The sequence below is a fragment of the Plutella xylostella genome, chromosome 21 (assembly GCF_932276165.1).
Source record: "Plutella xylostella chromosome 21, ilPluXylo3.1, whole genome shotgun sequence".
NCBI lineage: Eukaryota > Metazoa > Arthropoda > Insecta > Lepidoptera > Plutellidae > Plutella > Plutella xylostella.
Genome location: NC_064001.1, coordinates 9,198,816 through 9,270,904, shown reverse-complemented (window position 1 = coordinate 9,270,904; position 72,089 = coordinate 9,198,816). Strand labels below are relative to the sequence as shown.

Genomic DNA, 72,089 nt, shown 5'->3' with positions numbered 1-72,089 from the left:
GGGTTTCGTATATTTTTGTGATTTAGCGCTGATATATTGTCCTGTTTACTGTTGCGTGGAAGATACAAGGGCTTTGGTGAAATATTTGAGCTTTCACGTCCGTTAGCGTGGGTGGTTCTACGAGAGATTGTTATAAGTGCTATATTTATGGTGGTTTGTCTTTTTATAATTGTAAATGGCAATTTTGCTACCCGCTATTGAAAAAAAATACTGTTTTACTTATATTGCATGGAAGTAGGCATGTACAAAGGTAATATTGGTATATGGTGGAACGTAGCGCAATCAACAGCCCACGGAAATTACAATACACTCCCATTTACTTTTTTCCCATGCAATTTGTAGCCAGAAACGTATTCGGCGCAATTTTCTGACCACAAAAAGCGTTCCGTCTGATAAATGATATGAACATATTTATCAAGCCAGCGGCATTAATCACAAAATGATATTTATTTCAAGCGTTCGTTAAGGCAGCTAATTGCGACGGCCCCATCCCTCGCCCGGCGATAAATTACATTAACAATGCAAGTTATAAGCAAACAGCGAGGCTTGGGGCAAGGCAAGCGCACTCGATGTGCTGTAGTTTACCCTTAAATCTACACTGTGAATATATATATAGTTATAACATTATGCTCACGAGTCACGACTGAATTCCCCGAAGGGGTAGATTTCCGAACTCACTTCACACCACGATTACGAGTAAGAGATATTTTGAAATGAGCAGAATGTGCTTAGAGTTCATTTGAAATCTAGAGCTTCAGTGTACTTTTCTACTACGTAAAAATTACTAAAAATCATTCATAATAATATAGGTCATAATATGCATGTCAGAATGCACTATTTCTAATCAGATAGAGGCCATACTCGTACATATGATAATTAACAGATTTGCTTGACTTGATTAGTTACCAATTCTATAACCTCTCATCTAATTATCATTCAAGTGTATGTATATTCATCAGTGGCGAAAGTTTCTTCCTCAAAAGGGAAGCCGATGGGAATCGTGATATATGGACCCTTCGCCTCTGCTGGTCAGCGGCCCAGCGCGCGCCCCTAGTTTGCGCCACAACGTCTGTTCTTAAGGTCTCGTGTTCGCTACGCCATTAGTTTTGTTTCTTGTCGACAGCTTCTAGATAACTGGGAGTTTCTCAGGAATTAGTTTATGAGTGAGTGGAATATTAGTTTAGTAAGTTGGCGCCTGCGTGGCCGTCTGATGGACGTTTCATGGCGGGGACTGTGTTAAATGCATTTCGGATTTAGTTTTTGGTTATTAATTCTCGTCTCGTCACATGATGGATGGTGCAGCGACGCCTGTTTTAGCGTCGCTTGATGCATATTAATTTGATCCGACATGTGTATTCGTAAGTTGTTTTATTATGAAATGTATACCTAATTTTAATCATACGTAACGTATCTGTAGTTTGTTTAAATCTTTGCCGAATCATCCGTTTCTTATGTAGGTAAGCAGCCCCTCCAATCAACATTTTTATCATTTGCGTTATTGATTCGTATTTACTATACTTTGTAATATAGTAGTTAGTCATTATTCATGAATCGACTGATTAAAGTATTATCATTCTGGTGTTATTCTCGCTATCGGGTGGTTTTCTATTATATCTGTTATTTTATTCTAGTTGAAGTCACCCCTAAAATATAATGAATATTCGGAAACTCGGCCACCTTAGTTCCTTGCAATCTAGACAATATCTCCTTTATTTATTTCTCAAACTTGCATAAACTTCGCTAACCTACGGTAGTAAAGTTAATTATCTTTTTGGCAAAGCGAACCGTTTCCTTTGGTGGTCTTTTACCGTGTTTTTTTAAAGATATACTACTCCCTAGACGCTTGTGGAGGTTCAGCTTACTTATCAGACACTATTGTGCTAAGTTTGCGACGTTAGGGTCGCCAGATGGTAAATCGCTGTTTGAAGACCTGACACCGAACTTTGGCCATTCAGAATTGAGAAGTGAAATACTGCAGCGTGTAAAATGTGTCGTAGAAATACTCGTAATAATTGATGCTTTGCAGCGGAATATTCTCATCTTAGGACTCTATGTTCAAAGGACTTAGGAGCTAAATCGACAAGAATTTTATTCGTTTAACGGATTTTTATGTGTAGGCACTTGAGTAATTGTAATATTTTTTGTTAATATCTTCAAGACCACCATAAGATTAAGTATCAAATTATATAAGTACAAGAATACCTCACACCTTTTTCATAAATCAACGAACCAAACTCTGATAAATACGCTATTTATTAAACAAACAACCGACAGCGGAAGACTTTTTGTCTCGCAACCAGCTCTTTTGTCCCCGAACGATTTATCCAAATCCGCCGAGTTGGCAACCCTAAACAGTAATTAAGAATTGTTTGTTTAAATAAAGCACTTTAATACCGTCTTTGGGTAGCTTTCTATTGTTTGAGACTGTTAATTAGGCTCCTGTTTGAGGAACACTGACCTTACGGGAAAACAATGTTTGTTGCTACCAGGCGCCCAGCGGTTACTTGGAGATGTCTGTGTCTTGTTTGAGACTCTGTAGGGGGAAGTAGAAGCAAGTAAGGAGAATCAGATACTATAATACAGAATAAAGGTATATGATATATGTAGCGTATTGTTAAAATAATTACGTCCGTATCACATTCTAGCCCAATTTGGTAAGATGAATACTATTTTTACATTGTACTTATAACATTTTTAACCGACTTCAAAAAAAGGAGGAGGTTCTCAATTCGTCGGGATCTTTTTTTTTTTTTTTTTTATATATTTTTTTATGTATGTTCACCGATTACTCCGCCGTTTATGGACCGATTTTGAAAATTATTTTTTTGTTGTATTGCATTGAGCTCCCAGGTGGTCCCATTTTTTTTTTCAGAATTTTAGTTCATCCCCAAGGGTGGGTAAAAGGGTAAAAACAGGGTATGAATTTCCATTTTGGGCACATATTAAGCGATTCTAATGAAATTAAGAACGTAAATATAGTTCTTATAACAAAAAAATATGATGGTGACCTTGAGCTGATCTGATGATGGAAACGGAAGGCAGTCAAGGGAACTCCTCAACGGTATATAGCAACTACCTCGTGTTTAGGCTTGAATGATTCGTATTGATTAGTAGGACTTTTTGGAATCATTTGCATCTTACTTTTGATTAAAAATTATTGCAAATAAACTAAAAACTATAAAATAAAATAATAATTAAAAAACCGACTTCAAAAAACCACTAAAATGTAAGAAATAATTTAAGGTTTACACAAATTATATGTGACAGTACAAATATACCTAAGCAGGAACTGTTCTTTTTTGAAGTTGGTGCCATATTTCTTCAGATTACTTTGTCACCGCACCAACATAAAAAAAGAACAGTTCCTGCTTAGGTATATTTGTACTGTCACATATAATTTGTGTAAACCTTAAATTATTACTTACATTTTAGTGGTTTTTTGAAGTCGGTTTTTATAATTTTTAATCCACGCCTAACCTGCGAGCTACGAAAGATAGCCTCTCAGAACAATATTGAAAGTACAATTGAAGTTTTAAACGTGTCGTGAACGTGAGGATGAGATCACACATCACACAATCCCCGTCGAAGTTCAGCACAAGTTGTGGCACGTGACTCGAAGACGACTCACACGGTGAAACATGGCGGCTTTGTGACCGTTGTCTAAATGAAGATGTCATCTTTGATAGATACAGGGTTTTGCAAAAGTGATTTAAGCCGAAAGGGAGTGATTCATCATTTGCATTATGCATTTTTAGTAAAATTCAGTAAGTATCGTAGCTTGCTAGCCCTGTAAAAGCTTGTTTATCACCTCGAACCACAGCTTACTATTCCACATGCACTAGTATCTCCTAGAAATGCTCGTTACTAAATAATACACCTATCTCTTAGTACGTTACTGCATGATATGGCACTAATGTTATTATTTTCAGTATATCAAAGACTACCGCTACGACTAGAAGCGTAGCGGTAGCGTAGCAAGCTGAGCTACTACGAATCGTCGTAGCAGCTACTACGACTCGTCGTAGCAAGTCGCTACTCTATCTCGTAGTTCAGTTTTCCACTCCCACCTCATACCAAAACTCGTTAAGCCACTGTAAATAAGTCATAAGTCCATGCCATTCACTATTCCTCAATAGTGGTAAAAGCCAATAGTCTGTCACCGCTTTGTAGCACTACTATTCTATAGTCTCGTATAGAAACTGTATGATACTAATAAACTCCTTCGTACATTCCGGTCACGCTCCGTCGCTAGGCGAAGATTATCCTTCGAGTGTTCTATCTACTTGATAAAGTTAAACGGCGAAGAAAAAAGGTCATATTTTTTGTTAAGGGCAATTAATTTTGTGGTCTATTTTTATACATAAGTAGGTACATATATATTGGTACAGTGTTATGTGAATGTTGTTCAGAAATTAGGATTAGATTAGAATGCAAAGTACCATTTTTATCGACCTAAAAACTCAGTAGTTAGATGGTTTTAAAAATGTATCCTATTAAATTTTGTGATAATTTATTTGTTCATTAAATTATTTATTGCATAAATATAAAAGTAATGAAGAATGACGGTAGCTTTACACTTTACAAAATACATTTTAAAGTCAAATTTTCACAAAATACTGGACTAAATCATTGTTCAACCCAAAATAATACATAATAATTAAAACACATAAGTAAGTATCAGTAAAAAACACACATACAATAAAACCGCTGCGAAGCTGGAGGCTCGCCAAACATTGTGTTTGTTTATTAAGTTCCGACGCAAAAGTATTGTTAAATAATTTCGCATTGTTACAATAGCTGGCTCGCAAGCCCGCGCCGGCCCAAATAGAAACTTTCGATATTCCGGATATAGTTAAACTATATTCCTTGAGTAAGTAGGTACACTGTACCCCTTTTATATCTCTAGTCCATCCATCCAAAGGTTGTCTGGAAGAGATCGCTATAAGCGATAAGACCGCCTTTTGTACCCTAGTTAAGTGTCTTTCTTGATGTACAAATAAAGAGTATTCTATCTATCTAACTCTATCAACTCTATCTATCTATAGTCACAGATAACTTACTGCAGTTGTTGAATGCGAGTATCCGATTCCAGCTATTGCCTGTGGTGATAAAAAATATTCCTGAAACTGTGTAAGCGTTGTGGTGGAATGAAGGTGTTGGTTTATCATAATTAGGTCACTGCTGGACATAGGCCTCTCTTAAGATTTATATTTATTTGCGATGCTTAAAAAATCACCAAAACCGGTGCAGCCTCAACTATTCATATTCGATAATTAGCGGCGTATCAGTGTTGACAGTAGCAAGGTTTAAGCAAAACTTGCAAAGTTTTGCGCTCACCCTACGCAATTTGCGGCGGCGTTACGCGCGCTTTAAAATATCATGAGTGGACAGTTTTCCAACTGGGAATTCAGCCTCATTTGTCATAACCATTAAAATCCTCTTAACTTATATTCGATTACATGTAAACATGCTACAAGTTATAAGCTTCTTTGAACCAATAACCCCAACCCCCGCTTACATTTCGGGACGGTTGCATGCTCGAGCTACACCTCAGACATAATTCAGGGGAGTTGTGCCGTCCCGCTAATGCGAGTAATGCCGCATGCGGGCGCGCCGCTGTAAATCTGCAGGTTTATAGTGACGGCCCCGACGTGACATGTTACCCTAGTACACTAAAATACAGCTACAGGCGATTCAGGATCTATAAGCGTTCTAAATGCGACTCTGACTTATAACTTTATACATATATGGCAGCTGAAATGCGAGTAATAGAATAGAATATAATATGTCACACAAAATCGTTAACACAAAATAGGCAAAAAATATTTTATACCACTAATTTTGAACTCTGGTCTCTGGACAGATACGGGGTGATTATGATATTAAGATGACGTCAGCGTCGCCTCACTTGTAAAATTAACATTGTCTCTTCCATCCAAAGTTTGTCTGGTAGAGATTGCTTTAAGCAACAAGACCGCCCTTTTTTACTATATATAAGTTGTGATTTTGTAATGTTTTCTTTAATAATTCAAAATAAAGAGTATTGTATTCTATTCTATTCTAAAATATTCCGTCTCGTCTGGGCTCCAGAGAATCGTCTGCGTTATTATTTTGCAAACGTGTAGCTGCCTTGAATAGGGCCTGTTTCATGAAACTGTACTATTTGTATATTTAAAAACTAATTTGCTGTTGCTGCAAGTATAAATACATAAGTAAGGCCTGGGTCTCCTATTTACGCCAGGTCGCGTCCAGCGTCACGCCGTAGGCCACGTCACGATGCTCACTATAGAAATGTACTGATGCGGTCTCCCTCACACGCCCACGTTGGCGCGTAGATGTAGTGAGCATCGTGACGCGGCCTACGGCGTGACGCTGGACGCGACCTACGGCGCGTAATAGGAGACCCGGGCCTCACTACTCCATACTACCCCCATACCATACTTTGAATGTTGGATCGAGTGACAAGTTCCGTGCCAGAGGCCCGGGTCTCCTATTTACGCCGTAGATCGCGTCCAGCGTCACGCCGTAGGCCGCGTCACGATGCTCCCTACGTCTACGCGCCGACGTCGGCGTGTGAGGGAGACCGCATCAGAACATTTCTATAGTGAGCATCGTGACGCGGCCCACGGCGTGACGCTGGACGCGACCTACGGCGTAAATAGGAGACCAAGGCCTAAAGTAAGGAAATCCAACTTCGGATTTAGTTTTCTACCTACTTATACAGGGTGTCCCAAAAGTCAACGTCATGCCTTGGATGTTGGATAGGCCAAACCCTCCACCCAAAACAATGTCAGGAAGAAAGAGTTTTTAGTGATAAGCCAGCTTTTGTAGGTTATTTTCTATTTTCGGTACAAATAAAGAATATCTATATACATATTTATCTAATATAATGTTCAACAAGATTGTGGAGAACTGAAAAACCTGTGCCAAAATGTAGCCATCCCTTGCCATGTCAACACGAATTTTATGTTCCAAGTATAAAAATAGTGTGGAAATTTATCAGTGAACCAGTGGAAAGCAGACCAAGGTTATGTATTAATATACTGTGAACAATATCTGCAAATCAAAAATAATAGCAATTACTCGTTTACATTATTGTAAAAATAAAGCGATATTTTGTTGGTAAGTATCTTAAAATGTATTTTTGATGGATGTTATTCGTTATGTCTGATTGACATTCACCTGCCTTCATTGATAATATTCCACCCTCCACAACATAACCTTTTTTGCCGCTAGTTAATGGTGTTTTAGAACTATTGTGGCCGTTTAACTATGGTTTAACTGTCTTAATGGGCGCGAAAAGGACACATGAGGCTAAATAAAATTGAAACTAAATTCATAACCGTTACCCTATTTTGAATACATGTAACATGTAATTACGGATATGCGTACCTACATATTTATTATGTATCGCCGTTTTGAAATGAGTATTAAGGATATGAAACCTTCAAAAACAACATTTTAAGAAAATACATCTCCTCTATAAACCTGTTTACACCAAAACAAGAGTTAAAGCTGTGCACACAGAGACACCTAAAACCCTCCACGCTTACCGCAGCCGACCAATAAAAGAGGATAGTCTACGCCTAAACAAACAAATGAAACGCACTACTTCCACATACAGGGGGGTTAATTTAATTTCCCAAGTCACTTAACTTAAGGGGCGTTGGCTAATAGGAAAAGTTGTGTTGGAGGGCCCACAAACATTGGCTAGACAATCATAGACCGTTGTGGCGCGGAACCATCGAGCTCTATTCAAAGACGACTTGTGTTGATAATGGAAAGTTGTGAACTACCTCTTATGTTTTCGTGAGGTCCTGGTACCCATAGATTAGAATATACATAGTATAGTGCCACAAACTTATCTGTTCCGGTGAGAGCGAACTAAATTGATCCATATCTCATAACTTACCTATGAATTATACATTCATATAGATTAGACTAAAACCGCAAGGGTGAATTACCACTACAGGCTAACTTAAAATCTTAGAGAATCAAGAAATATTTGACATTTACGTGAGCTCTCACCGGAACAGATAAGTTTGTGGCACTATAAGTTAAAATTATCAGATACAGATCAGATCTGTGTATCGCTTAGGGTGGTTATTATTCTGTGCTTTAGGTGCTTCAGGCCTATTTCACCTTGCTGTTACAGCAAAAGCATGTCTTTTATCCCACAGTTAGCCATTATCCAGACATTGTGAAACAGGCCCTTAGGTTTATTACTTACTACGTATTGGTTGTTAAGCTTTTTTGTACAAGTAATTACACTGAACATTACCGAGGTATAAAATAAAGAGCTGAAGTGCGGAAAACCGTTGTAAAAAAAACTATTATTAATATGAAAGCTGAAGTTCGTTATTCGGTACAATACGCGATAGACATATAGTACATGGGTACACATAATTAGCGCTCCGCAACATCAACAGAGAAATCCAAACTCACACATTTCACGTTATTACCAACCTCACAGTGCATCGCTAGACACACCAAACCGAGAAAACAGCGCTATAAACTGTTTACTCCAAAAACGCAAGATTACACAAACAAAATCAGGGCGTCCCACGTATTCTCAGCAAGGCATAATTTAGTTGCTGACGCAGCAAAATAGCTGCGACTCAGCAGTAACAAACATTTAGGTGCATTTAACGTTTACGAGGAGCCCCCGGAAGGAAATGGTAAATGACTATGGCCTGCTATTCTTTCGCCAACAGTTCGTGTGAAGACTTGCCAAGTGTAATTATTTTTTACCTCTTTTTTAGGACTGGCTGTCTCTTTTCCCCGACCGCCTGAGTAGAGTCGTTGAGTGAAATGGCTGTGGGAGTAATTGTTGTCTGTGTTATGTGGAAATTGTTAGGTGATTTTTTATTGCAAGGTAATGTGCTCGTTCCGATGGCAGTTTTAGACTTTGATTCGTATTGTTCTGCATATCAATCAATCCTTTTTTGGTATGCGTATGCATATTTTCTGCCCGAAAGAATCTTCCTCGGTATAAACTCTTCCCTATATAAGTATATCAGACTGAATTTCGCTACGGAGGAAAGCTATTGTCATTATAGAAGAAAAAAATATGAATTTCCAATAAGTGAAACTGTTTTTTTTTATTTTTTTACCTCGTATGTTTACTTGATTCAAATGCTATAAATAAGTACTTGAAAGAACTGTTCAAACTACAGGAAAGCATTTTTTTTTCAGGTAAGTATCAAAGTTTTAACTGCAAACTATTTTAATATTTGCTTACTTTTATTCTTCGGAAATAGTCTATTGCGAACATTTCATTCACCGGAGTTGTTGTTGAAGCCATACACTGAAAGGTTTTCCCTGAAATATACATATTAGTGGTTCTCGTTTCAAAACTGGGCATATACTTACTCTATTTTTCCTATAGGTAAGTTACAAAATATAGGTATGATTCAGTGGTTTAAAAATAATACGGCTTCAGAATTATGAATGCCTTAACAACTCCACCTGTTGTGTCTTATAGTCTTATGCGAGGTTTATTAGTATTTTCAGCCCACGTATAGAATCAAATCAAAGTTTACACCTGTTTATAAATTAAAATTTTCCTAATTGAGTTAGCACTTGTGTGTGTTCAATTCAATTACAATTCAGTATTTTTTATCCCGAGAAAGAGTTTTATAAAGGCTCACACGTAAGATTGGCTCTACACTATATTCCACCGACACAGCAGAAACCATTTTAAGTTATCACCTTCCATCTTTGTGACACGGCGCTCGCTTGCATCTCGCCACGAAAATTCTGGCTGCATAAACACATTAGTCAAAGATCTCTGCTCAGGGGCTCGTGGCCTGGGGTATGCACAGCCCTTAAGTCACAACGTGGTATTCGAGCGCCCGTGTAAATCTTGCGAGAAGCGCGGCAAGAATGTTCGTCGCTACGCCGCCATGACAGTTTCTTAATTAGGTTCCAAAATGGCGGCGGAATTTCGGATGCCAACGGTGCATGACGCCGTTTTTGTATAGTGACTTGCTTTATACGGCGCCTGTGGAATGTTTTTCGTGTGCCATAGAGGAATTCGGCGGTAGTATTGTAGTGTAGGTTAGTCGTAAGGTACTCCTAAGATTAAACTGCTAGTTTCGTGCATCTGCATCGGCCATAGAAGTAAATTAACTATGGCTTCTTCACGTTAGGTATACATTACAATCGACATTGCGATCAAATAAAAAGCCAACATCGCTGCACGAACATGCAGTTTCAAATTATTCCAGGAATATTAAGTACTACTATGAAACTATCTGTTTTAATATGAGGACGTTATTATTCCAAAGTTCTTAACTTACAGTTCGTCAGTCAGAGAACTTCATACAACTTTTAAAATGTACTATTTTAAATGATATTGCACCGTTTACGTTACACCACCACAGCTCCCTTAGGCGGACCCCAGATATTAATAATATTGTGCAATATGTTGATTGTGCAATAAGATTGAATGGCGTTGAATCCAAATGACGTTTGCGCAATCTTCAATATTAACCCTAGACAATGAATTATATTGCACAATTTTCAATATTGCGCAATATAATTGATCGTCTAGGGGGCGCCTTATGCTTCGGATACACGGCGACACTTACCCTCGACACAGATTGCGACACTGCATGGTGTCGGTTCGTCCACACAGTAGGTACGCTATTACATCTGCAACTCAAAGTCACAATAGTGGAGAAAAGCATGCAATTCGATGTATAAAAATAAATAAATAAAAAAAACTCGCACCTTGTACTAATGTACTCCCTTGCGTCGGTGTCCGGTCGTCGATGTATACTTACTGCATTCATTCATACTTGGCATAGTAGTAAACAATCTTTGTGTGTCTTTGTCCTTACCTTTTGTGCCAAGTATGAATGAATGCACTTTATACACTGAGTTTCTTGTGTCGCCGTGTATCCTTAGCATTAGTCTCATAAGTTTTACACGTCATAGAAGGTTTCGTTTTATACATACCTCTATAACTGATGGGTAACTTACACTGATCGATTCCTAAATAACACAGTTTCAGTGATTACCGGTCGAGCCCGCCCCGCCGCCGCCGCCGCCGCCGCCTCCGCCGCCGCCGCCGCCTCCGCCGCCGCCGCCGCCTCCGCCCCGCGCAAATCCGGTTACAGATATCCGGTTTTCCATCAGCGAGTGAAATTTTATTTTCTACGAGACAATTGAGACTTCTCTTATTGAATCCCTTCTATTAGTAGCGGTTTTTTTGAGAGATATTTTCTCATTTCTCTTGTTAGAAGTATATTATTACTGAGACACTGTTACAAGTTGTCGTGTAGCAATAGCAACTTAACAGAAGTTGAAAGGCGACCCACACTTGCCTACTCAAGAACTCAAACAAAGTGTTCTGAATTTTGGCATGGTGGCACAATATTTTAGCTTATTGCTGTCGTGTAAAACACAACAATGTAAAATCATATCGTTTATATAGAGACTTACTGGGCTGAAGGTAAACTTATTTTGAAAAGCTAAAAGTGCAAAATGACTAGATCGACCACATGTCTGCGCTCCTGGTACTGTGGAAGACGTTTTACATTTTGCTACTTAAAGTTAAGTAGAAGAAGATCAAGATAATATATTTGTTTATTTAAAAACAGATAGATATGTATGGGGGATACCGTGTCAACTTTACATCAAAACACAGTCTCATAGCTATGAATGAGCTATGGCATTAGCTTCCTCAGAAGACATAAAAATGGGCAGTCAGCAACTGATAACTGCATAATATAGATATAGCACATGTAGATAGGTGAACCCTCGGTGGGCCAGCGTGGTGGGAAATGGTCCAAGCTAAGGAAGGCAGTTTAGACCTTGGGGATATGAGATGCATAAAGGTTCCATTCGAGAGAGCGATATGCAGGTACTTGCACAGAGAATAGAATCCTAACTATATAATATTATAAATGCGAAAGTAACTGTGTCTGTCTGTCTGTTCACGGCAAAACTACTGAACGGATTTGAATGAAATTTGGTATATATATGGTCTAGACCCTGAGAAAGAACATAGGCTACTTTTTATCCCGGAATTCCCACGGGAAAACTTTTAAGGCGCAGCGAAGCTCGCGGGAACAGCTAGTACATAATAAGTGAACATGTGTCCTACTGTCCACCCGTAATGTGTATTTCAGGGCTCATCAATTGTAAATCTGCCATATTCGCTTGCGGTGGAATGGAAATTCACAGTTTCATGTGATGTGCCATTTGTTACGTTACATATTTCAATAACAGTTTACGTAACGTAAGTGTATCTGAGTGTATTATATACTGTTTTTAATTTATTACAAATGAAATAATGCCTACTCTTGAATAAAAAACCAAAACACCTGTACTTCCTGCCGGTTGACTGGCAGAAAATGCTTTAAGCCTTAAGTCCACCCTTTGTACTTTTATTTGTTACTAGCTGTTCCCACGCGCTTCGCTTCGCCTTAAAAAGTTTTCCGTGGGAATTCCGGGATAAAAAGTAGCCTATGTTCTTTCCCAGGGTCTAGACCGTATGTATACCAAATTTCATTCAAATCCGTTCAGTAGTTTTGGCGTGAAAGAGTAACAGACAGACAGACAGACAGACACAGTTACTTTCGCATTTATAATATTAGTTAGGATATTTGTACAATAAAGAATTAAATAAATAAATAAAAAAACAGGAACGCAACATAAGATATAACTTACATTTCTAAACGTAAGAAAAATTTAATAGTCATTGATTGAGCATTATACCATAAAGTTGCATTTGAAAGAAGCATTCGTGTAGTTGCTTGAATAAATAACACAGTAATTTTCCATTCAAGATACAAATAAATCTTGTACTGAGTTCAGTCGTCACTTTTGGTCCGTAGATGTGCTTAGAGTAAGTTTGCAGTCGCACTTTGACAAAGTTGCATACATTGATTGCTAGCTTCCGAGATAGAACTTAGTCGAATTGAACTTTCGGAAACGTGAAACTTAGGCGAATACAAGTGTCGTTTGGAGACCTCCTATCTTTTAGCTGGATAAATTAAGCGAATTAGAATAATATACAAATATTTATTTACTATTTATATTTAAAAAAAAAACACACACAAAAAACACGCACTCACGCCTTGTACTAATGTACTCCCTTGCGGGGTAGGCAGAGGTGCATTGCTGCACCCACTTTTCGCCAGAGTGTTATGTTAGTCCCAATGTAATAGGGGGCGGGCCTATTGCCATTTTTACGGGCACATCCAAGACCCGAGAACAAATATCTGTGTTTAAACAAATATCTGCCCCAGCCGGGAATCGAACCCGGGACCATCGGCTCAGTAGTCAGGGTTACTAACCACTACGCCATTCGGTCGTCATTATTCGTTCATTGGTCGTATTTATATTAATTCGTAACTAATATTATAAATGCGAAAGTAACTGTGTATGTTTGTCTGTCTGTTACTCTTTCACGCCAAAAATACTGGACGGATTTGTTTGAATGAAAATTGGTATACATATTGGTCTAGACCCTGAGAAAGAACATAGGCTAGTTTATTAATAAAAAGTCGTAGAATAAAAGTGGTTTAGTATGACCCCCTGAGTCACCCCCTTTCAGCTTAGTATGCAATATCCTGTAAGTATAGATATTATGGTATTTGTTTGTTTCATGTGTTACAATGTTTTATGGACGTGGTCTGAAATAAAATTTTATTCTATTCTATTCTATTCTATTAGATACTATGTAATCGAAAAATAAGAAGTTAAATTAAAGATACTTACCATACCATACCTTTTGATCTTGTACCTCCTGCAGGTTGACTGGCAGAAAATGCTTTTAGCATTAAGTCCACCTGATTGTACATTATTACTGTAGTAAATTGTGCAACAAAGTATAAATAAATAAATAAAGAACTTCTTACCCTTACCACCCTCACCAGCACCAAATCTGTAGCCTGTATCCAAGCGACACACGTAATGCACATTCGTTTTTATCACTACTGGAAGAGGGTCGTTAAAATTAATAGTAACAGGATGGTTATTATGCATTTTTAGTAGAATATTCCGGAGTGAATCCGCTTTTGAATGTAAATGGCGCCCCTATTTCAAGGATTGATACTATCTATCTCTTTCTTTATTTCTACCTATCTCACTCGCGAGCAATGAAAAAGTTTCAGTGACAATAGCATCATTACTCCTAAACAGTAAAGGCTAGCTCTGCCTAGCTAGCTAGGTTTCCCGTGAAAATTCCGAGATAGAAATAAGCCCTTGAATGTCGGCTTACTAAATGCCAACATTCATAAAAATTGGTCCAGCCGTTTTCCTGACAAGAAAACATTTTCCGGTAGAATGACGATTTGAGTTCTCATTCGAATATTTTTCTATGATAAATACATAGAGGCGTGTTTTCATTTTTCGAGCCCAATGGCTGCGAGATATTTCAGCCAGTGATAAATAGGCAGATTATTATAGGGTGCTTCGTTATTGCCTTGCACATTTTTTACTCCACTATTTCATGGGAGCCTGGTACTTCGTCCTAGTTTTTTTATGTTCTGGGCGGCCCTCGTTTACTGAAATGATGACGGGATATATTCTGCAGGCTCAGAGAGATCGTGGCGGTTTTCATAAGCTATTTACATACCTCTTACTTTATTTAAAACGTTAAGTGTAGGCACATAGTAAACAAATCGATGACAATAGTCAAACGTTGGACAAATCAAATAACGGAAGCATGGATTTTAGCAAGTTATAGTTTGCAATTTCCGCTCTAAATAATCGATATTCATTGCAACATTTAAGAGCAGCAAAAGAAGGCCACTTACAACTTTCCACCGTCTAGAAAATAAGTTTTCGTAATTAAAACAGAATGAATTGGCCCATTCGCCGCGCCAGCCAATGCAAAGTGCTAAAGTAATTAAAAACACCCACTTTGAATTCCGAATCGATTTGGAGATGCCAAAGAAACGAACCCGATAATGAAACCGATTTTCATACGTTTGCTTTTTTAGTCTTCAATTTTAACTTTTTTACGTTTAATCCCACTTTCATCATCGAATTAGTTCATAGTCACGTCTACGAAATTGGTGCTTGTATCCTTTTCGGGTCGATTCTGTACGTTACAAAGGGGCATTCATATCTTTATTTACCTTTAAAGCATCCGAACTTCCATCAATGGAACAGCGAAATTGAATAAAGCACTCGACCCCAAGTCTCTTGCGCAAAATAATCCAGTTTACTTTATAGAGAGGCCTTTTGAGTGAAACATTCACGTCAATAAGTGAATTTTATTCAGTTAGACCCTTTTGCTCTGTAAGGCGTGGACGCACAAGACGCCACCAGACAGTGTGACCTCCCACGTTGCTTCTTTGTGTTTGAGCCTTCATGAAATAATGTTATAGCTGGTAGGTCAATGGAAGCTGGTTGTTTTTCTTGGATGTATGGAATAATTTGTATTATTCACGTCATTATTTATGCCCCTAGCTGTTCCTGATTGAGAGGAGGCGGTCAGCTTCTTCAGATAATGGCGGCCTTGTAGAAGGAGAGTTCGTGTGCTTTTCTTTTAGTAAGGAAGTTTGGTCCAATCTATCAAGTCTGTAACAATGCTTATTCAAAATAATGCCCGAGAGCTTTGTTTCGTTATAAAACGTCTTCCCTTTTATAACCTTTTTTATGTAGTCCGATTTTCATGAAATAAAACTTTCCTTCTGACTAAGAAAATGCATTTATAAGTGTGCATAAAATATTAATTTTGAAATGTCTATTATAAAATTAAATTGTCTAATCACGCTTCAGACACATCGGCGCTTATTTTATTTTTTCTAATGTAATCAGATGCAAATAAGCCTGATGGCAAACAGCTTTAAACTTACCACAATAGCTAAAGGACCGAGCCGCTTATCCCGCGGCTCTAACTTTAAAACTAACTTGAGTTGGAAATCTTCGCGTCAACTGCAATCGCACACTTGACTCTATAACAGATGCCCTCGAGTACCACTTGTACTTATTCATGTTTTCCTGGTACTTCAACTCATTTATATTGATCCAAAAGTTAATGGGATTAATAATAAATACGTACCTGATAATATCGCACACCCAGATCTAAGGAGACACTTTCTTCAGGAAAGACAAAAAACTATTTTCCGGTGCACTGCAGGAGTTTACTGTACAGATATTATGCTTTTTATATGCAGCTAGAACCAGTATGTTTTATGAGGCTTGTGTTTATTATTGTGAATCTATCTGCCCATAGTTTATGCAGTAATCTGTTCTATAGTCCTGTCTTCTGCACGGCTTAGAAAACTTGCGCTCTGTACATACGAGTACGAGCAACACAATGCACTTTCGCTGCTCACATTAAACGCTATTTATAAACGTTAACCATAAAGCATTTTACAGTCACAAATCAAGGGGTTAAAAGCTTATCCAGCGGTCCTACAGCGGCCGGGAGACGAAAACTAAACATCCCTTTAGTTTAGTGCGGCAATAAAAGCAGTACGTTTTCTTTGTCCAAGTGCAACTTAAATCAAGGCTGTCGGCGACACGCAACGGGGAATGCGCTCGGGGGTCCCGATTACGTAAAAAAGTATTGATTTATTTATTAAATATGGAACGCCAGCAGTTTACACAACACAACATACAAAGATAAATTAATAGTTAAGTATTACAATTTCGTTGCGTTAAGTGTTATCGCAAAATTCCCTGCGAATGTGGAACAATATTATTGATTATTTATTTATCGAGTACATCGATAGAAGGTAGGCCTACAGCAAGTTAAAGTCAAATTGTTTGTCCTATTTCGGCTGCTCCCACCCTATACTAATTCTTCTTAGCGAGTAGGACACCAACACTGGCTATAGCTTAGTTTTTGTTATCATGGTGAAAGGATTGGTCAGTCGGTTTAGCGTCTACTCGGGGTGCACCGGATAAATAGTAATATTTTATACGAAGAAATAAACTTAGACTTTTCTGATTCAATATAGACAAGTCAACAATGTTGTGATTATTAGTAGGTTTAGTTTATTTAATTCTATGATTGTGTTTTGTTCGTATTTCACACTACAATGTTTAGTGGTCAAAAAGCACAAAATTATCTGAGAAAAGTTGCCAGTTACATAATAAGGTTGCACATTTTATTAAACCACGCGCGCGTCGCAGGGTTGAATCTTGAACCCGATGCTTTCAAATTTGAATTCGGAACGGTTTAAGAATTTAGTTTTTAATTTCATGCAGCAGTTCTTGATGGCCAGCAGCATTGTTGGATGAAATCTCTGAAAGAGGTTGGATTTGTACTGCAACGACCTCAATATTGTACTCTATGTAAGTATTGTATGTAAGTACCTTAAAACTCTTATCCTAGGTTTTCGCTGCACACTTTATTGGACTCAAGTTAAAGGGAGCCATATTGTTAAGAATGAGTATACCTCTAATGCATCTAATCTAGAATATAGTTATGATGACCTATCAATTTTGATTATAAAAGTTATGGCTACCCTGTGCAGTCAGGGACAGACAAAAGCTAGTAGAGATGAATCATAATATTTCCCTGATATTAGTATTATTAATATTTGTAGGTTCTTGGCGTAGAATCGATTTTAGGAGTTCTAAATAGCATGGCATATTTCCATTAAATTGGCATTAAAGCCTTTATTATCCTAATCCTAACTAATATTATAAATGCGAAAGTAACTGTGTCCGTCTGTCTGTCTGTCTGTTACTCTTTCACGCCAAAACTACTGAATGGATTTGAATGAATGATTGATTTGAAATTTGGTATACATATGGTCTAGACCCTGAGAAAGAACATAGGCTACTTTTTATCCCGGAATTCCAAGCGAAACTCGCGGGAACAGCAAGTATGAAATAAAAAGAATTTAAGCAAAGTTGGCAGATGCACGTAAAACAATTCGTTTCATTTTAACATTTGTAGTGAGTCATTTTAAATGCATTTGTTTAAAATCTGGTAAGATTCCCCTTTTATGAAGATTTTCTTCGTCCATAGATTGAGGCACTATTTCTGAGTGCTTCACGCTTCTTTGAAACTACACTGAAGTAGGAATTCCCTGAAAGTTACACAAGAAATCATAGTACTTGAGCCATTTTACGGTAGAATACGACAGTTTAAATTTTCAGCATTCCAACAGTGGGCCTATTCACCTGGCGTGGACTTTACGCGGTTGGGTTAAGGGTGAGAATGGCTCTCTAAAGTGCACGTGTAAAGTTGTAGATCGTAACTCAAAAGGTAAAGCACCTTTGCGTTCTTGGGACGGTTTTGCAGATTTATTTTTTGGAATAATAGAGATTTTAGTGAGACTCGCAAAGAATGCATAAATTTTGTCATGCGTGCAGCGAGTTATAATAAAAATGTATATCTATTTACTAGGTAAGTATATACAAAGTATGTATTGATGTTAGTACATGAAACATCATATAAGTACCTACCTACATGTAAAATTAAGCCAGCATTCACGAAACTGACACACAAGAAAAAAAAGTAAAATATAGAGGGGACTCTACGGGTTTACTAGCCAATCTAGCTCAAAGTGAACTAACTAAAGTAAAACAACAAAACATTACTTATACGAATCTAAATTATCCACCCTTCCGTGTCAGTTACAATGCACAAAAACAAGCACCTAATAGTTATTGCGGAGATGAAACAACATGGCCGCGAAACAATATGGCGGCCGCGCTGTTCGAAATTATTAGAATACAAAAACTATTCATAAATATAACGAGATATCACAGCTGACTAGCCGTATGGAATGGAACGGGTGCTCCATTTCTTGTAGCTTAAAAGCAAAAAGTTACTGTGACTGCATATAAAATGCATAAAATGTTAATACTCGTAGTAGTAAGTGTTAGGGGTCAATAGTAGATCTTAGTGAGTCGTCTGATCATTTATTTTGCAGATTCATAGGTAATAAATATTTTTTTGCTCACGAAGATAAAATATTTTGATATTAATTGAAGTTTGTGTTCTAAATAACCTAACTTTTACTGTAACTTTTTAAAATCACCTGAGAAATATGATTATTATCTACATAGTAATATTATAATTTATGTACAGCATGATAGATTATTTTAAAAAATCACACCTTCAACTTCAATGAACCTTTTCCCATAATAGATTCTCACAATATTATTTTGCTCGCATTGAATAGATTAAGACAACATTACGGTAAGGCAATAAGGTTCATATTGGCGTTATTATTATGTTGAGAGGAATGCTGAGGATAGGTACTAGAGGGGTAAAGATGAATTATGACGTGAAACGAGGCTGGGCTACGGTGCTAATCTGTTCTACCAATATCTTGTTTGGCTCTCTTTCAAGAAAATGACGGTTCGGTACGTTAAAATCTTTGTAATAATAAATTAAGATTTATATAAGTAGGTACTTATTGATAAAATACAGTAAATCTATAAAGTCCTGAAAACGTAAGTGGATCCTAACTAATTGTTACAGACCGTATTTAATTGATGTATTATATTTATTAAAGGACAAATCCGTTAAAAAGCCATAACCAAATGGTATTTTATTTTTAAAAGTATGTAAATGTAAGTGTAAGTAACTCATAATGATAAAAAGTCTTTGCAAAATCGCACTCTTTAATGTTAGGACTTTATAGTTGGACTGTATATACTACAGACTCCGTCATATATTCACAATACTCATAGTGACCGCCATTAAAATTAACTTTTTTGAATTTAGTGCAATATTTAATTTATATATTGGTTAATTAATTAATCTATCTATCATAAATAGCGTTTACACCCTTTTGTCTCGGGGCTAACAGCCACCAATAACAACGGAGTACCAGGGCTTCATAAAGTAGGAAGAAATTGCGGATTTATTTTCAGCTTCACATTATAAATTTTCATAATTACCCCAAGTTTTTCCTGTAATGGCCCGCCCTGGGCTAAAGGGCAGGTGGCTTTGAGCCCATGTTATGTTTCTTTATTGAAATTCAATGAGGCTTTTTAGGGCCTTAATGTTTTATTAACATCTGGTAGAAAATAGATGTTAATAGTTCGAAACAATATAGATTAGATGATTTGGAAATGTGATCGAGATCCAAAAGTGATTTATACCAAGTGCTTTTAATGTAAGGAAAACATCGTGAGGAAACCTACTCATCTAGATTCTCATTCCAAAACGGCTATACGGCTCGCGACCTATCACGTGAGTGAAAATGTACAGCGAAAAGCGGGTAACTAGTAACTACCCCTTCGGGGATTACAGTCGTAAACATATTATGTATGTATGTATGATTTATTCAAATTGATAGGTAGGTACTTATAACATTATTATTTTTTGTTAATGGGGTTGCAATATCATCTTGCGATATCTACGCCACACCTATAACCTCGCTGGTGTGAGAATATTCTACAATATGTATGAACATTTTATGAGATCGCTACAACCTTCTGTCGGATTGTCGTCGAGGCAATATTGCCGCGTCGCGCTATATGAAAGTGTTCGATGAAAGTCAGCGAGGACGATCGCAAAGTAATATGAAATATTATATTATGAACCATTTGAATACTAGGAGCACATAATACTTAATACCTGTATATAATTTCCGTAAATAAAAGTAATCTGGTACGTTCATGCAAAATTTAATGTTTGTATGATCTTATTTTATTTATAATTATTATTAATGTACTTACCAAAATATTGTAAGAATGAATCACCGTGTTAACACTTATCTATGTCGATAAAAGTTCCGTGCTGCTAAAAGTATTTCTCAGAATGAAAAGCTGTCGGCACTCTCGGAAGGAAACGCGGTTAATTTCAGATGTCACCGCACTCTCATGTCTTCTGAAGCCCTGGTGCAATAATGCTCTATGAAACACACAGACGACGTATTTACTTTAAGGACGCCGGAGTAAGAGCATTCCAAAAGTGTTGACAATGTTTAAGGGTGCTTTTCCACTTCCACCAGAGATGTGCTATGTTAGGTACATACATATGTTACGTTGACATGGATAAGTTTGATAGCCACCAATAATATTCATTGGTTCACTCACACTCCACGTGACACAGGGACGTTGCTTTTATAACATGGCAGCATAGCTGCATAGCAACATCCCTGGAGAAGTGGCAGCCTTAAGCGAAGTTTGAGTATCTACTTCGGTGTACAGTTATGTAGTTACATACAGTACAAACGACATACCTATTTAAATAATAAAATATTGCGTTGATAGCAGGTACCAAGCTCGGGCGTTAATGAGATGATACCTTTTCAATTGTTCTTGAAATAAAAGCACAACAAATAAACTTCCTCAGAATCTAATTTCCGAAAACAAATCACAACTTATTTGAAGATTAACCGAACAGAAGATTACCAAAACCACAATTCAATATTGGAATGGAAGCGATTCACAATGGCGAGTTTCTACAATGGGTACCAGGCGACCAGCCATTCTAGGAGTCGAATGCAGCGCGCCGTAAATTATAAGCCGACGACGCAATAAAGCCACATTTTGCCGTTACATTTAGTTATTGCACTGTTATTGTTGCGAGGATGGGTATCGGGTAGGAAATTACGTGGCTATTTCGGTTTATTTAAGTAAACTGTATCATTATTAGTGCTTTGAATGAATCGATTATACAAAATCTGCCTACTTTTTAAATAAAATTTTCTACAAATAATTTTGAGGTTTTGACAGTGTTTAATATTTTACTGCCTTCAGAATCAGTTACAATACTTAACTTATAACTTAGTTTATTTGGACTTTCAACATATTATTTAGACATACGTGGTAAACACACGACAACTTTCAAACTGTGATTTTTAATGATAATTCAGCAAACAAAATCTACATAGTCCAGATATTTATGTTAAGGGAGAGTTAAAATTTAATCCGATGCCGCTAGGATAGTAATGTATGCGATGTCACGAATCACGCCTTAATCTCAGCAGTTACATTATGTGAACTCTTTACAAAGGAATTTAGCTTCTGCCACCCAGGATTAAGGATTAGCGAATGTAAAAATAGCTTAAGGTATTAACTTGGGTGTGTGTACTTTCGACGATAAACGTTTAGAGAAATAATGTTTAGTTGGAAAAATGTTGTAAGCAATATAACTCGGTACTTGTGTAACACAATAGAACTTGGATTTTTCAGTTGGAATTCTGCAAAGGAAGTGACCACAATGGCTACTGTGTATTTGTTTGATAAAATATTTAAGGGTGTTTGTAAACTTTGTTATAGCAGTGGAATTCGGATTAGATGCTAGTCTTTGCTATTGTTGTTTGTTGAATTTGGTCAGAATTAAAGTTGTTCCGTTTTTATGAAAAAACCTATGCCCAGAAAGTCAGTATACCTATAGAGTTTCTATTCTATTCTCTGTGGTGGTGTAAGTACCTGCACCTGGCTCTCTCGAATGTAATATTTGTGCATATCCCCAGGGACTGAACTACCTTCTTAAGCTTGTACCATTTTCAGCACGCTGGTCCACTGGGGGTTGGTGGGTTCACATATCCAGAGTTGCGGGTTCCAATCCCGTTCCATGTACAAAGGAGTTATCAGATGGTATGGGAGAGGCCTATGTCCAGCGGTGATGTGACGTTGAGATGGTAAATTCCTCTATGTTTAAGACATGGTTTTGTGAGAACATTGAACATGGTAATAGTGCAAAGTTTCTCCTATGAATCACCCTTTCATGTAGACTCCCTCGTCTAAAACAATTGAGCACAGAGAGTATCGTTTGCTCATGAACAGATATTGATTCTAAGCTGCACACGTCTTGAAGGGGGTAAAAGTTTGAAATGGACAGTTTTTGAGAATTAAATATTGTGATACCAACCAACTTTACAACGAGAGATAAAAATAAAAACACCTATAAGTAACATTTCCACCCTGTTGTCGCTACACGGGTTCGATATCGACGTAGATAAACGTCAATTTATCACGATTCTCCATAAATGGGACTGTTATTCATGTTATTCACTAATAACAGTCCCATTTATGGAGAATTGTGAACGCGCATTAAACAAGTTTATTGACATCGATAACGAAACCGTGTAGCGGCCGCTGTAGCCTGCGAGCCTCTTCTGGCTTTGGCAGAGTTTGAGTAGGTACTGATCTCTACCATAGGCGCATTAAGTATACAATTAACCATAACATTACTTACACTAACTCTTTACTGTACTGGAATGGGCATGGCTATCCATATTCCATAGCCCCAGTTGCATCTAACTATCACTCACGTTAGCTACACATTCTAAGCAAACCAATACAACACCAACACTCCAGCCATGCGGCCTAATGAGTAAACACTATCGTGTAAATTCAGCAACGCAACGTGTAACGTGACTTGTGACGTATGACGCAACATGCAACGCGTCACGTCGCGGGTCCATTTGCTGGCGAAAATGGAAGAAACCCGTCGGTGGGACGTGCGCCGGGTTTATTGCATCCAGCTGACAGCGCTCGCGTGATGTTGCGCGTCAGGTTGCGGGTTGATGTTGCACTGTTTGTTATATTTGTGGGTTTTATTGCATTTTTTCAGCTGTTTTAGAAGGTATGTGAGTTTATTTGGTTATGTATTTAGAGTAGGTCGCACTAATCAGTGCATTGTTTTGGCTTTGTCAGTATGTATGCAGTCAGAATAAGACAGTTTTTTTTTTGACAGTACACTGATGACAAAGCAAGGTAGCAATATATTTATTTTGAATAAATATTTCATGCAAGTCACCCTTAATATGTAATAAATAATAAGCATTTTCAGTAGCACACCCTGTATCCTTGTCCCACAACATCAATCTTCAATCTGCACCCTTAAGCTATCCTCAGCTAATAATTCAGCTGAGTGCTGTGCGTTCACCTTAACTTGTCCCCTGATCCTACTTTGACACACCAAATTGCAGACCAATGTATACTCTATCAGTTGGATCAGTGAAGTCAATACCCAGCACCTCGAAGGGACAACTAGATCATGAATGAATTGTAAAGAGACACACAGTCCATGCATATTAAGAGTATCTAATTCGAAGTAGTATCAAGGGACATTTAGTGTCGATGTCGGAATACAAATGACAAGGTTACAGGATCGACGGATGACTCTTGAAATTAAATTTTATCGGATGAAACCGAGTAGGTACCTAAAAAAAAAAGGTAGGTACCTAGTGTACCTACCGATTCTAAAAGCGCAAATTTTAAAACATAATTTCGGCGGCGTAAATATGTGAGTTATAAACAACAACAAAAAATGGCTTTGGAATAAATAATAATAAATCACTTTTTATAATTTTCTAAGGGTGGCTTTCACAACAAAGTTAATCAAAATTAAATCTATGACTTCTTGCTCTGACATTATACTGTCAGAGCAAGAGACAAACAATTTAATTTTGATTAACTTTGTTGTGCAAGTCACCCTTAGTTATTGTTAATTTGAATCTACAGTTTTTAGCCACAATTTACTTCGCAGAGCTGGTCTCTGGTTTAAGAAGTGATAAACATCAGCCATTGATCAAAAATGGTTTTACAATCGAGCAGTTTCAAAAGTACCCCCAGAAGTTAGAGGTTGTTAAAATGACGACTTCTTCGATCGTTCGGTACAAGTTTATGTTGATTACGTGGACAGTTTTTGAGTAGGCCTCTTACTGCCATTTTAGGAGCAGTAACCGTAGAACCACCGACACATTAGCAATTAACAATCCATACAAGTTACGTCGGATTTGTTAAGCGAGCGATGCGACTCTGCTTAAGGATTGTTAATTGCTAATGTTCGGTGGTGGTAACCCCACTGTTCACCGTTCACATGTCCTCTGCTGGTAGTAAAGAGGCTTAGCTTAACTATGGCATTGGTATTGTGCGCTTGGAGACTCGTAGGTTACATTACAGATTTACAGTGGTTATTTTAATATATGGAGGAAAGCTGTATTTGACCCCTAAAATAATGATAAAAATAATTCCGTTTTTATCACCAAGAGTAAAAAAATTAAGCTAAGCTACTCTACTGTAGAAATTAGCCGCGAAATTTACTCGGCAAAATGACCCCCCGAGTGACTTTACCGTTTTAGCAGCAAAGCAACCTATATAAAGTACAGTTAAGACGTTTATTTAGATATACATCTTCTTCTTTCGTGTCAGTGAACATGCGAATTTTTCGATTTGTCCAGACCAAAAAGAAGCAACTTTAATAGCATTCTGGTTGGCCTGGAGTAAGTCTTCCCGAGTGCAGGTGGAAGGGCACAGGGGACAGGAGTGTAAACGCTCCATAGTCTGGGTAAATGCTCCATTTTGATATACATACAATACGGTAGCCTCCTTTCGTGCCTTCATTCTTACCTTTTGGAACCTACTGAAATGTGTTTCAGTAAAACTGTGTACAGACCGGCCAAACGAACGCCAAAGAACGGGTTTCGTTGACCTTCGTTGCTGCAATCTTCCCTGTATTACCTATGTATGATAAATATACATCGTTGGGCGTTCGTTGGCCGTTCGTTGGGCCGGTCTGTACGCAGCTTAAAACATGTGACAGTCACCAGTCTCCGCTCACGTCGACACTAACCCGCCACAAGTATCTCTTTCAAAAATACCTTAAGACATAATTTGAAGATATCGGCTACTTATTCGATCAGCGGGCAAAGATGGCCGATCATATTCAACTTTAACGACTGAAAATATAGAGCTGAGAATCGTTTGGGCAGCTGAAAGTCTTTTAGTGTGTCGCTTCAGGCCATAAACTGCTGCACCTAGCTCCGTAAACGACTTTACTTCGATTAAATGTAACGGCAACACAAAGATATCTGAGTTCATGCAATAGCGCTTATGTCGAGGAACTAGAGTGTATTTTGTAATAGGAGGGGTGTGTCTGTAATTTGGTAAAGGTATAAATGCTAGTGATATATGGCCTAATGTAGCGCAGCACTGGACGATATATAAAATTGCTATATTAATAGATAAAGATACGCAGTTTTTGTATGTTTCAGTTGTTTCTAAGTTTACAACTTATGATTGTAATTTTTTTATGGTACAGGCAGTCCTGCTTTTAGCTAGTGGTAACCGGATAGTTGTTTTCAAAATTTGCCCATAACTATTTACAAAATCGACTGTAGGACTATACTATTGGTAAATTTTTATTTGGTTTTTATTGGTACTTTTTATAAGCGCTATTATGGTACCTACCATGTTTTGCTTGACAGTATTGGAGATAAATGAAATTTAGACTTTCAATTAACATCAAAACTTGGTTATGCGTGTACATTTTATAATTTCCCATAGATTTAAATTAAAAAATAATCAACTAAAGAAAATCAAAAATGTTTTGTTCTTAATTTAAAGTTACTAACCTAATTCTTTCAGCTTCTTCCGTGTAATAAATTTTATAGCTGAATTATGACGTCATCGCTACGTCAGTGTCAGAAACTCGAGTTAATAATCCAAAATAACTTGATTTAAGTTGCCAACTTTATTAACTAAGTTAAAAAGGAATAACACGATAATTGAGGGCCTGAAGGACTGAAATTTGAAGGCCCTCCTTCTCCTGCTTACGGGAAATAAATGGAATTTTGAACGAATGTGAACGTTTTTACCCTTTTTTATGTAAATATTTCGCAACTTTCCCGATTTGCATGTTTCCTTTAAAATACATGTTGATGCGGGCGACATTTGCATGTAAAAAGTTTATTTTGTATAAAAAAACATTTGAGTGGTGGGTAGGTTGTTAAAGGGTTTCAAATGATGAGAGTTCACTTAGTTACCTTGGAACAAATTTTATTTAAATTTAGACATACTAAGTACGAGTATAAAATCCAGGACAAAATAGTATTATGCTATCGGTACGTACCTATCCTAACTTATAATATTATAAATGCGAAAGTAACTGTGTCTGTCTGTCTGTCTGTTACTCTTTCACGCCACACACTTTTTGTATATTTGATAACAGTACTATGATAATTCTTATTTAATTTATATTTCCTGTTAACTAAATTATTAGGTCCTTACATATGAAATTGGCGTTTTGTCGTACTGGCTCAAATATTACCTTTATGGTTAGGAATTCCAAATTCAAATTCATACAGCTATTTACTCATGCATTTGTGTTTCAAACCCCCTAATTCATTTGTTTTTTCTTCTTTTGTTTTTTTCTTTGTGTCACTCTGTTTACAAAATGGAAAACTTGAAATATCGCGTTATTTACGAGTATGAGTTCCACCGTGGCACCAGTGCTGCAGAAACGGCTCGAAGGATTACTGATGTGTATGGTGACGGTGTCGCAAAAGAAAACACAGTGCGTTTTTGGTTCCAACGTTTTCGTTCTGGAAATTTCGACCTGCAGAACAAGCCTCGTGGACGGCCGGAGACCAAAGTTGATAATGAAGAATTGAAGGCTATTGTGGAAGCGGATCCATCGCAAACCACGTCCGAGTTAGCTGCAGGCTCCGGTGTTAGTGATAAAACTATTATAATCCACTTGAAGCAAATTGGGAAGGTGAAAAATCTTGAAAGGTGGGTACCTCATGAATTGAGTGAAGCAAACCGACAAACGCGCGTCGACTGCTGCGTTACGTTACTCAACCGGCACAATAATGAAGGAATTTTAAATCGAATCATTACCTGTGATGAAAAGTGGATCCTCTACGACAATCGGAAGCGCTCATCGCAATGGCTGAACCCTGGCGAACCAGCCAAATCCTGCCCTAAGCGAAAATTGACTAAAAAAAAGTTGCTTGTAAGTGTTTGGTGGACTAGTGCCGGTGTCGTTCACTACAGCTTTCTTAAATCTGGCCAGACGATTACGGCAGATATCTATTGTCAGCAACTGCAAACCATGATGGAAAAGCTAGCTGCTAAACAACCGAGGCTGGTCAATCGCTCTAGGCCACTGCTGCTTCAGGACAACGCTAGACCACACACTGCACAACAGACGGCTACCAAATTAGAGGAGCTTCAATTAGAATGTCTTAGACATCCACCGTACTCTCCGGACCTTGCTCCAACAGATTACCATTTTTTTCGCAATTTGGATAACTACTTGCAAGGAAAAAAATTCAACTCCGATGGGGCAGTCCAAACCGCCTTCAAAGATTTTATTGATTCCCGCCCGAATGGTTTTTTTAGTAAGGGGATCAATGAACTACCTATGAGATGGCAAAAGTGCATACATAGCAATGGTACATACTTTGATTAATTTAATATATTTCATTTAAAAAAAAAACGACTTTATGTTCCTCCTATAGAAAACGCCAATTTCATATGTAAGGACCTAATATGAATTTGTCATAAATGGTTGATTAAAAACAGGTAGGGTCACGTAACGTACCTTGGGACGCTTGTACCTCGGGACAATTATTTTATTTTTAAAACCGGCAAATTTAACACGCTTGGCATAACTAGTGAGTCTCGTGATCATACAGGCATCGAGTATGTGCTGAAGACAATGTGAAGTTTTTTTGATTCAAAGGTAAATTTTATATAGTTTTTTGAGTTACTTTATCTCATTGAGGCATGCTCAAAATTAAGATATTATGGATATCACGTACATATTTTCAGTTATTTCATTTTTATGACACGGCAATTATCTGAAAGATTGCTAACATAAATAAGGGGTTCCGCTCATCTGGCATAATCTTTATTGACCAAAACTCATTTCGCATAACTCGTATGGTCTAAACTTTTTTGGCCGAACCATCACTTTGCCAAGACTTATGTGGCATAAGGCTCGTTTCGTCTAAAACTCTTTAGGCACAATCTTTAAACACCTAAGTTTCGTTTGCTCAAATTTATGTTCGTCTATACCTATGTATAATCTTGTTTCTCCTAATGTTATCTTAATAAATAATATATTAAGTATGTAGTAAATGTACAAATTGTGGTATTTTTCTCCTACATCCCGAAAATCACGATGTTGTATGATCAAAAAATCGAAAGTTAACGACCAATATAATTATTACAAACCCCATGAGATTGAAACCTAAAAATAGGTGCGACGACGAGCAAAGCGAGGAGGAGCGTGTTAGGTGCACATGTTCACCAAAACCAAAGCGGAGCGCAGCGAAGCGGAGCGGAGCGTTTTCCAAACAGCGGAAACAATACAAGCACCAGTTTGCGCTATGTAGGGAGACGCTCCGTCAAAGTTAAAGCTAAACGAATATTATTACTTTGTATAAACCTATGCCATAGCATTATTAGGCTATTCAAGATTTGGCCATACCATTATTAGGCTAAACAATTTTATGCGAAATAACTTTTTACTAAACGAGATTTATGCCATACGATTTTCGGCGTAACGAGACTTTGACCAAACGTTACTATGCAATACGAGATTAGGCAAATAAATCTTATGCCAAAAAAGGTAGAACCATAAATAAGAAAGATCATACTGTTTTTTTTTGTTAAATATTGCTTATTTGTACCTTGGGACTCGATTAAATTTGTACCTTGTGACACTGTTTCCTGTGGCTTTGTACTATGGAAAATGCAAACTTCTAAACAACGCCATATATCTCTGTTCTTATTAGTGGCAGGTGAAACTGGACAGAAGAGAGATGCAGTCAATCAATAAGAACAGAGATATAAGGCGTTATATAGAAGTTTGCATTTTCCATAGTAAAAAGCCATAGGATACAGTGTCCCAAGGTACAAACGTGTACGTTACGTATTTAATAAAATCTGGCCACACCAATGCTCCAGCACAAATACTAGTGATAATAGATTATATTTATTATCCTACCGAATAAAGAAAATTTCACATTAATATCTTAGTTGTACGCTGCGATAGCTTCATTCAAAGTTGGGGTAGTCGAAAATGTCCCTAGGTACGTTACGATACCGTAAGTATCTCATAAAAAAATGTTTTATTCGTATGTTTTGTGGATATCTCTATCTAAGAATATGGGTTTCTTGTTTAATTTGTACTGTATGAAAAAATATATATAAGTTAGATCAAAACCGGTGAAAAACCGGTTACCGGTTTTGAGGCTGAAAACCGCAAACTCAAAACCGGTTTTGCACGCCCTAATGTCAATGGTCTGTTATTGGTCCGCATTCGCAAGCTGCTGCTCCATCCCCACTTATAAATGCTAGAGGTATGCACAGTAGCCTACTCCTGTCCGACTATGATGAAGGCCACACGATACTCTCTATCCAGTCGAGGTACCCGGCGACCCTGGTGTTGACCGCGGGGGCGCCACTACGGCCACAAGAAGCAAAGGAGAATATGCCGATGACGTAGTGGATCTTCCCCTGAGAAGTCGGCAGCGGAATCTCCACTTGAAGGGGGCCTCCGGAGTCACCCTAGGAATTTTAGGTAGACGGTGTTAATCGTTTATCATCTGTGCAATGTTTTTTGGGTTTCGGTATATTTTCTAGCAATTTTAACTTCGATTGGAGACTAACAACAGGCAAATGTGTCTTGGTACTCTTCTCGGGTGAATAATTGGTGAGTTGGTGACAATGACAATGCCAATTCTAGCTCTAAAGTCTATTAGTTAGTATTTTTTTAATCTCAGTTACTATATAAATATATAAATTATCAGATTCTGAACGGTTCATCAACAGCCGATTGTCCCGCCAATAGAACGATACGTCACTTCATATATATCGTCACTCAATATAATAATGTAGATATTTAATGGCGGCTCGAAGGACCAAAATGGTAAGAATTAAAACGAGGTTGGCCACGGAAAACTAAACTTTAATATAGATCCACAATAATCTTATAAGAAAAACCAAAAAACTCTTAATACCGCGATGTAGAACAGGGGATAGTGACATCTGTTGGCGGTTACAGGAACTAATGCACTAAGATGCATTCGACAAATAAAAAACTACAAACCAGTTCAGATTTTGTTAATTTAATATCTGTGGTTAAAAAACAGACTATAGAAAACTCTAGTATTGTTACCTGACAAGTGTCTCTGTCTCCGTCACCGACCACACAGAGCTGGTTTTTCAAGCCGCACCACCTTCTATTGCAACGCTCCGTCAACATCCGATCACAGTTCGAATCATCCACCATATCGAACACCGCTACTTTCTGCTTGGGATTATCTGAGCTTTCTGCAAAGTTTAAATGAATAGTTATTAGTGTAGAAAACAATAAGCCTAGGGTCCTATTTTGTCCCGTGAAACAGACACAATAAAAAAAATAATCAGATCAGAAAATAATAGAATCGTTATAATAATATATATATAATAATAGATCGTTACTTGTTTGATAACCATCACCGTCCTACAAGTTTATTTAAAAAACAATCATTTTATTCGAAATCATTTCAATAGTTACCTATCTGCCAGCCCCATGTTGTCACCTTCATTTTGGTATATAGCTTACTGATATCAGCTTTATGATAAAGGCAAGCTGGTTGAATAAATTTCGTGAATGCTGTTTCCTTTTCAAGCTCCAGTAGCGCAATGTCATCGTAAAGTTTTGGATGTTTGTAGTTTGGATGTATTATAATACGGTGTATTTTAGACTCCACTGTAAATTCTGCATCTGCTGCCTGAAACAGTGAAATCATCCAAGTTTTTCAGGCTATTGGTAAAACAATTGGAAGTCAAAGTTTCAGATTATTAGAATGGTTTATTCGGCGTAAAATAACTGCTAAACCATTTTGGAAAGTCTCTGTTAAACAGGAAATAGGCCTGGGAATAATTAAAAGGAAGTCCGTGTCAAATTGCCAGTCACTCTTACCATGTAGGTATTCATAATCTCAAGTAGTACTCACTTCGGGCACAATACTTCTATCGCCAAACCTCACAATATCAGGGGTAGGCTTCTCCACCCTCGGGACACGTAAGTTGGTGCAGTGCGCCGCAGTTATCACGAACTTGGCACTGATGAGGGAGCCAGCACACATGAAGATGTAGTCGCCCTCTTTCTCCTTCCAGCCTATGATGCCCTGGTAATGCAGTTAAGTGTTATAGAGTGGTGAAACGAAATCTATGTTATCGGGATGTTTGATCTCGTCAATAATACCAAGTTTTGGATACATTTGAACATTAATTAAATATATGGCTGTTCTGTACTGTATGTATTTTGAGAAAGTACCAAAACAATAGATTTTATCTCGATATAAGGGTTATGCTTATGCTACCGTACCACCACCGCAACAACATTCCATAAGCAGCGTCAAACACTAGAATTTGTCAGATCCATACAAGTCACGTCAGATTAGAAAGGGCGCGACGCTGCTTTACGATTGTTAATTGCTAATGTTCAATTGTTCAGTGGTAGCCACCCCAAAACTTAGACTACTATTGTAATCAATACCTACCATGTGAGGAAACTCTCCCTGATATGTATATCTTTCACCGGAAGGGGGATTTACATCTTTAGGCAAATTTAAACGATGTCGTTTACCTAAAAAATACATAAAATATTAGAATACCTACTTGAAACCAGAACCTTAAGTAAATCTTTGCAGTAAATAAACTTACACGCTTCATTTTTCAAGATTGTTTGTTCCCTGTATTTTATCAGCCAAATGTATTCGTAGCATTCTGGAAATTTTAATATGTATTTCAATTTTCTTCTTTTTTAAATTTATTTATTTAGGTATTTTTTTTATGGTATCGCGCCATGGATGGGTTATAGTCTTAATGTATGTTGTATACGTTATACATATATTTTTATACCACTTAGGTTTGCTCTGAAGCTGATTAGATATTGTTTATGCAGTATCTTTCAGAAGACTGTACCATGTGATTGCACTGGTTCCAAAATGAGGCCCTTTTTATATTACTTGTGACATGAAACCATACAACAACGCGGACTTGGGTGTACTCAATGTAACGCATCGTGCATTATATGCCTGAAACAAACTTTCTTCACGGACAACACTCTGTCCTTTAGATTTTCTCATGTTATTGATGATGATGCATTAAATATTCGCTGCTCTAAGCCCTGGTGCACCCGTGGACGCCCTGTCTAAACGTGGCGCCGAAGCGTTGAAAGCGAACTAGGAGTCACTGGACTCGCCCAAAACACAGCCGAAGACAGGCGGAAGTGGTGGACGTTAGTGGAAACCCTCTGCACCTCTGGGGTGCCGTGATTTCCTCTGACCGATACGGCTACGGCAACTGCTGCTGGTTAGGGATGCGCCTTAGATGCGCACGGAAATGGCTGATATAGCCAATCTTTTTGGAGAAAGGTCGTCCACACATACTATAAGTAAGTAAAGTAAGTAAGGACTATAACAACAACTCACTGACTTGTATGGTCCGTCTGTGAGGCGCGCTGTAGTTCGGTACAGGAGCATTGAAGGGCGCACAGACGTCGTGCGCGGCCGTGTCTTGTAGTGCGTCCTGAATGTAAAATAATAATAAATAATGTCCTCCTAGCCGAATTTCGACTACGGCGGCCAATCTCAATTGAGATCAGCCAACTACGCAGGAGTAGATTATAGTGCCCAAGTGTGTGCGCAGTACACAGGAGCACTCTCTGTTCCATCACTCTCATAACCCAATGGGACGGATTGACCGACACGACTGGAGAGAGCTAGGCGCAGGACCGACTGCTTTACATGCCCATCCGACAGCATGGATCGTTTCACTGTTTCGGACAACAGGTGATCAGCCTTCTATGTCCTAACCAAACTTAGAACCACAATTTAGAAACACAAATTGATGGTCCCACCCGGGAATCGAACCCGGGACCTCAGGGTCATGAAGCGAAGCTTCTACCACTAGACCACAGAGGCAGTCCTGAATGTACACGGATAGTATCAGGTATATTGAAATGTATTAAGCACTTACTTAAACAATAAATATGCCAGAAGCTAAGATACTTACCCCCTTATTCATAGAAAAGTTCGAGGACGTTTTAGCTATTGAACTGTTTTGTCTCTCTCTGACCGAGAAGAATTTGTTCTTTGACAAAGAGGGACAAAACAGTTCAATAGCTAAAACCTATGACCCTATGAATAAGGGGGTTATTTAAAGACATTATATACATACTTATGTATACGTACCGTGACTTCTGTAACGTTCACGTAGCCCCACGTATTCTTATTTTCGACCGGCTCAGAGTTATCAGCCTGAAACTAGTAACACAATTTCATTTTTATTTTTTGCGAATTATGTACTTACTCGTGAATAATTGAAAATTATACAGTCCACTAATTTTGACTTTGCGAATGAGCCAATGAACGTTCTATCACAATGACCTGATACATACGTTGAATATTTCTTATATGTTTTCCTGTTTAAGTGAACTTGAAACCAGTTTCGCTCGCAAATTGTAACAAACCTTAGCAGTAATGGTAGATGCTGTTGTGCGGGTTACGGTAGCTACTGTAGTTCTGTCAGGGGCTGACTCCTCCACCACGCCCCACGACCAGCGATCCTGGAGACCATTTAATGTTAATAGAATAGAATAGAATAGAATAATATTTATTTCAGACATAAGTCCATAGTTGTGTTAGTAACAATTTGGCTTATTATCTAGGTAAGTTACATTATTAAATTAAAAACAATAATATTATTATTACATTATTAAATTTAAAAAACAATATTATTAAATACATATTTATTTAATAATATTGTTAATATACCTACTAGAACAATTGCAAAAATGGCAAAACATGAACAAAAAGTATGTTTATAGGTACTATGAAAAAAATTAAAATAGGCTGCCCTATCGCTAAGAACAATCTCTTACAGGCAACCATTAATTAATTAAAGCATTTGTTGTTTACGATTTAATACGCTGTTAACGATTTTACCTACTGTAGATAGTTATTTTAATGTTCATAGAAATTTTCATTTTTATATAAACTTTAAATAAATGGTTATTACAAAATAAATGGTAGTTTACTTACTTCATTTTGAGCTGCACTCCAGCCGATTAATAGCACAAAATTATACCACAACATTTATTATAATACGAAATTAATAAATTTAATTTACGCTCTATCGTTACATCTACAAAAGTCTCTGTAAAAGTTACTGACCTAAAGTGAGTCTTATCTTCAACAGAATCAGTTTTTTACGCAAATTTATAATTTGTAGGAGGTTTAACAATTGATAACATAATTATGAACGTACTAGAGAGAACGTATTATTGTTACCTACGTATTATGATTTATCTTATGATTTGACTTGTAATGACGTTGTGATCTTGTTGCAGACTGGTGTGAAGTTAGAGGATAAACAAGTTATCTGATGGCATTGAAAACTAATGAATGCCTACCGTTAATAAATATGATTTATCACATAATACTATAAATATAAATAGTCAGACTAGGTACCAACAAATGTAATATTTTAGTCATAAGAACTTACATTTTTTCCAATCAATTTTTAATAGCATTCTAGCACAATTAGTGCTGGCTGTGTGTCCTGGACGGTACTCTTACACGACGAAAAACGAACGAACGAGAGCTGTCAAGCGATTGGTACGTTTAATACAACTAAATAGAGTCATGGTTAGAGCAGCAGCGAACTGAAACGTAGTTTTTCGTAAGCTAAAGTGACCTCCTGGTATAATTCACGACTGCAGTGGCTGGCATCGTTTTGTGGCCAATTATAGCCTTGCACAAATGCACATTGCTAGCATTAGAGCACTGTTGAGCGCCAATGTAGGTAGTGAACTGTTGGAATTTAGTCTCAATTGTTAGTTTGGTTAGTGTCCTCTGTGTCCTACCAGGAAAATGTGGTACTAATTCGTACAGGTTTAGATACAGTAACATTTACAAGATATCAATTCAATTGACTGCTGAGCCGAAGGTCCCGGGTTCGATTCCCGGCTGGGGTAAATATTTTTTTAAAGACAGATTTGTACTCAGGTCCTGGATATTGATATTTATATTTAATATGTATCTATCTATGTATTTGTGTAGATATATCAGCTGTCCGATACCCATAACACAGGGTCTGCCTAGCTTGGGGTCGGATGGCCGTGTGTGAGATGTCCCCGCATATACCATGCCAATACGGCACATTCTTTAAACATTAACATTTTCAATGAATATCGGTGCTTGGACATCGAGACAACAATCCTCGAACTTCCTCACCCCGCTGCTACCAGTTGACAGTCTAAGGTTGTCTTCAAAGCAAAATACTATAACCATGCTATGTCCACCTATGAGTCCTGTGACACACCGCGTTTGCCTATGCGTGGTAAGTCCGAACTAACGTAAAGCAATATCAACAAATCAGCGTCACATGCTTACACATATGCACTCACGACTGTAATCCCCGAAGGGGTAGGGAGAGGTGGCTCACAAAGCGAGCCACCCACTTTTCGCTGCATATTTTGTACTCACGTGATAGGTTGCGAACCATATCGCCGTTTTGGGATAAGAACAATGCACTTAGGATACACATCTAGAATCTAGATGTGCAGGTTTCCTCACGATGTTTTCCATCACCGTAAGAGCACGTGGTATTGTACTTAAAATCCTTAATTGAAAACACAATTGAAAGAATTCATTGGTACAGGCCAGGATTTGAACCCACGGCCTCTCGATTGAGAGGACGAGGCCTTATCCATTACGCCACCACCGCTCTACACCGTCACATGCTTCTATCATTATTATGTCAAGATGGTGATCATGTTGTTCGGGACACTTTGTAACTTAGCAATAAGAACTAGGTACTATTACCATCTTTGTTATCATTTATCTTCATATAGCCTCCTGACCCCGAGAGGTATAAATGTAAACACTGTTATTAATTTTTTTTTAAATTAAAAAAAATTACTTCTGAACTGTTTTGTCACTTTGTCAAAGAACAAATTGTTTAAGGGATAGGTACTTTATAAAACTTTAAAGGAATAACAGGGATACTTCATAAAACTTTTAATATAGGTATTTTTAAACTATATATTAATTTTTTTTTCAATGTCCTACTCATAGCACGCCAGGTGTCAGGAGGATAGGTAGTCCTAACTAATATTATAAATGCGAAAGTAACTGTGTCTGTCTGTCTGTCTGTCTGTCTGTCTGTTACTCTTTCACGCCAAAACTACTGAACGGATTTGAATGAAATTTGGTATACATACGGTCTAGACCCTGGGAAAGAACACAGGCTTCTTTTTATCCCGGAATTCCCACAGGAAAACTTTTTAAGGCGAAGCGAAGCGCGCGGGAACAGCTAGTACAATATAAACGATACATACATAAATACATTACATCATTTATCTTCATTATAGTTCTGTACAAATATATTTGGTGTCTTGAACGAAATAAATGCCTTTCCTTCTTTCACTGCGCGGGGTGCACGAAAGAGCCTTCCCGAGTGTACTTTGTATACGTCCGTAACTGCCTTATTTGTGGCATTCGGCATTCGGCATACCCTGAGCAGTTCAACTGAAAGACTTTTCACCACGGTGAGAAATTATAGTGTAGCTCTAGTATTTTATACCTAAGTTACACAAAGAAATTAAAAAAAGGATTTTAAATTAAATATATACCTACACAAACCAAAAGCAATTAAACCGCATTCTACAAAATTATATTGCAGCCCGCTGACATCTCGCTCCCTGCGTGGTCGCGAGACGAGAGTTATCGCTATCTGGGATGGTTCCTTGCATCTTATCTGTACCTCCGTTCCTCTGTAAAAGGGGAATTTGTTTTGTCGTTTTTATAATGAAAATCCGTTTTACTACACTGTGATTATAATCCTTTCGGTTCCGGATAAGGCTTTGTGCCTTGGCTGGAATAAAGAAACGGGTAGATGTATTAAATTTAATCTGATATACTTCCGTCTTCAAAACAGAGGAGATGGATCTCAATAGGTCTGCATCTATTTATTCTTTAAACAGTAAAATTCGTCGTATTTTTGTGGTAGAAGAACCGTAAATAGGTACTATTACTACGGTATTTATAGTTATTTTAGTAAAATACTATTTATATTGTATTTGTTATTTTAAATATGTTTTTTGCTTTTGATTTAATGTTTAAAACGTCGGCAACTTTTATTTTTCTGATTCAAAATAGTTATGAAAATAAACAGTAAGTAGGTCTATTTATTTTCGAACCCGTCGTACAACAAAGTAACATCTTTCTATCTTGTTTTTATTTCCCCGATCTGTTACAAAAATGAAGCTCTTTCGACCCGGTAATGGTCTGGAGACGGGACACCTGAGTCAACATAATCTATTGCATCCTATGAGCTCCTGGTAGCTAGTCGACCATTTTAGCAATATTGAAACACAAAGAGAGCATAGTATTTCTTATTATTCGTGCATCCTGCATACCAATAATAGTGCGAAAACATGTCAGAAAAAAAACCGGGCGTTAAGTTATGTCGAATAACTTTTGTACGGCTAAGCCGATTTAAAAAAATATAACTAGGTAAAAAAAATCAAAGTCCGACGATTCTAAAAAAAAAATATCAGCCGTTTGGAAGCTACGCTACCACAGAAAGATTCAAACATACACTTTAAACTCATAATTTAGGTCCTTACATATGAAATTGGCGTTTTGTCGTACTGGCCACTTTGATCTCAAATATTACCTTTATGGTTAGGAATTCCAAATTCAAATTCATACAGCTATTTACTCATGCATTTGTGTTTCAAACCCCCTAATTCATTTGTTTTTTTCTTTGTGTCACTCTGTTTACAAAATGGAAAACTTGAAATATCGCGTTATTTACGAGTATGAGTTCCACCGTGGCACCAGTGCTGCAGAAACGGCTCGAGGGATTAATGATGTGTATGGTGACGGTGTCGCAAAAGAAAACACAGTGCGTTTTTGGTTCCAACGTTTTCGTTCTGGAAATTTCGACCTGCAGAACAAGCCTCGTGGACGGCCGGAGACCAAAGTTGATAATGAAGAATTGAAGGCTATTGTGGAAGCGGATCCATCGCAAACCACGTCCGAGTTAGCTGCAGGCTCCGGTGTTAGTGATGAAACTATTCTAATCCACTTGAAGCAAATTGAGAAGGTGAAAAAGCCTCATGAATTGAGTGAAGCAAACCGACAAACGAGCGTCGACTGCTGCGTTACGTTACTCAACCGGCACAATAATGAAGGAATTTTAAATCGAATCATTACCTGTGATGAAAAGTGGATCCTCTACGATAATTTACCATGTATGTATCACATTTTGAAGCCTCTCTTGCCTTCTATAACAGTATGTACGAGGAAATGAAGTCAAGCCTTGATGAAAAATGTACACAGATCAAAAACCTACAGAAAGACAACTCAGACTTGCAAATCACTGTAAAGGACCTGTCTGACCGATTAAACTCAATGGAACAGCACATGAGGGAGGACAACGTCGAAGTGAATGGACTACCAGAGAACAACGCTGAAATACTACCGAATATGGTTCTACAGCTGGCGAAATCCGTGAACGTCCAACTAAAAGACGGCGACGTCGTGACCGCCACACGCGTACCTAAGATGAATAAGAATGCAGACAGGCCTCGTTCTGTGGTCGTCAAGTTGCGTGACACTGGTGTACGTGACGCTCTCCTGGCTGCAGTTCAGACATTCAATAGGAAGAACCCTACAGATAAACTCGGCTCACAACATCTTGGCATTGGCGGGAATCGTGTACCCATCTATGTCTCAGAACATTTGAGCCCAGCCAATAAATCACTACATGCGGCAGCACGGCACAAAGCTAAAGAGATGGGTTATAAATTTGTTTGGGTCCGCGGAGGCAGAATTCTTGCAAGAAAAACGGAATCCAGCCAAGCTATCCAGATTCGTAGTTTAGATAGTCTCAAATTAATAGTATAATATTTTTTCAATAACCTGTGAATGTTACCCCTAGTTTATATTTTGCAATGCTCTTGTTATACTACCAGAATATGTGTGGCATGAGAACTAAAACTAACATAATTTATCAGAAAATTCTACAAAATGATTATGATGTCATCGTTTTGACGGAGACTTGGTTGAATGTTGGTGTCTACAATGGCGAATTTATAGACTCTCGCTACATTGTATATCGTAGAGACAGGTTATGCTCAAGTGAATCCAAGAGAGACGGGGGCGGTGTGCTTATAGCTGTTCTTCGCAAAATAGTATCACATCGTGTTCAAATTTGGGAAAGCAAATGTGAAGATATGTGGGTATCACTACAATTGCGACTCAATAATAATATTATAATTAAAACCGCTATATGCGTAGTATACTTGCCTCCCCCAGTCAAACTAGATACACTTAATTGCTTTTTAGATAATGTTAATGATGTAATGAACCATGTGGAGAACGTTATAATAGTAGGTGACTTTAATCTGCCGTTCATTAAATGGACAAAACCTGTTGACAGTATTTTCTGTGTGCCATCTAACTACAGCAATAATCTTGGTTTAAGTCTGGTTGATTTTATCTCTCTAAATAACCTTTATCAATACAACAATATTCCCAATGACGATGATAGAATACTGGATCTTGTTATCTCAACGCAACAAAATATCGAAGTATTTAGGTCATTGGACCCAATAAGTAAGCTAGATCGTAGACATCCTGCGTTATTTTTTAAACTAACATCTTCATCAGTTGATTATTTAACCCCAAACTCAATACCTCAACTCAACTTTTATAAAGCAGATTATAATGCGATAATTACAGAGTTGAAGCAAGTCGACTGGACTAAAACTTTTTCAGGTCATGATAACATAGATGATATCACGAAAATTTTCTACACTGAAGTAAACAATACAATTCATAAGTTCACGCCTAAAAGGGTACCAAAAAAACAGAATTTTCCGCCGTGGTTTAACAAATCCTTGGTCAGATTGTTACGAGAAAAGAGAAAGATACGCAAGAAACTTAAAAAATATAATAACCCTAGGGATAGAGTTGAGTTCGAGTTGGTAAGAGATCGTTGTGTTAAAATGAGTAACGACCTTCACTCCAAATATATACTAGGTATTGAATCCGAAATATGTCGTAATCCAAAAAAATTCTGGCAGTACATAAAAAATACAAAAGATCATCGTTCCTCTATACCTGCTGAAATGACGTTGAATGATAAAGCAGCCAATACAGGTTCAGCTATAGCGAACCTATTTGCTGAAAATTTTTCAAAGGTGTACAGCTCAGACACTGTGTTGGATTCTGCTCAGAGCCTTTCAGGAAAGACAAGCTGTACGGGTCTCAGTAGTTTAGTTTTTACTGAATTAGAGGTATTAAAAAAAAATTAAACAACTTGACATATATAAAGGAAGTGGGCCAGATGGAATTCCACCATTGTTTATTAAAAGATGTGCTACGGTTTTGGCTCTTCCCTTGATGATGATTTTTAACAAATCTTTGAGTGATGGATTATAATGATATCTGTAATGAAATTCGTCATTGTAAATTCTCTTTGTTTGCTGACGACCTTAAAATATATGCCCAAGTTAATTCCAACAATGATGTTATGCTCATCCAACATGATTTGGATAGAATAAAACGTTGGTGCAATGACAATGCAATGGTTTTGAATGCTGATAAATGTTATCATATCAAATACACAAAAAAGAAAAATGTCATACCGTCCACATATACCCTTAATGGCAGACAGCTGGAGGAAGTAAGCGAAATCCGAGATTTGGGCGTGCTTATTGATAGTAGTCTGAAGTTCGATTCGCATATCAATGCGGTGGTTAATAAAGCGGCAAAAATGCTTGGCTTTATCAGGAGAAACACGAAAAAATTCAAATCGCCTACGTGTAAGATCTTACTCTACAACTCTTTGGTACGCAGTCAACTCGAATATGCGTCTACTGCTTGGAGCCCCTTTTATAGTAATCAATCCCAAAGGATTGAAGGTATTCAAAGGGCGTTCACCCGGTCATTAGCGTTCTCTGCCCCAAATATATCACATAGGAGTCCGTACAATGTTCGCTTGCAGTTTTTTAAAATGTGTACCTTGCGGGATCGAAGAATAATTCAGGATGTCTGCCTATTGCACAGAATTCTTAACCATAACATAGACTCGGTCTCGAATCTTACACCCATATCGTTAAATGTACCCTCGCGTTACCCTAGGTATCCTATAAATAAAATATTGGACCTTCCTTTTTGTAAAACGAATACGGGTATGACCTCTCCTGTTTGTAGAATGTGTAGAGAGTACAACAGCTTGAATACACAAGTGAATGGTCTCGACATCTTCCACGACAGCCTTAACTGTTTCAAAACCAAACTACTACAATTCTTTTCAAAATAAAAATAAAAGTTCAATCTTATTTATTGGGTTCATAGTTCATACCTACATCTCTGTTCTACTTTTTTGCTCACATTGTTATGTTAGATTAATGTATTAATGTTTTACTGTTACCTTTCACATTTTTAGGTTAATCTTTAGTTTAGGTTAGTCTTTAGTTTAGATTAAGTACTTAACTTATCGTGTTGTAGTATCGTTTAAGAATGATGTGGATACCTATAATGAGGCATACATATCAGTATTTTATAATAAGAAATACCTTTGTATTGTTCTATATGTATGCTGTTGGTGTTCCTTAATAAATAAATAAATAAATAAATAAATAATCGGAAGCGCTCATCGCAATGGCTGAACCCTGGCGAACCAGCCAAATCCTGCCCTAAGCGAAAATTGACTAAAAAAAGTTGCTTGTAAGTGTTTGGTGGACTAGTGCCGGTGTCGTTCACTACAGCTTTCTTAAATCTGGCCAGACGATTACGGCAGATATCTATTGTCAGCAACTGCAAACCATGATGGAAAAGCTAGCTGCTAAACAACCGAGGCTGGTCAATCGCTCTAGGCCACTGCTGCTTCAGGACAACGCTAGACCACACACTGCATAACAGACGGCTACCAAATTAGAGGAGCTTCAATTAGAATGTCTTAGATATCCACCGTACTCTCCGGACCTTGCTCCAACAGATTACCATTTTTTTCGCAATTTGGATAACTACTTGCAAGGAAAAAAATTCAACTCCGATGGGGCAGTCCAAACCGCCTTCAAAGATTTTATTGATTCCCGCCCGAATGGTTTTTTTAGTAAGGGGATCAATGAACTACCTATGAGATGGCAAAAGTGCATACATAGCAATGGTACATACATACTTTGATTAATTTAATATATTTCATTTAAAAAAAAAAACGACTTTATGTTCCTCCTATAGAAAACGCCAATTTCATATGTAAGGACTAGGGTTTCTGATTTCTCGACCTGTTTTCGTTCTCGAGCTTCGAGAATTCTCGAGCCCAAATTCTCGAGTCTTCTCGAGTCTCGAGCCTTTCTAAGAAGACCTTTAGAAAAATGCCTTAATTTAGAAAAAAAAGCACAAAATCTCATTTTTTTTACTTTGTCAACTTAATCACAATGAAAATACTTTACCAATACTCATAATTTGCTGTCTAGCTAGCTACTAATTACTAGTACAAGGTGGACCAAAAGTAATCACCCTATTGAAAGTTGCTCTCATTTGTGCAAATGGCCGCCAATTTCAAATCAGTTTTGATATTGGTGGACTAGACAAATGCAGAATACAAATTCAGAAGCCGTGGAGTGATATACTCCCCAAGAACGCGGAATAATTGTGTATATTCTGTTTCTGGGTCGCCTTTTTTTCGTTTTACCTGTCATTTTTCCCTGCAATATCGCCCGATTTAACCGTTTTTATGCGGTTTTTTGAAGTCCCGTGTTTATGTGAATAAGCCCGTGTCTCTGGAAGTCCTTAAGGACAACATTCGACACGAGTGCAAAAATCTCTCGCCCGAAGTTTTCGCTGAAGTGATGAGGAATGCCATAAAACGAGCCCGTATGGCAATCAATTGTGACGGCGCCTATTTGGCCGATATCATCTTCTCGATTTTATCAATAAAATCGTAAAGGTTCAAATAAACATACCTAATCAAAAAAAAAACGAAGTTTTTCATTTTGAAAAATAATGAGAGCCGTACAACATCGGATGACTTCTTTTGGTCCACCTGAACTAAGAAATAGTACGTATAACTATTACTACGTTATCTTTTAATCATTCATTGGTATTATCAGTACGGCACTAGCTTAAATGAAGATGAAACATAATAAATTATTATACACGCGCATGGTATGTTGTTACGCGGCGCAGAAAAATTCGAATTGAATATTCTTAAATTTTTATCTCAAGGCTCGAGAAATTCTCGAGTCTTCAGATTTTTTTCTCGTCTCGAACCAAGCCGAATTTCTCGAATCTTCTCGAGCTCGAGAATTCTCGAGCAGAAACCCTAGTAAGGACCTAATACTTACCCCTTTTTCTTTCCGCGGTTAAAAAATATGCATTACGATGGAAGTGAGGAAAAAATAATTGTACTATCTGTTTTATATTTTCTTACTTACTTTCTCTGTACCAATATAAAACATCAATCTTTCCACGTGTGGTCATAACATGCCATTAAAATAATGTTACGATTACCATCTAAGTATCAATCGTAACGTAAGCGATTTTAAGCAAAGCACACAACATTTTTCTCAAGAGTTTCTTTACATTGCAATAAAACTGGGGATCAGGGTGTAAGTTCACATAGACAGCACCTATTTGTTCCCACTACAGACGGATCTCGCTGCAAATGGAAGATTACGCGACTGTCTGGAGTGAGCTGCCTTATTGAATACTGTTCTTAGTTGTCGCTTTCGAATAAATATTTCTGCACTGAGTGTAATGGGACAAACACACATAGGTACATACATACAGTCATACATATGCTCACGACTGTAATCCCGGAAGGAGTAGTCAGAGGAGAGTCACCCGCTTTTCGGTATACATTTGTACTCACGAGATAGGTCGCGAGCAATATTGTCGTTTTTTAATGAGTACAATGCACTTAGAGTACACATCTAGAATCTAGAATCTAGATGTGAAGGTTTCCTCACAATGTTTTCCTTCACCGTAAGAGCGATGGTATACATTGTACTTAAATTCCAAAGAACTCATTGGAACATGTCAGCGCCAGGATTCGAACCTGACTGAGCTTCCACCGCTTTCGCTGGGACAAACACGGGTCGATTTTCCATCCAACCATTCAAACTTTTGTGTTTCTAATATCAATTAGGATTTAAAGAGCTGTATATGCGCTCTTACGCTTAAGCGTTTAGTAATTGTGGCAGTTCCGCCGTTACGATGAGAGTAAACAATACCTTCATTAGCACCCGTTGGCTTTTCTTTACTGCTTCGTACGGTGACCACAATATGGGATCAATATAGGACAAGTGTTGGAAATGAGACCTGAAGGAAGGCGTAAGAAGCGCGTTTGAAGAAGATAGGACAATTATATTCTAGAGGTATTCTTTGTGGAGGTGTCTGCATCTGGCTCTCTCGAATGGAACCTTTTAACATTGAATATAGGTTTTATATACTTACACCTCTGTTTACACAACAACAGCAACAGATATATTTCTCAACCAGGACTCGACCATTGCCAACCGGCACAGTCCCATAGTTTGCATTGTTCAAAAATTTTCAGTAGCTGAATACATAAAAGCTCTACAAATTTTTCATAACACACTTACTTATATTTATGGATACGCAACTCTACAATATTGTAAAATGAAAATTATCTCAGTTGTTTGTGGCCACCCTACTCATATTATCTCCCTCTTCCAACCGCGGTAAAGATAATAATAGTAAGTAGCTTTCTAAAGGAAACTATTTCGACGAAATTTGCCTTAAAATCTAGGGTGGTATGACGAAAATTTTATGCTCCTACAACATCAAAGGCGAAGCTTTGTTAAAGACCGACTTTAACTAGCTTAAAATTATTGCAATAATTTTCTTTTATAAGTACCTAATGTGTTTTGTAAGAAAAAGGAAAATTGAGAAAATTTTGTGATGTTATTTTGTTTTACAAATATTATGTATTAAGTACAAGTTAAGTAAAAGAACATCACTACATTTTCCTTAAATCTAATACTTCCACAGTCGTCTGAATACGAAACGTGATAGACCTGTTTGATGTTTTTAGTTAAACGACCGAATGGTGTTTTGGTTAGTGACTCTGACTGCTATGCCGAAGAATATATAAAAAACCAATAAATATGTGTTAAGTTCATAAGTTAGTTTATAATAACGTTAGGAAACTTAGAGAGGAGGACTGTGCACTCTGCAATCTTTATTTCTTGTCAGTCACACAAAAATCAGGATGAAATTTCATCACCTAAGTTGCATTGACCTGCCACAAGGCTTGTTAAAAACAAAATAGTACAACTAAACCTTTTAGATTGCCTTTCTTTATTATAAATTTTAAATAATAACCACCATCTCAATCCAATCAACAAACGCGGACATCCTCGTGTAGACGGTAGGTACATTATAATTATGTTAAATAGGTTCCTAGACATACATAATCGTATATTATATATCGTTCCATTGTGTTTGTAGCTCGAGTTAACCACTAGTAAAAATAAAAAATAATAAAAAAAAAAACACGCACTCACGCCTTGTACTAATGTACTCCCTTGCGGTAGTAAAAATACAACTTTACAATTTTAACAGTTTATTATCGAATCTATTAAAATAACAATCGATCACCAAACGATGCTCTCAATCCAATCGACGAACGCGGAGACCCTCGTGTAGACGGCGGGAGTGTTCGGCTCCGCGCAGCCGACGCCGAACGACGTGACCCCGAACACGTGGTGCATGTGCCCCCCCGTGCCCCCGGGCAGGGGCAGCTCCGCCTGGAACGGACCCCCGGAGTCACCCTGGCAGCGAAAACAAACTTCAGAAACATAAGAAACAAATTATTATGTACGTACTTTACATACAATGAAGGCATGATGTCGACATAGGATCTTACTTTTCTCCAGAAATCACTCTAAGTACATGTGAGGGTAGGATCTACAGGCCTGATTAATCATAGGTCAGACCAAGCCAGGCCAGGAGAAATGGTCGCACATGAAGAGGTCTGTGATTTCCTGACATCGCCCGTTCAATGCACCGGGAATCAAAAGTGTGGCACGGCCTATAGGCGCTGACTAATCAAACCGTGGATAAACCGTAGGCGAAAGAGTGATATGGTGGCGCTCCTTAGAAAAGTCTGGTGAGGGATGATGGGGAGAGTTGTGCACTCACCTGACAGGAGTCGATGCCCCCAGCCAGCACGCCGCCACACACCTGGTGCTCCTGCACTCCGCAGAAGTTCCTGTTGCAGTACCGTCTCAACAGACGATCGCAAGACACAGAGTCTATCACGTCAATATTCACCACTTGCAGCTCTGGAGAGATTGAAAATCTCGCTGTAAATAATTAAGAAAATAGTTTATTCGGTGCATTGATCACAAGTGCCTTTTTCAGTTGATAATACAAATAAGCAACTTGTAAACATAGCGTTTTTAGACCTCCAACCCACTAGATCCTATGGATGCCGGTAATGGCTGGATAAGCAAGGCGGACAAAAAAGTGTTCTGGCGCTCTTTTGAATTGCTCTTTGCCCAGAAATTTAACTTTGCCCAGATGATTATGCCATTAATAAACTCGTCTATTATGATTTGACTATACAGGGTTTTGCAAAAAGGGTATACCAAGCCGAAACCTACATAATTGAGAAAATATTACCTTTTTCAACAGCACCCCAGCCTGTGACTGTAGTATTTTCTAGACTATTTGTGTTAAAATCATTCCATAAACATGCTGGTCGGATGACATTACTAAAACGCAGCACCTCTCTGCTTAGCTCCATAAGAGCTATATCGTAGTATTTCTTGGGAGATTCGTACATAGGGTGAACAATAGATCGAAGAATGTCCACGTCGAAACGTGCGTACTAAAAGAACATACAGAATGAAAAATATCCAGCTGGAGCGAAAACACTAAGGTACAATATAAAGTCATTCCACATGGTTCAGAGTAGGAGAGGCTGGTAATCCGTCAAACAGGTCTCCTAGAACGGACACCAGTCTCTCACATAGATCAAAACTAATGTACAATCTAATCTTGGCATAACAACCTATACATTTTCTGTAAACATCTGTGTGAAATGAGGTTCATAATTAATAATTATTTTCGATGCTGACAAATCTATCTTTTCTCAAAGTGAGTGAATGGAAATAGGTAGTAGATTCACTTTAAAATGTTGCAAAGAAAACTTACACCATAGATTATATTCTTGTCCCCTAGTCTCACAATCTTGGGTTCTGATTCAGCGATGGTGAAGTCTACAGGGATGTGCGTGCAGTGAGCTGCCGTCAGCACAAACTTGTAGCTGATCAGTGTGGAACCACACTTGAACACCCACTCAGTAGCGTTTGGATCAGCCGCTCTCCAACCTATGGCGCCCTGGTAATTTAAATGTTAACACAGTTTTTTTTTCCAATATCGGATGTTCTCAAAGGATGGCTATGGGATGAAGCTAATCGTATATTTATCATTGCAAAGAACAAAATAATTTATAAATATATTATATAAACCTTGGGCTTTGTTGGGTAAGTTATATTGGGTATGTCACTTACCATGTGGGGAAAATCTCCATCAAATGTAAGAACTCCCCCGTAAGCGGCTGGATAACCGATCTTTGAGCCTTGTCTACGCAATTCTTCTGCTTTTTGTGCTTCACCTAAAATCAAGGAATATTGAGGAAGTTGCCGTTTGAAGCTATACTATTAGGTAGATTTATTCCCAAGAGTAAATACAGTCAAACGTAGTGTCATGAGGCAACCCTGGCCCGCTGCACCATCGACATGTGGTGCACACTCTACTGATAAAAGCGTAAAAAATATATTATTTTACTAAAAATAAATTGTAGGTACTTGCATTTTGAATATCTAGTCCCCAATTCTATATCTTTCCGCATACTCCAAATATATTCTCGGCATTCTGAAATTTTAATTGCGATTATTATAGTAAATATATTTAAGTACTCCATTAAAATGATAGATGGGCAACGATGTTCATGTTTTGTTTACATAAAATAAGACCTCAAGTTTGCAAGGAGGGACAATATATTCTCTAAAACATAATAACCAATGCTGTAAATACTCTAGTTACCTAGGTACTTCTAAGAAGTTGAAAGAATCTCACAAAGTATATTATTAAGGCGGGCTGCATAGATAAGGTGAAATCCCATCAATGTATTTGCACAAAATCTGTCACTAAAAATGATTTGTGTATAAAGATTATGAAGGCATCGTAAGTAGGTATTCCTGCCATGCCAATGAGTTTAATACTCACTGATTTGGTTTGTTTTTAGTCCATTCGCGGAGAAATCAGGTGTTTTAGGATTATAAGGAGTGCAAGGGTCAGTGGGTAATATTTCATTGGAGAAAACATCTTGCAAACGAACTGCGAACCCTCCAGTCGTCGTTGAGTTTTCAGTTTCTGATGGAATATTTTTTAATAGTATTCTGTCTTGTTCACTTGTTTCTTCTGTAGACGGTAATGCTGTTGTCTGAAATAAATTATCGTTGGCTATTTTATTTTTGATTAACATCATTTTTATTTTTTTTGTAATGTACTCAGTCGAATACAAATTATTATAAAATATTTAAAAAAAAATTACCGTTAATGTTTGCATTCGTCCGTCTACTGGTTCACTATTGCGATCATCTCTCGCTCTGTCTGAACTTACATAACTCTTATCATTATTTTCGTTGGTGTTTATGTTTGGAGTGCTGGTTGTCTGTAAGTTTTCACGAAATGTGTTAACCTGTTAAACAAATTAATATATGCATTGTAGGAAAATATAATTGAATGATCTTAATTAAACTTAAACAATAATCAACGGGGCACCACTAACCCATAACCATAACCCCTTTATTCAAAACCCTTTATCATCTTCTTGTTGTATATATATTATAATATAAGCATGAGCATGCAAGACTAGTGTTACCGTCGTTGTTTGTAGTCTTTGATCACTTGATTGAGTAGCAATATTATGCTTCGTAAATTCATCTGAATTCTCAAAATATGTATTTGTTTGTTTAAATTTTAAAATATCGTCATCATTCATATTTGTTTTATGGAAGTTTTGAATAAATGCGTTTATTTTTGTTTGTATTCTATGAGCAGCATCGAAAAAATTGTTCACCTGTAAATTTACAATGTATTTTAAAGATGTTATACTTTAAACGTAGGTAGACTCCAATTTCACAATAGTCGGTTAAATAGTAACCAGGGAAAGGTTGATCAATTATACGTAATCTCCATATTAAATTCTTGACAGATTTGTCAAAAGTCAAGCAATAATCCCTGGTTATGCTCTAACCCACTGTGGAGAAATTGGTACTAAAGAATGAAAAACCAAACTGACCGGCGGCCGTGATGTCGGTTCATTGTCATGTGCATCTTCTGGAACTGTTTCTTTTTCAGGAAAATGAAAATCTTGTGATTCGGATGGTAAATCGTAGAACTGAAAAAATATTAATGGTCTAAATACCAACCCACATTTCATCATTACGTTGTAATATTAACTTTGTTTAAAGTATTGCAATCATGAATCATGACTGTGTGAAATAATGAACCAGGAGCAGTAATTTAAAAAATTAAGTAACTCTTGTATGGGTAATAAGTTTAACACCTAAGTATTATACACTCACGGTCAATGAAAAGTTTCCCCTGAGAAAATCACCAAATTACTCCTAAACAAAAAAGGCTAGCTAAATGCCGCCTTCTGCAACATTGAAGTACATTGAACAGAGGATCAGGATATTACCAAATGAAAACGGTAATATTTTGTTAGAACTTTTTATTAAATCTTTGAAAAAATTGGGGTCGTTTGGTGTCGGCCTTTTGTGAGTGGAACTTTTTCATTGCCCATGAGTGTATAATGATGATAATAATTATGATATTACTTACTGGATATGGTATATGAGGTCCAGAAGGTTCAGCATGATATCCCCATGTGTGCAGCTGCGACTGATGCCAATTAACTTTTATCTACAAATCATAACAATGTGTTATTTTATATTTTAATTAATTCTGTTGCTACCAATATTTTTAAAAAATATGAAAATAGTTCAAAACAATACATTACCGGCTGTACAGGGTGCTCGTGAGTGTAGTGTTCACGTGGTGGGTCGTAGTGGTGGGACCCGTATCCCCGAGTTTTTCGAATTAGGCTGTCATCACTGTACTGTAAAATCAATGAAAATGATTGTAATTTACGCAAATACAAAACATATTTAAAGAATTTAATATATAAAACACATTGAAGATAAAGATACCTATAATATAAACTTACTGATTTTTCCTGATGAAGAAGGTCTTTTGAAAGGCAGAACTGGACTAGAAACACTGTAAAACAACGTAAGTATGTAAACGGTAAGAAAAAGTTTTTTTTCGACTCGTTTGTAAAACACGGGAGACCGAAATCACATTCAAATAAAAATATAATGAGCTCGTGAGGTCTACTGTATCCAAGACTGATAGATACAATACAAGCTCTATATTTTAGAATCAGTAGTTAACTGCCTTGAACACAATTCATGCATACCTGTCACGAGTACGAGTACTTTCGACAATCTATGATTGAATACCATTCTTGCGGGCTTTAAGATTTACACTGTTTTGATATGAGGATGCTTGCCTGCCTTTGGCAAGTTCAAAAACCAGTTTAAAACAGGAAAATTTGATGTAATTCTGTATACTTCCCTCTCGCACGTACGGAGCACATTAATTGTTTGAGGATAATCATTCAAGTAATGTTGCCTGAACCGTGACGTAAACAATACGAGTTCAATTCAATAATTAAGTAAATTAGATTTTTTTAAAACGTGAAAAAGCAAGCACGAAACGACAATGGCTTTCGATATTGTCATAAATGTACTTACTTATTATTTACCAGTCAACGGCCCGTTTGCTTGTTGTGTGTAAAGTATGTACATAATCATATACTAAAACATTTCACTGTGTTTGCGGCTCGAGTTAATCTACAACTAAAAAAACTACGAAGAAAAAATACAACTTCACAATTTGAACAGTTTATTATCGAATCCATTAAAATTACAATCGATCACCAAACGATGCTCTCAATCCAATCGACGAACGCGGAGACCCTCGTGTAGACGGCGGGAGTGTTCGGCTCCGCGCAGCCGACGCCGAACGACGTGACCCCGAACACGTGGTGCATGTGCCCCCCCGTGCCCCCGGGCAGGGGCAGCTCCGCCTGGAACGGACCCCCGGAGTCACCCTGGGAACGAAAACAAACTTCAGAAACATAAGAAACAAATGAAGGCATGATGTCGACATAGGATTTTACTTTTCTTCAGAAATCAATCTAAATGCGTGTGAGGGTGGGTTCGGCGGGCCTGAGTAATAACAGGTCAGACTAAGCCAGGTCAGGCTGGGTAATCGTGGTAACGGTCTCATCTGAAGAGGTCTGTGATTTCCTGGCATCGCCCGTTTAATACACCGGGAATGCGGGAATCAAAAGCGTGGAACGGTCTATAGGCACCGACAAATCAAACAAAAGTCTGGTGAGAGATGATGGGGAGAGTTGTGCACTCACCTGGCAGGAGTCGATGCCTCCAGCCAGCACTCCGCCGCACACTTGGTGCTCCTGCACTCCGCAGAAGTTCCTGTTGCAGTACCTTCTCAACAGACGATCGCAAGACACAGAGTCTATCACGTCAATATTCACCACTTGCAGCTCTGGAGAGATTGAAAATCTCACTGTAAATAATTAAGAAAATAGTTTATTCGGTGTATTGAACACAAGTAGGGCTTATTCAGTTGATAATACACATAGGTCAAATTTTCAAAGTCAAAGACTTCCAACCTACAGGATATTAAACCGGATGCCGGTAATAGCTGGATAAGCGGGGCAGTCAATGGGGTGTTGTGGCACTCCTTTGGATAGCTCTTTGCCCAGAAGTAGCACAGTAAGTATGACCGAAGATGATGCCTTTAATGTACTCGTAGATTAAATATTTATTATATTCCTAGAAAATATTACCTTTATCAACAGCTCCCCAGCCTGTCACTGTAGTATTTTCAAGACTATTTGTTTCAAAATCATTCCATAAGCATGCTGGTCGGATGCCATTGGTAAACCCCACCTCCCTGCTTAGCTCGATAAGAGCTATATCGTAGTATTTCTTAGGAGATTCGTACATAGGGTGAACAATAGATCGAAGAATCTCCACGTCGTAAGCTGCAACCTAAAAGAATGAATATCAGTACATACAAAATGAAAAATATGTAGCTGGAGCAAAACACTAAGGTAGGTAAGAAATGAGGTAATAATTAATTATTAAGTATTTTGATTTGTCAGGGTGCAATGAAAACATACCTGACCGCGAGAGACATGGCAGCGCTCTGTCAAAAAGGAAATGGGCCAGGCGGGGATGTCTTGGGCGAATGTCTCTGAGCCGGCCCAAGATCGTAAAGAATGGTGGCACTTCACTTCAGCCCTTTGCTCCCCAGCGGAGATTGGGAATAAGTAAGTAAAGAAAACTTACGCCAGATACAATATTCTTGTCCCCTAGTCTCACAATCTTTGGTTCAGACTCAGCGATGGTGGAGTCTATAGGGATGTGCGTGCAGTGAGCGGCCGTCAGCACAAACTTGGGGCTGATCAGTGTGGAGCCACACTTGAACACCCACGCAGTAGCGTTTGGATCAGCCGCTCTCCAACCTATGGCGCCCTGGTAATTTAAATGTTAACACAGATTTATTTTTGTCCTCCAATCTCGGATGTGCTCGACGGATGGCAATGGGATCAAGCTTAAAGTTAGTTTATTGCAAAGGAGAAAATAACCTATGGTTGGGTATTTCGGGTGTGTCACTTACCATGTGGGGAAATTCTCCAATAGCTGTGGATCTTCCCCCGTAAGCGAATGCAGAACCGAGAAGTAAGCCTTGTTTACGTGATTCCTCTGCTCTGTGTGCTTCACCTAAAATCAAGGAGGATTGAGGAAGTTGTCGCTTGAAGCTATACTTTAAGATGCTAGGACAGATTTATTCATTAAATTTATTCCCTTTTTTACTAAAAGTAATGGTAAGTACTTGCATTTTAATTTTCTAGTTTCCTTCTCTATATTTTTCCGTATACCCCATATAAATTCTCGACACTCTGAAATTGTAATTGAGATTAAATTATACCTGGTCTACGTTTAGAGTAAATACCTACACTCCATTATAATTATAGATGAGTAAGGATGTTTAAGTTTCGTTAAAAATAAAATAAAACCGTTTGCAAGGAGGGACAACATTTTCTCTAAAACATAATAACTACTGCTGTAAATTCTCAATTTAACTAGGTACTGCTTAGAAGTTGAAAGTATCTTACTAAATATAAGGTAATTAAGGCGGACTGCATGGATAAGGTGTAATTACACGATATGAAGGCATTTATCCCGCTCTCTACCTTCCAGAGCAGTTGGTGGCCAGGCATCCTATGTATTCTTGCCATGCCGATGGGGCTCAAATACTCACTGATTTGGTTTGTTTTTAGTCCATTCGCGGAGAAATCAGGTGTTTCAGGATTATAAGGTGTGCAAGGGTCAGTGGGTAATATTTCATTGGAGAAAACATCTTGCAAACGAACTGCGAACCCTCCAGTCGTCGTTGAGTTTTCAGTTTCTGATGGAATATTTTTTAATAGTATTCTGTCTTGTTCACTTGTTTCTTCTGTAGACGGTATTGTTGTTGTCTGAAATAAATTTTCGTCGGCTATTTTATTTGTGATAAAGATAATTGAAATGTTATTTAATATACTTCTTTTCAATCAAATACATATAATCTAAATAAATTTTACCGTAAATGTTTGCATTCGTCCGTCTACTGGTTCACTATTGCTATCATCTCTCGCACGGTCTGAACTTACATCACTCTTATCATTATTACCGTTGGTGTTTATGCTTGGAGTAGTTGTCTGTAAGTTTTCACGACAAGTGTTAACCTGTAAAACAAAATATGCATTTTAGGAATCATAACTGAATGATCTTGATTAAAGTTAAACAATAATCAACGGAGCACCATTATCATACATCATCCCTTTATTCAAAACCCTTTATCACTTTCTTGTTGTATATACTGTATATAGGTAGTTAATATAAGCATGAGCATGCAAGAATAATGTTACCGTTGTAGTTTGTAGTCGTTCATCACTAGATTGAGTGGCAATATTATGCTTCTTTAATTCATCTGAATTTTCAAAATATGTATTTGTTTGTTTAAATTTTAAAATATCATCATCATTTAAATTTGTTTTATGGAAGTCTTGAATAAATGTTTTTATGTCTGTTGGTATTCTATGAGCAGCGTCAAAAAAAATGTTCATCTGTAAATTAACAATGGAAGTATTTTTAAATATAATTATGCCTAGAGGGTTAAGATCTATTGACACTTCACCAATACATACAGGTATTGCAAAATTGGTACAGTAAGCAGAAAGGGAGTGAGTCACCTTCCTTTCACTTACTTTATTTCATGTTTGCAAGACTCTGTTTATACTTACTTAAATGCTAAGCTTACTTGTGATGGTGGTGGTTCATGGTAATATTCATCTTCGTGAACAACAGTGTCTTGTTCAGGAAAATCATAATCTTCTGTTTTGTAAGGTAAATCGTAGTACTGAAATAAATTTTAATGATTTATTTCATACAATTCATACTAGGATTCTTTTACTAAGGTCTGGTACCTTTATTTTAAATCTGGGGGAAGAGAAACTACACAGTCATATAATAATAAGTGTACTAAGGTATATAATTATTGATTCAAGTTTCTTGTTTCTTTTCCGTAATATAATTACAATTTTGTTAGGTAAGTAAGATACTAAAAAAGTTCAACAACTATGAGGTATTTAGGTACTTACTGAATGTGGAACATGGGGTGTTGAAGGTTGCGGTGCGTGCCCGAAATGCCCATGTACTGGGACCGGAGCGGTGTAGCGCCAAGTATGCGTCTGCGCAGAATGATGATAATAGACGTTTATCTGCAACATAATAAGAATATACTGGGCGAAATTTTATGCGTGTCGTTCCGGTTAAAGTATGAAATAGTAAAATTAGAAAGCTCATGTAATTTTGTTTTCAGATTCTAACTTTTTAGTTTTAACTAGAATTGGATTTTAAGAAAGTTGCATTATTTAAAAGAAAATGGCTGTAACGTCGAACTAAGTTGCAGTTATGGTGTTGGCATCATACATTACAGGTGAAGAAGAGATTGTAACAGAAGGCTTTTTGTCTTAGAACAACTACTGAAAGAACCTTTAAGAAGAAATACTTGGTGGGTACTTTACAGGCTGTACAGGGTGTTGGTGGGTGTTGTGTACATGTGGGTCATAGTGGTGGGAGCCATATCCACGAGGTCTTCGAATGATGCCAATATCACTGCTCTGCAAATAGATGAAAACATAGGATTGTATTTTCTATGAACTTGACTGTTGTTTGTAGAGGTATAAATTCTCCATTTAAAATTAGGTATAATTCAGACATCTTCAAATAATACATCAGAATAGGTTTTTACTAAAATTACGTTTATAATGTCAAGTCGAGCACTTTATCCTAATCCTAATCCTAACTTATATTATAAATGCGAAAGTAACTGTGTCTGTCTGTCTGTCTGTTACTCTTTCACGCCAAAACTTCTGAACGGGTTTGAATGAAATTTAATATACATGTCGCAGGCAATTTGTAAGATCTCGCCGTTTACATACGGCGTCGGCAGTTTACAAACGCTCGCTGTTTTGTAATTTGCCGAAGGCATATTGATAACTCGTTCAATCGTTCTGATTTCGATGTAAATTGAAGTTTTAGGGTGACCATGATAAAACACAGTTTGAGCTTTAAACAAATGGAAAAATCTGAGTTTATTTCAGGATTTCAAGTAAGACTTTTTACTTTTATTTTCTAAAGTAGGTACCTTAGCAGAAGCAGGTACTACATAAGTTCAAATATTTAATAAAAAGATACATTTAAATAAAAAACGTAGTCATATACCTACACAGAACAATAAAACTAGGCATTTCCAGATAAAAACAAACACTGGTGCTCGAAAGCATTAAACTTAGGAAAACGCTAAACCCTTTACTAAACAATTTATGAAGCTCTAAATTAATATCTTGCATGTGTCCTCCGTACACCGGGATCTATGGATAACGTAGTAGTTTTTAGGTGCGGGATAACCTCAAAATCTTTGTCGTTTGTCTACGGTCTTTTTACTGCTCCTGAACTGTAATAAATGACTTTAAAGTCACAATTATTTGGTGAAAATGCTTCTACACTTGCAATATTTGCACTGTTTTGAGTATTTATTGAGTCACAGAACCACTACTTGACGCCATTTTCATTGTCGTGATCAACAGCGCCGCGCGTGGTAAGAACCAGAACTAAATTCTTCAATTTGCCGCGGCATTATGTAAACGGCGTATGGATTGTCAATGAAATGTTTTGGCATCTTATAAAATGACACGGCAATTTACATTTTGCCTTCGGCATATTACAAAACAGCGAGTGTTTGTAAACTGCCGACGCCGTATGTAAACGGCGAGATCTTACAAAATGCCTGCGACATACATACGGTCTAGACCCTGGGAAAGAACATAGGCTACTTTTTATCCCGGAATTCCCACGGGAAAACTTTTTAAGGCGAAGCGAAGCGCGCGGGAACAGCTAGTTACATATAAATCTTACCGACTTTTCCTTATAGTTGCGAATGTCGTGATTAAGGTCTTTTGAAAGACTGCATTTCACCAAACATACTGCAAAGATTAATACAATATTCGTTCATTACATTTATCAGTATCATATATTAGGGCTATTTATGTCTACAGCAGATGTCCAGTAAAGGCTGGACTAACTACAAACTGGAGATACATACAAAACACAAAGTGTTACGCGAAAAAAAGTGTTTTAACTCTGAATTGTGTTTTTATCTGGATAAAGGCAATCGTCCACTTTTTGTATAGTATGGATACCGTTTGGTGAAAGTTTACCCTTACAAAGAATCTAAGGTTAATACTATTCATATTCATACCTGTCACTAACACTATCACAATTTTATAATGGAATACCATTCTTCTGGAGTCCCCGATTTACACTGATTTGAGATGAGTAGCCTTGTCGACCAACAAGTTCAACCACAAACCTGTTTATCAACAGGACAATCATGTGGATTTATTTGAGGATAATCGAGAATTTCATCGGTTTTACCTTCTGTGATCACGTTTTTACTCTTTACGTCATCACAGGCGGGCGGGACGAGCTATGTCGAGTTGATGAATTGCCGAAGGGCATAATTATACAGGGTGTTGCAAAAAGGGTATACCAAGCCGAAACCTACATGTGCAGCATGGTATATCTAAGCCCGAAACTGAAATCAGAATTTAAAAATTAGGTTTCGGCTTAGAATATCCTTTTTGCAACACCCTGTATTGTGGCGAAGCTTCCCGAATGCAGCCCAACCCAGCTGCCCCCGTATTATGTAACTCCGAGTGGGGTTGGTTGTGTTGGTTTTTGGGGATCATTTAGGACAAAATAGTGAAACAGAGTTTAACGCTTTGTAGAAAGATATTCGTTTAATCGGCGTTAATTTTCTTATAATAAATTTATATTATTTTTGAAGGTATACGTCCGCCATATTGAATGTCGTTGTAACAGAAAGAGAGTCGGTCAGCGTCTGTAGCTGCTTATATAGGCTTAGGGTGGTTAGGTTCAAGCAAGTGATTTTTGCCAAATAATTTACAAATACTAACACGCCCCCTCAAAAATTACTCTACTCTAAATTACAAATTATTAGCGAAACGTATAAACCCTGTAAAATATGCTGGGAGATATTACAATTCATGGTCCAACATTTGTTGCTAGGATTAGGGAAAACCCAGAAAAACCTAATCAGACTAATTTAACTTAAACTTAATTAAAGCTAAGTACTTATTAGTCACAACATCATAATTTTCTGTATCAGAACATGTTTAAATCTATTTACATTATTATCATTTAACCACAGTATATTAATTCACATTGTACCTATTATCTCAATGTTTTATATCCATAAAAAAATATCTGTAGGTTCTACTTGTATAATGTATTATGACTAGTTACAAGATGGCAACTTGATTTTCTATATTATGTTCACCTTATCTGTTAAGTAACATATTAATATTTTGTATTATCTAACTTACAAGATACTCGCACTTCATCAATTTTGTAAAATACTTATTTCTAATTTTACAATGGTCTCTTTTGAAGTTAGATTTATACAATCACTATTTATTATGTTTATTACATAATTTTGACTGAGAGCTAGCTTCATGATAGTAAAGTTAAATTACTTTTAACAATAATTATGGCAACTGCAAATGATCATAGGCTGTTAAATACAACATTAAACTGGATCTATTCTCGCTTTTTGGCGTTATAATTTTTATCAATTATACATTTAAGAATTATATGTATTCAATATGATGATTTAATTAGTACACAGGTCAACAACAAACATTTTTACATGTTCTCTTGTAGGTAATTATGAAGTCACATTTACAATGTTACCTTTAGATAAACCTTTCCACAGTCATTTGATTTTAATGCACTTTATTTTACTTTGTGTACATTTTTATTACAATGATAATCGACTCCTGATACTATAATTTATGCAGGATTTTATAATAACTTGGTAACAGTTTTAGCTTTATTTTGTTAATAAATTAACATTGAATTACATTATACATTTATTTATTTACAATAGTTGCATCACTATGTTTTCATAAAATATACAATACAAATGATACACATGCTTAAAATGATTACTTACAGGCACAAATATTATTTAGTTCACTTAAACTGTACTTACTTGTACATTATGATAAAATTTAGCACCCTTATAAGTAGTTCAATGTTCAATCATGATTTAGATGAATTTAAAATTCAGCTTTATACCAATCATTTTTTTTATAACATATCAGATTTTATCTGTCACTCATGCAGTAGGTAAGTATGTACTTTACTTTGATTGAATCGTAAGCATTTTAAATAAAATGACTTTAAACTCATATATTCTATCAGATATTAACGTTAGGTAAGTACCTGATTCAATATGTTTTTAAAGAAAACCGATTTAGACTATTTTGAGTTGTAGCATACTCAATTAAGTATTTTAAAATGTAGGCAAGTACTTTACATAACACATATCAGTAAGTATCTGGTTTTAAACAACAGATTTAGTTTTAATGCATTGGATTTATAACCTATCCAATTTAAAATGCAAGTGTTTTAAAATATACTTTTCTTATGTAATATATCAGATTTAAATGCTATCTGATTTATTTATGTACCTTTGTTTCAAACAACAGATTTGGATTAGATGGATTGGATTTATGCACATCCACTTTAATTGGTACTTATAAGTATTTAAAAATATACTTTTCATCACATATCAGTTTTAAATGTTATTTGATTTATATCTGTCTTTTAAGCACAACAGATTTGAGATGCCATCTGGTTTCATAATATCAGATTTAGCAATTAATTTTTATCAGTTTTAAATATACCTAACAACCACTCACATGCTGCAGTCCCACACCCGAGACCGTCGAGACGGAGAGCAATGATATGCAGCGCTGTGACTGGTTGAATTGTCATTGAACGTGGTTTGAAGTTCATGCTATGCATAATAATTACTCAAATGAAAAACTGGAAATTAGTCTTGTCTGATTAATCAAACATACATTTTAAAGTCAATGGTACAGAAGCATTGTTACTATGAGAGGGGGTCAGGTTTCTCAGCACCTGATCGCATGTACCTTATAATATTGTGTAAAAACAATATAAGTAAGTAAGACACTTATTTTGAGGATTCAGAAAAATCAGTTTTGTAACATTCCCTTTTTGTTTTTATTATTGCGTTGAAGCAAACTTAGTAAACATAATGATCGTTCAAGGAACATACACTTCTCCAAATGCATCAATATTTGTTTCGTTTAACCATGAGATTAATATTATGTCTACCTTCACTGGGAACAAATATTTAAAAAAAAACTTAAGGTATACTCTGTTTACTCCGTTAGCATATTAGATACACGGGCCCTGTGCGTCCAATATACCAACATGATAAAAAACTTTAGCAATAAATATTTTTACGTTTATCAATATCATTATGATTTAATAATATTATGTTCCTTAACTGCTGCGATTCTTAAATCGGAATATTCACCGACCTGTTTTAATAACACATTAGGTATTGTGTTTTACAAGACATTCGAATAAAATGGTATATGGGGGTACATGTAATAATGAGGCATCAACTGTACTTTATATACGTTTGGCTCAACCAGAACGAGATCAACCCAGTATAACATCAAGTCTGATCGCTCAACGCGATATCTTGAGTCAACTCAATTACATAGCTTTGCATTAATATCTTATTAAGTACTATGTTTTTATGAATGTAAATACATTTTTAATTACATCTCTAACTGTTTATTTTTATTCACAATCACCTTCAGTGATAAGAGCCTTACTTTACCTCCACTATACAAAAAAAAATTAATTCATAGGCCTGGCTCGCTTGAGAAGACACCTTACAACATAATAACTTGGTATAAGGATCACCTGATCGTACGTGGGGAGCTGCACGTGTAGATGCATGCACGGAGCGTCACAGACAGCCGGCGCCTCCACCACCGCACCGTCGTCACCGGGCTCCTCTCTGTGAGTCCGCCGGGGACCTGCACTGCTGCGCGGCGCGGCGCGACCTCGGCTCCCCGTCGCCGTGTGCGCAAGCTCATAACAGCCAAAGCAAATAGCCACATACGTCTACATACAATTTTGTCGTAGCATGTCCTCTCGTGCGATTCGGCACATACTATGTAGACTATATAAGCTAATATTTAATCATTTTAGATTTTATAGCTTTATTATTACATAACTAAGCTATTAATATGTTTAGATTGAAGTTTTATTAAAAGCAAGCAGGTCTGCCTCCCACAAATGCAAATTGTGTACCTACTTGTATATAATATGGCATATAAATAAATGAATGGTTTGTTTTGTTAACTGGTTTTAATCTGATCAGTTTAATAAAATTATTTTATTCATATGATTGTTAAGAATTAATTTATTAATAATTTCAATGGTACTGATACTGCATGAATGCGAAACAAGACCTTTTATTAAAGCACTGTCGTATTTAATTTAATAATCCACTGCAGGGCATGAGCCTCCTCTAAGACTGGAGTGTTATTGTTTTAACCTCTACTCTGCGGGTTGGAAATAAATAAGTGAAGACATTATTTTATAATAATGAAACAGCTATAACTTGTAAAGAATGTGCACATTACCTCCTTATCACGTGGGCACGTTTCCTTACCGATTACCACCAATATGAGCTGACCAGCGGGCTTCAGGTTGGATAGACACGGCCATGGCAGGCGGTAGTTTGTAGAAACTCTGGATAGCACCATCTTACCAGCACTATATGCCAGTAATTTTGTTTTTGTTGTTGTATTTGTTGTTGCCATAGTGGTGAAAGGATTCGTCAGTTAGTTGGGTCTTGGTCTAACTGTCCAGGGTGCGCCGGGCGTATTTACAAGTGCATTCGATACGTCACTCGGGGAGGCTCCTTTCAAAAGCCGGAAAAGCTTCCTTAGGTCTACAGTTGCCTCGCACAAGGACCCATCGAAGGAAAGGATAGACCTATGGCAGGCAAAATACCCGATGGCGAACTCCTTCATCCCCCCCAATGAGTCCCTGCCTCCCGGACACGAACTACCCTGGGTGACATGGAAGTCACTCAACAGACTCAGGACAAACATGGGCCGATGCGGAGAAAACATGTGCAGGTGGGGTTACCGCGGCCCTGCCTCCAACATCTGCGCATGTGGTGCGTCTCCACAGACCATGGACCACCTGATGGTGTGCCCTGGATGTCCCAACACCTGCACCCGGGAAGACCTCCTCAAGGCCAACCAGAGGGGTATCGACGTGGCGGCCCACTGAGCCGCGGAAGTGTGACAGTTGCCATCGACACGACAAGAAGATTTTGTTTTTCAATTGAGGGTAGCTTTTTGTTTCTGAAATAAATTGAAAACTTTCAAGTTTCTGTAAAAAACACATACTGCTGAGCTGAGTCAGTTTAGTTATACTTAAATGAAATAAACACCCCTTTTTATATGCTCCGATGCACCCCTTATTGACCTCATCCAATAGGAATGACAGTTCACATGAAAATCAAATTCTTGGTTGCTAGGTTATTCCCGTTAAAATAGGATAGACACGTTTATCGTGAGTTTTGAATGCTATCTTAGTTTCATAGGATGTGTAAGTAAGTAAGAGGATATATTTATCTGTTTTGAGGTCCATAGCTTGGTCTCCTTATCGTAGACAGGAGAGTGCGCCGACTGTGTCCAGCGCTGGCAGCGGCGGCAGCAGCAGGCGCGGCGCGACGAGCGGCACTCGGCCATGTCATGCGCAGGTCTTCCTTGAAGCATATTTCGATGCTTTGTAGATTCTCTGGAAGCGGCTGTGAGACCAGGGACCACGGTTCAGTGCGCCCCCTGGCTGTAGTCAAGGCCTGCTCTGCGGGATCCACCGCAGACAACGAACCAAATTCTTCGGTCGTTTATTTATGATTTTTACACTTTGAATTCACTACAACTTTAATGTTTTGTTCGCGGCACTTTTATATTTAAAAGATTTGATAATTTCACAATTCACAATTTTTAAAGACGCGATTTAACGGTCACTTTTAAAATTAATATTTTGAAACTTTCACTTTTATATTATTGTCCTAAAAACACGTGGACTGGGCCCATAACCTGTTGGTTTTTGGGGATCATTTATGACAAAATAGTGAAACAGAGTTTAACGCTTTGTAGAAAGATATTCGTTTAATCGGCGTTAATTTTCTTATAATAAATTTATATTATTTTAGAAGGTATACGTCCGCCATATTGAATGTCGTTGTAACAGAAAGAGAGTCGGTCAGCGTCTGTAGCTGCTTATATAGGCTTAGGGTGGTTAGGTTCAAGCAAGTGATTTTTGTCAAATAATTTACAAATACTAACAGGTTGGTATAAAATGGCTGACAATTTAGAGCATTATTAATTAATAACTTTTTACTGACTTATCTGATTTCACAAACGTTTATGTTGAATGTAAGGATATATTGGTAGGCTTCTTGCATATTTCTTTCACTAAGATTTTTGGTGTTTTCGGTTAATAAGTCTCTAAGTTGATACCAATTATCACCGGTTGCTAACTCTCAAAAAGTTACAAAATACGGGGGCTGGTTGCACCTTGTCCGTTGTCAATGTTATTCCTGACTAGTGGAATAGTTTAGCAAGATGCCTTCCTTGCCAGCCCCCTGGATCTCAGGCAGGTAGCCAGTAGTGGTTAGAAGATGAAGATTGAAAATAGAGTATTCTGAATTCTAACCCTAGATTTTATTCTTAGAGAGTTTTAGTAAGTAGCTAGAATGCTATAAGAAGGTTCTAAGTAAGTACATCATTTATTAATCGCATATTCGCCCTCGTCCACGACACAGGCCAAAAGTAATGTGAGATCCTTCAACTTGCTACATAGCTAAATACATAATCAAATGGCCTAAGTATGAACTATAAAGTAGTGTCTATAAACCTACCATATTTATTTTAAAAATGTATTTGCTAAATAAAAAAACATGCTAGGTATAAAAATATGTATTTAATTAATAATTTTACTAATCTAATACACAATTTTGACATTAAAATAAGAACGTAATTGGCGTAGACATGACGCCACTTTATTTGAATTCGTTACAATCATAAAGTTATTAGTTAAGTACTTCTATAATTAAAATACTCGTGTATTAACCAAATCTATACTACTTATTTCAATTCGGAGAGCATCTGAAAAGTTCCCCCAAAAAGTCTACGATCGACAACCGTTTTGTCAGTTTTTCATACATAGTGCACAGTGGACAAAGGCGGTCACAGAATGGTGGCCTAGAGACGGACGAAGAGCGGTTGGCAGACCACCTGCTAGATGGTCCGATGACATCTGCAAGGTCGCGGGGAAGCAGTGGATCAGAGCGGCACAGGACCGGAAGAATTGGCGTACAAATAAGGAGGCCTATACCCAACAGTGGGCGATAGAAGGCTGATGATGATGATGAGTGCATAGTTTGCGGTGGACGCACATGTATGAAACCGCTTAGTAACGAACCAACTTAGTTTAGCTCGCAGTGGACGCTCGGCTTTAGTATTATATTATATGACGGTCGAATGGTGTAGTGGTTAGTGACCGTGACTGCTATGCCGAAGGTCCCGGGTTCGATTCTCGACTGGGGCAGATATTTGTTTTTAAAGACAGATATTTGTACTCGGGTCTTGGGTGTTGATATTTATATTTAGTATGTATCTATCTATGTATTTGTGTAGATATATCCGCTGTCCGACACCCATAACACAGGTTCAGCCTAGCTTGGGGTCGGATGGCCGTGTGTGAGATGTCCCCACATATTTATATATATATATATATATTGTAATACTAGGCCTAAACCCTTCCTTCATTGGAAGGAGACCCGTGCCCCAGCAGTGGGGACGTGAAGGGTCATGATGTTATATTTATCATATTTATTATTACACAGTCACCACTAGGACCAAACAATGTTCTCGATCCAGTCGATATAGCTGGAGACCCGCGTGTAGATGCCCGGAGTGTTGGGTCTCGCGCAGCCGACGCCGAATGACGTCACTCCGATGACGTAGTGCATGGACGAGTTGCTAGATGGAGGCAGATTGATCTTCACTTGCAGAGGGCCTCCGGAGTCACCCTGCGAAGAATGGTAGTGGGGATGCGTGAGATAGGGGCTTTCACCTTACCAAACGCTAAATTTTTATACAGGGTGTTGCAAAAAGGGTATATTAAGCCGAAACCTACATGTGCAGCGTGGTATATCTAAGCCCGAAACTAAAATGAGAATTTCAATATTCGCGAAAAAAAGACATTCTCCTTAGTACTAAAAAGTCACGTGACCAACAAAGTTTCTAGTTTTAGCAACACCCTGTATAGGATTTTTGACTTAATTAATTTCTCCGCTTTGGACCTTTTATACACACATTTTACAACTAATTTTACTAAAACGCCATGTATTTAGAATAGATACTCTTTATTTGTACACAAAAACATGGACAAAAATTACAAAAACTTAATCTAACACATATGTACAAATGGCGGCCTTATCGCTTAAAGCGATTTTTTCCAGGCAACCTTTGGGTGGAAGGATATTTCGATGAAAAGGGTTAAGTGTACTAGGAATAAAGAATACTTATACCATAAATAATTTAATATATGACGCAATAATAACTCTCCAAGCTACCAAGACCCTGATCCTAAGGACAGAAGACAAAGACTCGGCAGTCTGCGAGAAACACGGCAGCGCTCTGTCAAAAAGGAGATGGACCAAGCGGGGATGTCTTGGGCGGATGTCTCTGAGCTTCGGCCCTTTGCTCCCCAGAAAAGATTAGTAGTGTAGTAAGTAGCCCCTTTTTCGAACGGACGGTAGTTTGTAAAAAAATTACGTTCATCGGAACAATTTATATTTATACGATGAATAAGGTTATTATTCACGCACTCTGGATGGCACACCATTTTCTCGCGCCTCGCGTGCATATTTCACACGTTACAATGAAAACATGCATGAACGCGTGCGTGATCAAATCCGGATGCACCCGGAAAAGCATTTGAATTTAACATAATCGTCTACCTGACAAGAGTCCACCCCACCAGTCATCTTCCCGGCGCAGATCTGGTCCTGTACGCCGCACCACAGGCGGTTGCAATGCCGCTTCAGCAGCTGGTCGCATACTGCGGGCTCCACGATGTCCACTACTGCTGCTTGCAGCTCCGGGGATGTCGTCATGCCGACTGTGGATATAACAGTGTTAAAGAAACATAACACAATCCGGCTTATGTCATGGTTCTTTTGTAAGTACTTTCTTGCGGAATAGGCTTTGTTGTAACCAATTTTAGACAGTAAAACTATGTAAGTGTTGTGCCATCTGATCTAGCTCAAATACATTTTACAACGCAATCATATCATCATGTCAAATCATCAATCATGAAAAATATATACGATTTTACAATAAAATCGTATATATTTTTCATATAATTATTTCGTTCCAACATTAAATTAAATATTTGAAAAAATTAGGATCCTTTGGTGTCGGCATTTTGTGAGTTTAACTTTTTCATTGCTCGTCAGTGTAACGAGTTCAATAAATCATTAAGGGCGTCTGGCACAACAAAGTCAAATAAAATTAAATCTATGACCTCTTGCTCTGACATTATACTGTGAGAGCAAGAGACAAACTATTTAATTTGATTTAACTTTGTTGTGCAAGACGCCCTAAATATACCTATTATTATTTACTTCAGCACTCAGATTTTCCCCTTCACGGAGCTATGTAACCACACAGATACATAGGTTAAACTTCCAGCACCGTTTATTTCGATCAAGGGTCTATAACACACACCAACCTGTCTCCACAACCCCCCACCCCGTCAGCGTGGCCTGAGTCCCCAGTTCACTGGTGTCCCGCTGCCCCCACAAGCAAGCCGGCTGGACCAGGTCAGACATCACCACGGGAGACACCAGCTCCAGAAGCGCTATGTCGTGGTACTTCTTGGGAGACTCGTAGCGCGGGTGCACTATGGAACGTTTGATTTCGGCGTCTTCTGGGTTCACGTCGTTGGCGTACTGTGAATAGAAAAGTTTTTTTTTTTTTTTTTTTATAATTATAAGCACAGCGTTTAGCTTTTATATTTAGTTTGTCGGGATATTAGCGCCCTCGCTATGCTCAGGTGCCAAACCCAGCCTCGGCGTCAAGTTACCGGCATTCAACCCTTGGGTGACAATGAACTACACTCACAAAATACCCACACAAAACAACCTAAATTTTTTTCAAACATTTATTTTAACATTTGAATAAAATATTACAGTTTTTAGTTGGTAATATCCTGATGCTCTTATAATTGTAATTCAATGTTGCAGAAGGCGTCATAAAGTTAATTAGCCTTTACCGTTTAGGAGTAATTTGGTGCTTATCTCAGTGAAACCTTTTCATTGCCCGTGAGTGTATTTGCCTATGTGACAGACTTTCATGTTCGTAACTTTCTAAATAAATAATATTTTAAGTGGATTGAGGACTCACAACATCAATAATATTCTTATCACCCAGCCGCACGATCTTCGGAAACCTATCAGCGATGGTGGCGTCTCTTGGAGAGGCCGACGTGCAGTGCGCGGCGGTCAGCACATAGTTGGGGCTGATGAGGGAGCCACCGCACTTGAACACCCACGTGCCGGCCGACGCCTTCCAGCCTATGGCGCCCTGGTACAGGAACACAATGTTATTGAGCAATTCTTGAAGAAAACCGCCTGTTTAACGGGGTTTTTAACGAGTATGTATCCTTTTCAGGGGAAAGCAGCTGATTCAGCGGCTGACAACTGATCTGACTAACTCATCATCTCACCGCGGTGACAAACCCTCAGCCCCAGTTTCACCATAGTCTGTTAGATCATAACAAGGGATTAGTTGTTGACTTTTGACACATCCTATCAATATTTTAGTAGGGAGATGACGTATAACTGATGACATTATAATGTCACAGGGATGTTAATGGTCTAACAGAATATGGTGAAACTAGGCATTAACCTGCTTCAATATTTGTCCCCAACAAGAATAGGATGATTATTTATGAAAAAAATATTAGTGTAGGTATTCTATTGGACCATTTCCCACCACGCTGGTCCACTGCGGGTACCTACCCGAGGGTTCACATATCTAGATGTGCTAAATCTAGATTATGCAGTTATCCTCACGATGTTTTCCTTCACCGTAAGAGCGATGTTATACATTGTACTCTGAAACTACTACTACAAATCTGCTTGATATCAGCCTCAACCTCAACCCAACCAGCTCCTCCAACCTCACCACCCTACACCGGAGGGTGTCCCACGCCAGCCCCACATCACGTACCATGTGCGGGAACTCGCCCTGCGCCGCGGGCCGCCCGCCCACCGCCGCCAGCACCACGAAGCCTTCGAGACGCCTCTTCTCTTTACCTGCCGGAAGTACATAATAATTATGTATGTTCAATATAGTAAATAGGTAAGAGAGATTTGTCGTAGATTTTCTTGTGTTACCAACTGTATCTATAAGATCTACCAGTAGTTGATGGTTCGCCAATGATGATAATACACTCACGGGCAATGAAAAGGTTCCACTGAAAAAAGCACCAAATTACTCCTAAGCTGAAAATGCTAGCTTAATGACGTCTTCTTCAACATTGAAGTACATTTATCAGAGCCTCAGGATATTACCAACTAAAAACGGTAATATTTTGTTCAAATTTTAATGTTTGTAAAAATTTGGGTTATTTAGTGTTGTTATTTTGTGAGTGGAACTTTTTCATTGCCCGTGAGTGTAATAAGCTTGGATCATCTACTAAATACTTACCGTCGAATAAAGCTGCTCGCATAATAGTTATGGATCTTCTTCACTTGCAGGTAAGTTCGTTTGATCATAAATTCAAAATTTTGTCGTACTTGTAATTACGAACTTATTTTGTACATATTTGTGCCGAAAGTTTTGAATAGGAATTCGGCCGTATTTACTTAAATTTGCTCGTAGTGGACTGCTATAGGCTGATGATGATGATGATGATGATGAACTTAAATTTTAGAACAATATTGTATTATATTTACTTACATTCTTCAGCTCGCTTGTCCTGTTCTCTTCTAACTTTTATGTTCCAAATGTATTCGTAGCATTCTGAAAATAAAACCAATAAAAGTCAAACTCTTTTAATTTGCAAAGTATTTAGTTACTTAATTATATATAGCTATGACTAAGTATAACCTCTACAATAGTTAGAATTATCGTTATTTATGCTCTACTACTTTACAGGGATTTGTAGAGTAAAGTGGCTTGGTAAGTAAAGCACATACCTACCATGTAGCTGCTAAAACATTTTCTACCAGTCAACCTGAAGAAGTTTCAGTAAGTACTTACTAACTTGACTGATCCTCCGTCCACTAGCGAGGGTGTCCGGCAGTGTCGGAGTGTACCCCTCGCAGGGGTCATACTGCAGCTTGCCAGCTTTGCTGGTGGTAGTCGCGACCGGTGTCGGAGTAGGGGCCACCTGGAATTTTCAAGAAATAATAACAATGTTTAGGGAGTCCGCTTGTTCAAGAGACGAAACCAACCAATTTAGGTAATTTAAGGTAAAGCAGAAGTCTGGAGTAATAGCTCCATAATAATCCGATTAGTACCTATAAGTTAAAAATAAAAGTGTACACTTTTGTGACAATAAAAAAAACAGTTTAGTCATTAAGTCACTTCTAAAATTAATATAGCAATTAATTAGGTAGGTACTTTGAGAGAAATACAAGTGATTATTCTACCCTTACTTATGCCCGTGTGCAATTATACTTAGGTAAATACGGATTAATTAACTTAATTGTTCCCTTAATGACATTATGAATATTGCGATTAGATATTAGCCAAATATGACTAACATAATTAGTTGACTTAAATGACTCTTAGCATACTTAGTCATTTATCCATTATTATTATTATCTTAATCATACAAAAACAAACCAAAGTTAAATCCGTTTAGAATATTTGTCATGTTTTCTCGTAATTTTTTATCAATAATGAAATAACTCTACATTTAATCACCTCTCTAGCCTCCAATAAATAAAACATATATGTGAAATGATTATAATGGTACTAGACACAAACATTGTATAACATTAATCTTTTTCAGACTGATTAAAATACTTACGGGAGTGTCAGGAACATCCACAAAGCCCCATGACCAGCGATCTGGCTGGAAACAAGATAAATAATACATTTAAGTGTGCCATACTTTTATTGGGTATAAATATAGAAGTTAACTTACGCACAAGTTCAAAATAAATTGGAGATCGTAGTGGATAGATAGTTTCATAATAAGTAAGTATTACAAATAAAATATGCTATTTAATTACCGGTGCAGATGAATAGGCTGCCAGGGAATCCAACAATATTGCCAAAACTGGAACCAAATAAGAAAATAATCGATAAAAAATAAACAACAATAACATAAGTAACTATCATTCCTCACAAAAACATGATAAATATAAAATTTACTCACCAAAAGTACTCAATTTAATAACCATTGATACTACTTTCACTACATTCAACTATACGTGTAAATATAAAATCTTTTAATATAGGTAGATATTTCAAATAATAATTAAATAATAAAAAAAACAAAAAACTATCAAAATACAGGACCTGTTTTCGAAGTGTGCGTAAAGCGACTGATTGACTTGAGGTCGTTGCATTGTCGATGTCACGAGAAAACCAGTTTTGAGGGAAACCCTGGGGCTAGTAAACATTGGCTATATTATACTTATCTTTATTCTTTTACTATGTATAAAAACTTTATACAAACAAACAAGAACATCGTAAACATCTTAGCTAGAGTAGCATTACCACTTATTTTCAGCCATTTTAAAACCAAATGTAATGCAGTACCTACGGGGAATGCTATTTACTGCCAATACGATTTTGACACATCGAAAGTTACAACCTGTCAAAATCGTATGAAAGTAACTACCGGTAGATAGCAGTAGATAGAATTATTGAATTGAAACGGGCAGGTAGTTGATGCAAGACATCCAGAGAGAGTCAATATCAATATCTTTTTGGATGTTCAATGCTGTCATAAAATCTTCAACACAATTTTTAATCATACTTTTCTATAATATGCTTGCCAGAGATTTATTAAAAAAATATCGGATACGCTCAAGCTCAACCTGAAAATCCAAGATTATGAATATTCTTTGCAACCCTCAGCGGAGCATTGTACTAGGAATTCATAACAAGGTAGAGGGAGAGACAAAAAGCTAAGCAGGTGCGTTCAATTATGTAGGTCACCTGTTGCATAGCCCCTATGAATAAGAGATTGAGTCGCGCTCGCGAGAAACTTAGCTTGTAACGTTTCCATAATGCAGGCGATACCGAACGCAAGTTGACTACCTGCACTGTGAGTCTGACCCCCTGGTACTGTTACCATATAATTTTAATTTTATACTGCATTGAGGCTAGCTCTACAATAGTTAGTAGTTAGTATAAAATAATTATCTAGAGTTTCCTTTAAGTTTCAGCTTCGTCAGATAAATGGTACACGATCATGAGACAATTTTTTACATATAATTTGGATGTTTTCATTCTCTCAAGTTTACAATAATATAAATACTTATATACGTTGAATAACTGAGGGGATTCCCCTTCTCCGCATATTGACTAACTCTAACTACATCAATGTATCTACTGACCTACTCTCATATTAAAACTTTTTTTTCATAAAGTCGAAGGTACAACAAAAT

At 37.5% G+C, this 72,089-nt stretch overlaps 4 protein-coding genes across 7 annotated transcripts; all 4 read right to left on the bottom strand.

Moving 5' to 3' along the window:
* Nucleotides 1-29,730: 29,730 nt before the first annotated feature.
* LOC105385426 (serine protease snake) lies at nucleotides 29,731-35,030 on the bottom strand. Its single transcript, XM_048628496.1, has 10 exons — nucleotides 34,722-35,030; nucleotides 34,151-34,246; nucleotides 33,873-33,944; nucleotides 33,111-33,207; nucleotides 32,341-32,403; nucleotides 32,178-32,263; nucleotides 31,629-31,802; nucleotides 31,187-31,403; nucleotides 30,806-30,960; nucleotides 29,731-30,195 (listed from the first exon to the last, which is right to left on the bottom strand). Exons 1-10 carry the CDS (start codon nucleotides 34,773-34,775, stop codon nucleotides 30,016-30,018), a joined length of 1,194 nt encoding a protein of 397 aa, XP_048484453.1. The 5' UTR covers nucleotides 34,776-35,030; the 3' UTR covers nucleotides 29,731-30,015.
* Nucleotides 35,031-46,273: 11,243 nt separating this feature from the next.
* Nucleotides 46,274-51,348, bottom strand: LOC119693149 (transmembrane protease serine 9). Of its 3 annotated transcripts, none has more exons than XM_048628494.1 (14): nucleotides 51,223-51,348; nucleotides 50,971-51,023; nucleotides 50,764-50,862; nucleotides 50,586-50,666; nucleotides 50,041-50,139; nucleotides 49,621-49,818; nucleotides 49,291-49,410; nucleotides 48,963-49,179; nucleotides 48,546-48,608; nucleotides 48,245-48,348; nucleotides 47,886-48,071; nucleotides 47,352-47,559; nucleotides 46,869-47,032; nucleotides 46,274-46,498 (listed from the first exon to the last, which is right to left on the bottom strand). In XM_048628494.1, the coding sequence occupies exons 1-14, from the start codon at nucleotides 51,266-51,268 to the stop codon at nucleotides 46,322-46,324; spliced, it is 1,815 nt and encodes a 604-aa protein (XP_048484451.1). In that variant the 5' UTR covers nucleotides 51,269-51,348; the 3' UTR covers nucleotides 46,274-46,321. The 3 variants fall into 3 exon arrangements, with proteins under 3 accessions (XP_048484451.1, XP_048484450.1, XP_048484452.1); XM_048628493.1 differs by having other exon boundaries at nucleotides 49,291-49,437; nucleotides 51,223-51,346; XM_048628495.1 differs by lacking the exon at nucleotides 49,621-49,818 and having other exon boundaries at nucleotides 49,291-49,437; nucleotides 51,223-51,346.
* Nucleotides 51,349-51,696: 348 nt separating this feature from the next.
* Nucleotides 51,697-57,897, bottom strand: LOC119693148 (serine protease Hayan). 2 transcript variants are annotated; one of them, XM_048628491.1, is made up of 14 exons: nucleotides 57,708-57,824; nucleotides 57,365-57,432; nucleotides 55,972-56,067; nucleotides 55,546-55,665; nucleotides 55,206-55,304; nucleotides 54,814-55,011; nucleotides 54,487-54,630; nucleotides 54,165-54,381; nucleotides 53,740-53,802; nucleotides 53,520-53,623; nucleotides 53,189-53,374; nucleotides 52,684-52,888; nucleotides 52,237-52,400; nucleotides 51,697-51,918 (listed from the first exon to the last, which is right to left on the bottom strand). In XM_048628491.1, the coding sequence occupies exons 1-14, from the start codon at nucleotides 57,745-57,747 to the stop codon at nucleotides 51,742-51,744; spliced, it is 1,881 nt and encodes a 626-aa protein (XP_048484448.1). In that variant the 5' UTR covers nucleotides 57,748-57,824; the 3' UTR covers nucleotides 51,697-51,741. The 2 variants fall into 2 exon arrangements, with proteins under 2 accessions (XP_048484448.1, XP_048484449.1); XM_048628492.1 differs by lacking the exon at nucleotides 53,740-53,802 and having other exon boundaries at nucleotides 57,708-57,897.
* A 7,287-nt stretch (nucleotides 57,898-65,184) lies between these two features.
* LOC105385425 (serine protease snake) lies at nucleotides 65,185-70,996 on the bottom strand. The gene is made up of 10 exons (XM_048628490.1): nucleotides 70,850-70,996; nucleotides 70,704-70,750; nucleotides 70,499-70,543; nucleotides 69,724-69,853; nucleotides 69,421-69,483; nucleotides 68,689-68,774; nucleotides 67,861-68,040; nucleotides 67,187-67,406; nucleotides 66,414-66,574; nucleotides 65,185-65,480 (listed from the first exon to the last, which is right to left on the bottom strand). The coding sequence occupies exons 1-10, from the start codon at nucleotides 70,872-70,874 to the stop codon at nucleotides 65,301-65,303; spliced, it is 1,137 nt and encodes a 378-aa protein (XP_048484447.1). The 5' UTR covers nucleotides 70,875-70,996; the 3' UTR covers nucleotides 65,185-65,300.
* Between the last annotated feature and the right edge of the window lie 1,093 nt (nucleotides 70,997-72,089).

Bases quoted from the DNA above. Each gene is read 5' to 3' on its own strand.
- LOC105385426 (XM_048628496.1), bottom strand. From the start codon at position 34,775: ATGTTGTGGTATAATTTTGTGCTATTAATCGGCTGGAGTGCAGCTCAA. The intron at 34,247-34,721 runs GTAAGTAAACTA...AATGGTCTCCAG, and splicing joins GGAGTGCAGCTCAAAATGAA to GATCGCTGGTCGTGGGGCGT. The intron at 33,208-33,872 runs GTACGTATACAT...TTTTACATTCAG, and splicing joins TGAACGTTACAGAAGTCACG to GACGCACTACAAGACACGGC.
- LOC119693149 (XM_048628493.1), bottom strand. From the start codon at position 51,268: ATGGTATTCAATCATAGATTGTCGAAAGTACTCGTACTCGTGACAG. The intron at 48,609-48,962 runs GTGAGTATTAAA...TTAAAATTTCAG, and splicing joins ACTAAAAACAAACCAAATCA to AATGCCGAGAATATATTTGG. The intron at 48,072-48,244 runs GTAAGTGACATA...TTAAATTACCAG, and splicing joins ATGGAGATTTTCCCCACATG to GGCGCCATAGGTTGGAGAGC.
- LOC119693148 (XM_048628491.1), bottom strand. From the start codon at position 57,747: ATGGTATTCCATTATAAAATTGTGATAGTGTTAGTGACAG. The intron at 52,401-52,683 runs GTAATATTTTCT...AATTATTTACAG, and splicing joins CTGGGGAGCTGTTGATAAAG to TGAGATTTTCAATCTCTCCA. The intron at 51,919-52,236 runs GTGAGTGCACAA...TTTCGTTCCCAG, and splicing joins GAGGCATCGACTCCTGCCAG to GGTGACTCCGGGGGTCCGTT.
- LOC105385425 (XM_048628490.1), bottom strand. From the start codon at position 70,874: ATGGTTATTAAATTGAGTACTTTTG. The intron at 70,751-70,849 runs GTGAGTAAATTT...ATTTGGTTCCAG, and splicing joins TATTAAATTGAGTACTTTTG to TTTTGGCAATATTGTTGGAT. The intron at 68,775-69,420 runs GTAAGTAAATAT...TACTTCCGGCAG, and splicing joins GGACAAGCGAGCTGAAGAAT to GTAAAGAGAAGAGGCGTCTC.